A 70838-nucleotide genomic window follows, 5' to 3' on the forward strand; every position below is an offset into this window, starting at 1 on the left:
TGTCTCCCATAGGGCTGCATACAGTGCAGCTTTTTCTGGCTTTCAGTTGGCTGGTCTACAGGGAGAAGGTTTTCTTCTCAGCACCAGCTTGATTTCTCAGTGACTTTGCTGCTCAGGCATGTGAAGTCTTCAGCAATAGGGTCTAACCATCTGTTTCTCAAGGGAAACCAAGGGCCTTGGCAATAGCCTGTAATGTTTTGGAGGCAACAGGGACCTCCCTGGCCAACAACTCACTGGAAGTTATCCCATCCCTAGCACTAAAAACTTTCTAGTAACAATCTATGGCTTCTGGATGTGCTATTATTCAAAAAGTAGGTTTTTCATATGTCTTATTCAGAATATCTTGAATTTTGATTGACCCCCCTTCTTTTACACAATCTCTTCCCCTGGCCTCGCTTAGGCCTTTCCCCTCCCTGCAAACTGCTCTTCTACTTCCATATATACAATACCATCCCCTTAAGTTCTTCCATCTCCTCCCTCCCTTATACTCTTTTTCTAGCTTACTGGTTTCTGCTACCAATTTTTGGTTCTAGCTCAAACACACCTATACATTTGTAGCTAGGATCCACATATTAGAGAGAACATGTGATGTTTGGCTTTCTGGGCCTGGATTGCCTCACTTAATATAATTCTTTCAAGATCCATCCATTTCCCTGCAAATTTTGTAATTTCATTTTTCTTTACTGTTGAATAGAACTCCATTGTGTAAATGTACGACATGTTTATTATCCATTCATCTGTGGATGGACATCTAGGCTGGTTCCATTTCCTAGCTATTGTGAATAGAGCAGCAATAAACATGGTTGTGCAAGTATCTTTAAGGTAGTGAAAAGAGTCATTAGGATATATGCCTAGGAGTGCTATAGCTGGATCATATGGTAAATCTATTTTTAGCTGCCTCAAGAACCACCATACTGATTTCCGCAATGGTTGTACCAGATTATGTTCCCACCAACAGTATAGAAGGGTTCCCCCTTTTCTGCATCCTTGCCAGCATTTATTGTCATTTGATTTCTTGGTGGTAGCCATTATGATAGGAGAGAGATGTAATCTCAAGGTAGTTTTAATCTGCATTTCCCTGATGGCTAAGGATGTAGAACACTTTTTTAGATGTTTATGTGCCATCTGTATTTCTTCCAATGAGAACTCTCTATATTGTTCCATACCTCATTTTTTAAATTGGGTTGTTTGATTTCTTATGTTCTGTTTTTGGAGTTCTTTGTATATTTTGGATATCAATCCTCTGTCAGATGTGAAGCTGACGAAGGTTTTCTCCCATTCTGTAAGTTGCCTCTTTGCTCTATTCACAGCGTCTTTTTCTGTAGAAAAACTTTGTATTTTCATGAGATCTCAGTGGTTTATTAGTAGTTTTATTTTCTGAGCAATTGCCAACATGTTGAAGGGTTTCCCCTACCTTTTCCTCTCACAATTTCATAGTTTTAGGTCTGATATTAAGTTCCCTGATTTGATTCTTGTGCATGGAGAAAGCTTAGGATCTATTTTTACCCTTCTACATAGAGATATCCAGTTTTCCAAGCACCACTTCTTGAAGAGGATATCTTTCCCCCAGTGAATATTTTTGCCAAAAAATCAAATGGCTGTAGCTGCTTAGATTAACATCTGGGTCCTCTATTATGTTCCATTGATCAACATGTCTGTCTTTGTGCCAATATCATACTGTTTTTGTTACTATGGCTTTGTAATATAGCTTAAAATCAGACATGGTGATACCACCAGCCTTATTTTTGTTGCTCAAAAATTGTTTTGGATATTCAAGGTATTTTGTGATTCCAAATGAATTTTAGGATTATTTTTTCTATTTCTGTGAAGAATGCCATTGGAATTTTGATGGTGATTGCATTAAATGTGTAGATTGCTTTTGGTAAGATTGACATTTTCACAATATTGATTCTTCCAATCCAAGAACATGGGCTGCCTTTCCATTTCCTTGTATCTTCTGCAATTTCTCACTTGAGTGTTTTAAAGTTCTCATTGTAGAGCTCTTTTACTTCCTCAGTTAAGTTTATTGCAATGTAGTGTTGTTGTTTTTTTTTTTTGAGGCAATTGTGATGGATTTCATTCTCTGCATGTTTGTTGTTAGTATATGGGAAAGCTACTGATTTTTGTGTGTTCATTTTGTATCTTGCTACATTGCTAAAAGTGTTTATCAGCTCTAATTGCTGGTAGAGTCTTTAGGGTCCTGTATGTATAGAATTATATCATCTTCAAATAATGATAATTTGATCTCTTCCTTTCATATTTGTATCCATTTTATGAGTGTCTCTTGCCTTATTGCTATGGCTAAGACTTCCAGTGCTATATTAAATAGAAGTAGGGACAGTGAACACCTTTGTCTTATTCCTGATTTTAGTGGAAAAGCTTCAAGTTTTTCCCCATTTAGTATTATGTTGGCTGAAGGTTTGTCATAAATAGCTCTTATTATGTTGAGATATGTTCTTTCTATTCCCAGTTTCTGTAATACTTTTATCATGAAGGGATGTTGGATTTTGTCAAATGCCTTTTCTGCATCTATTGAGATGATCATGTGATTTTTTCCTTCAGACCATTTATATGATGTATTACATTTATCAATTTCCAAATGTTGAACCATCCCTACATCCCTGGGATAAAGCCATCTTGGTCAGGATGAGTAATCTTACTGATATATTCTTGTATTCTGTATGCCAATATTTTGTTCAGAATTTTTGTATCTATGTTCATGAGGGAGATTGGTCTGGGATTTTCTTTTTTTGTTCTGTCTTTGTCTGATTTGGGTATGAGGGTTATGCTGGCTTCATAGAAGGAGTTCAGTAGAATTCCTTCCATTTCTACTTTATGGAAAAGTTTGAGAAGCAATGGTGTTAGTTCTTCCCTGAAGGTCTGGTAAAATTCAGCAGCGAATCCATCTGGGCCTGGCCTTTTTTTTTTAATTTTTATTAACATTTTCCATGATTATAAAATATATCCCATGGTAATTCCCACCCTCCCCACCTCCACACTTTCCCATTTGAAATTCCATTCTCCATCATATTACCTCCCCATTACAATCATTGTAATTACATATATACAATATCAACCTATTAAGTATCCTCCTCCCTTCCTTTCTCTACCCTATATGTCTCCTTTTTACCTTACTGGCCTCTGCTACTAAGTATTTTCATTCTCACGCAGAAGCCCAATCATCTGTAGCTAGGATCCACATATGAGAGAGAACATGTGGCGCTTGGCTTTCTGGGCCTGGGTCACCTCACTTAATATAATCCTTTCCAGGTCCATTCGTTTTTCTGCAAATTTCATAACTTCATTTTTCTTTACCACTGAGTAGAACTCCATTGTATAAATGTGCCACATCTTCATTATCCACTCATCTGTTGAGGGACATCTAGGCTGGTTCCATTTCCCAGCTATTATAAATTGAGCAGCAATAAACATGGTTGAGCATATACTTCTAAGGAAATGAGATGAGTCCTTTGGATATATGCCTAGGAGTGCTATAGCTGGGTCATATGGTAGATCAATCTTTAGCTGTTTTAAGAACCTCCACACTGTTTCCACAATGGCTGGACCAGATTGCATTCCCACCAGCAGTGTTCCTTTTTTTCCACATCCCCGCCAACATTTATGATCATTTGTTTTCATGATGGTGGCCAATCTGACAAGAGTGAGATAGAATCTCAATGTAGTTTTAATCTGCATTTCCCTGATGACTAGCGACGTAGAACATTTTTTTTAGATGCTTATATGCCATTCGTATTTCTTCCTTTGAGAACTCTCTATTTAGCTCCATAGCCCATTTTTTGACTGGCTTGTTTGATTCCTTATTATTTAACTTTTTGAGTTCTTTGTATATCCTAGATATTAATCCTCTATCAGATATATAGCTGGCGAAGACTTTTTCCCATTCTGTAGGTTGCCTCTTTGCTTTTTTCACTGTGTCCTTTGCAGTACAAAATCTTTGTAATTTCATGAGGTCCCAGTGATTAATCTGTGGTTTTATTGCCTGAGCAATTGGGGTTGTATTCAGAAAGTCTTTGCCAAGACCAATATGTTGAAGGGTTTCCCCTACTTTTTCTTCTAGCAGTTTCAGAGTTTCAGGTCTGATGTTAAGGTCTTTAATCCATTTGGACTTAATTTTTGTGCATGGCGAGAGAGAAGAATCTATTTTCATCCTTCTGCAGATACATATCCAGTTTTCAAAACACCATTTGCTGAAGAGGCTGTCTCTTCTCCAATGAGTATTTTTGGCATTTTTATTGAATATCAGGTGGCTACAGCTACTTGGGCTTACATCTAGGTCCTCTATTCTGTTCCACCGATCTACATGTCTGTTTTTGTGCCAGTACCATGCTGTTTTTGTTACTATGGCTCTGTAGTATAGGTTAAAATCAGGTATGGTGATACCACCAGCCTCATTTTTGTTGCTCAGTATTATTTTAGATATTCGAGGTTTTTTATGATTCCAAATGAATTTTTGGATTGTTTTTTCTATTTCCATGAAGAAAGCCTTTGGAATTTTGATGGGAATGCATTAAATGTGTAGATTGCTTTAGGTAAGATTGCCATTTTCACAATATTGATTCTTCCAATCCAGGAACAAGGGATGTTTCTCTACTTTCTAGTGTCTCCTGCAATTTCTCGCTTGAGTGTTTTAAAGTTCTCATTGTAGAGATTCTTTACCTCCTTGGTTAGGTTTATTCCAAGGTACTTTATTTTTTTTTGATGCAACTGTGAATGGGAGTGATTCTCTGATTTCATCCTCTGTTTTTGTTGTTAGCATATATGAAGGCTACTGATATCTGTGTATTTATTTTGTATCCTGCTACATTGCTCTGGGTTTTGATCAGCTCTAACAGTTTGCTAGTAGAGTCTTTAGGGTCCTTTATGTATAGAATCATGTCATCTGCAAATAATGATAACTTGATCTCTTCCTTTCCAATTTGTATCCCTTTTATGTGTGTCTCTTGCCTTATTGTTATGTCTAAGACTTCCAAAACTATATTAAATAGAAGTGGGGACAGTGGACACCCTTGTCTTGTTCCTGATTTTAGTGGAAAAGCTTCCAGGTTTTCCCCATTTAGTAATATGTTGGCTGTATGCTTGTCATAAATAGCCTTTATTATATTGAGATATGTTCCTTCTATTCCCAGTCTCTGTAGGACTTTTATCATGAAGGGATGTTGGATTTTGTCAGATGCTTTCTCTGTGTCTAATGAGATGATCATGTGATTTTTGTCCTTCAATCCGTTTATGTAATGTATTACATTTATAGATTTGCGTATGTTGAACCATCCCTGCATCTCTGGGTTAAAGCCTACTTGGTCAGAGTGAATGATCTTTTTGATATACTCTTGTATTCTGTTTGCCAATATTTTGTTGAGAATTTTTGCATCTATGTTCATGAGGGAGATTGGTCTGTAATTTTCATTTTTTGTTCTATCTTTGCCTGGTTTTGGTATCAGGGTGATGCTGGCCTCATAGAAGGAGTTTGGTAGAATTCCTTCTTTTTCTATTTCCTGGAAAAGCTTAAGAAGCAATGGTTTTAGCTCTTCGTTAAAAGTGTAGTAAAATTCAGCAGTGAATCCATCTGGGCCTGGGCTTTTTTTAGTTGGGAGATTATTGATAACTGTTTGGATCTCCATGTTTGTTACAGGTCTATTTAAGTGATTAATCTCATTTTGATTTAATTTAGGTAGGTCGTATAGATCAAGGAAATCATACATTTCTTTCAGATTTTCATATTTTGTGGAGTATATGCTTTTATAGTATGTCCCTATGATTTTTTGAATTTCTCTGAAATCTGTTGTGATGTTACCTTGTTCGTCTCTGATTTTATTAATTTGTGTCTCTTCTCTCTTTCTTTTGGTCAGATTTGCTAAGGGTTTATCAATCTTGTTTATCCTTTCAAAGAACCAACTCTTTGATTCATTAATTCTGTGGATTGTTCTTTTTGATTTTATTTCATTAACTTCTGCCCTAATCTTTATTATTTCTTCCCATCTACTGATTTTTGGTTTGCCTTGTTCTTCTTTTTCCAAGGCTTTAAGGCAAAGCATTAGGTCGTTTACTTGCGACCTTTCTAATTTCTTAATATAGGCACTTAAGGCTATAAATTTACCTATTTTTATTTCATAGAACTGCCTTCATTGTGTCCCAGAGATTTTGGTATGTTGTGTTCTCATTATCATTTGAGTCTATAAAGTTTTTGATTTCCTTTTTGTTTTCTTCATTGACCCATTCATCATTTAGTAGTGTATTGTTTAGTTTCCATGATTTTGTGTATGCTCTATAGCCTTTCTTGCTATTGATTTGTAGTTTAATTCCATTGTGGTCAGATAGTATGCAAGGAATTATTTCAATTTTCCTGAATTTGTTAAGATTTGCTTTGTGTCCTAATATATGGTCTATTTTAGAGAATGTTCCATGTGCTGCTGAAAAGAATGTATATTCTGCAGCCTTTGGATGAAATGTCCTGTATATATCTGTTAAGTCCATTCCTTCTATGAACTCATTTAGTCCAGATGCCTCTCTGTTTATTTTTTCCCGGGATGACCTCTCAATTGATGAGAGTGGGGTGTTAAAGTCACCCACCACCACTGTGTTTGGTGTTATCTGTGATCTTAGTTCTAATAGTGTTTGTTTGACGAATTTGGGAGCCCCCATGTTAGGTGCATATATGTTTAGGATTGTAATGTCCTCCTGTTGGAGTGTGCCCTTAATCAATATAAAGTGACCTTCCTTATCTTTCTTGACTAACGTTGGACTAAAGTCTACCCTGTCCGATATTAGGATAGCAACCCCTGCTTGTTTTCTAGGCCCATGTGCTTGAAGCACCGTCTTCCAACCTTTCACCCTAAGGTAATGTCTATCCTTTGTAGAAAGGTGAGTTTCTTGGAGACAACAAATTGTAGGATCCTGCTTAAAAAGTCTGCGAATCTATGTCTTTTCGTTGGGGCATTGAGGCCGTTGATATTAAGAGATATTATTGAAAGGTGTGTATTTATGTTTGCCTTTTTTTTTTTTTTGTGGTTCTGGTTCTACCTGTGCTCTCTTCTGTTAACTAGTATTTGAGTATTGCTTGTTTTTTTTTTTTTTTCTAGGTTCCTTATATGTGTGCTTTTCCTTTTCTTCAGCATGGAGGATTCTATCATGTATTTTCTGTAGAGCTATTTTTGTCTTCAAATACTCCTTTAACCTGCTTTTGTCATGGAATGTCCTTATTTCTCCATCTATTTGAATGGATAACTTTGCAGGATAAAGTAACCTTGGTTGACAGTTGTTATCTTTCAGAACTTGGAATATATCACCCCAAGCCCTTCTGGCTTTAAAAATTTGTGTTGAATAATCTGCTGTAATCCTGATGGGCTTACTTTTGTAGGTAACTTGATTTTTCTCTCTAACTGCTTTCAATATTTATTCTTTGGTGTGTGTGTTTGGAAGTTTGATTATAATATGGCGAGGAGAGGTTATTTCCAGGTTTTGTCTGGCTGGGGTTCTAAAGGCTTCCTGTATCTGTATTGGCACCTCTTTCCCAATTTGGGGTAAATTTTCTTCTATGATTTTGCTGAAGACACCTACTATGCCTTTTGAGTGAAATTCTTCTCCTTCTACTATGCCCTGAATTCTAATATTTGATCTTTTCATAGTGTCCCGAATATCTTGAAATTCCCACTCATACTTTTCTATAAGTTTGTCTTTCTCTTTGTTGGCCTGTATTAGATCTGCCACCTGGTCTTCTAGCTTAGATATTCTGTCCTCTCCTTCATCCATTCTACTAGTGAGATTTTCTACAGAGTTTTTTATTTCATTAACTGTGTTCTTCATTGCTAGTAATTCTGACTGGTTTTTCTTTATTATTTCTATTTCCCTATTTATGTCTTGTATTGCCTTCTTTATTTCATTAAATTGGTGTCCTGCATCTTCTTTGATTCCTTTGATTTCCTCTTTAAGTTCCTCTTTGACTCCTTTGATTTGTTCTCTGACTTCTTTGAACATATTTACAATCATTCTTTTGAAATCTTTTTCAGGCATTTCCTCTAACTTGTTCTCACTGGAGGTCATTTCTGGTGCATTAATATTTTTTGGTGGATTTATATCGTCTTGCTTTTTAGTGTTTCTTGTGTTATAATGTATATATTTTTGCATCTTGGATTAAGTTAATGCTTGGATTTTCTAGCTAGCTGGGTATTCTTATCTGTATCAATTGATTTGATGTTATATATTTTCAGGGTAGGAGCTTAAGGTGCTAGATGTGGCTCTTAAGACTCTGAGAGTATCTACAAAGGTGCTCCTAGGGGTTGAGTTTCCCTGCTATGGGAGTATTCAAGTAGGCTGAGTGGAATAAAACACCGGTAGATTCTAAAAGTTAACTAAACACTGTGCCCATTCAGTCCATAACAGCCACAAGTATGTATGCCAGAGTAGTTATTATAACAACCAGATCCTCTATCAACACAGAGGTTAAGATTTCTGGTCTGTTGAGGGATCCCAGTCAGCTTGTGACCAAGTGAGACCCTTCCCTGGTGCAAACCCAGTTACCTTGGATGATTTTGGTCTCAGTCAAGTTGCTGCCTGGGTCGTTGGGCTGCTGTTCTGATTTCTGGAGCTGGGCACTGGCTTTTCCTGCGGGGCAAACCAAGCCTGGCAACTGTGGCCCTGCAGATCAGCACCCCTGCTGCTGGAACTGCTGCTGCTTCTGGGTCTGCTGTTGTTGCCACTCCTGGGTCTGCTGCTGCTGGGGCCACTGGTACCGGTCCCGGAGCTGCTGATGTTGCTGCCGAACTCTGCTCCTGCTTGGGTCCCGCTGTCAGCTCAAGTTGGTGTGGCTGGGTCTCGGGACACTGCTTTGTTCACTGGAGCTGGGCTCAGGCAGTTGGGGAGGGGAGGGAGCCGCAGCTGCTCTGGTCCTCTCACTGTTCCACGTGTTCTTCTACCTCGCGGTCTGCTCCTCCGCTGCTCACTGCCGCTCTCCCTTCAAGTTTCCTGAGTTGTGGAGAGCGCGGTGTGAGGGGAAGCTCCCTGCACCTGGCTTTTCCTGCGGCTGGAGCCGAGTCTGGCGGCTTTCTGGTGCGCCCCGCCACCGCGGCGGTTGGCGGAGCTGCCGGGGCCGCTTTTGCTGGCCTGTGCGGGCTCTGGATGCTCTGGATCTCTCCTACTTCTCCGCTGATGCTTCAGTTTCCTATACACCTCACTTTTTAGTAAAAGTGTGTATTTTGCTGAGGTTTTTTGGTCTTTTTTCCCCCCAGGCTGCTTTGGCATGGTACCTACGCCACCATCTTAACTGGAAGTCCTCCTGGACTTTTTTTAGTTGGGAGATTTTTTTTTTTTTATGGCTGCTTGGATCCCCATACTTGTTATAGGTCTATTTAAATGGTTTATCTCATCTTAATTTAATTTTTGTAGGTCATATGGATGAAGGAAATCATCAATTTCTTTCAGCTATTCAAACTTAGAGGCATATATATTCTTAAAGTATGTCCTATTGTTTTTCTCTATTTCTTTGGTATGCATTGTAATGTTGTCTGTTTTATCTCTAATTTTATTAATTAGTGTCTCCTCTCTCTTTCTTCTGGTCAGATATGCTAAGGGTTTATCAATCTTGTTTATCCTTGCAAAGAACCAACTCTTCGTTTCATTGATTCTTTGGAATTTTTTGGGAGGGGGTTCTAGTATATTAATTTATGCCCCAATCTTTATTATTTCTTCCATCTACTGCTTTTTGGTTTGTCTTGCTCTTCTTTTTCCAAGGCATATGTATTCTTAAAGTGTGTCCTTATGATTTTCTGAATTTCTTTGATATCTGTTGTAATGGTGGCTTTTTCATCTCTAATTTTATTAATTTTTGTCTGTTCTCTCTTTCTTCTGGTCAGATTTGCTAAGGGCTTATCAATCTTGTTTATTCTTTCAAACCAACTCTTTGTTTCATTGTTTCTTTTTTTTGGACTTCTAGTTTATTAATTTCTGCCCTAATATTTGTTATTTCTTCCCATATACTGATTTTGTTTTGTTTTGTTTTTTAAGGTAGGGTCTCACTAGCTCAGGCTGACTTGGAATTCACTATATAGTTTCAGGGTGGCCTCCAACTCACAGTGATCCTCCTACCTCTGGCTCCTGAGTCCTGGGATTAAAGGCGTGCACCACCATACCTGGCTCCCATCTACTGATTTTTTGGTTTGCCTTGTTCTTCTTTTTCCAAGGCCTTAAGGTGAAGCATTAAATTGTTTACTTGTGAACGCTCCAATTTCTTTCTTTTTGTTTTTTTTTTTTCAAGGTAGGGTCTCATTCTAGCTCAGGCTGACCTGGAATTCACTAGGAAGTCTTAGGGTGACCTTGAACTCATGGTGATCCTCCTACCTCTGCCTCCCAAGTGCTGGGATTAAAGGCGTGTGCCACCATGCCTAGCATCTAATTTCTATTTATTTATTTGAGAGCAACAGACAGAGAGAGAAAGAGGTGGATAGATAGATAGAGAATGGGCACATCAGGGTCTCTAGCCACTGCAAAGGAACTCCAGACGCATGTGCCCCTTGTGCATCTGGCTAACGTGGGTCCTGGGGAACCGAGCCTTGAACTGGGGTCCTTGGGCCTTATAGGCAAGCGTTTAGCTGCTAAGCCATCTCTCCAGCCCCTCTAATTTCTTAATATAGGCACTTAGAGCTAAAAAGTTCTCTCTTAGGACTGTCTTCATTGTGTCCCAAAGGTTTTGGTATGTTGTGTTCTCATCATCATTTGATTCTTTTTTTTTTTTTTTTTTTTCCAAGTTAGGGTCTCATTCTAGCTCTGGCTGACCTAGAATTAGCTCTGTATTCTCAGGGTGGCCTCAAACTCACAGCAATCCTCTTACTTCTTCCTCACAAGACTCATCATTCAATAGTGTACTGCTTAGTCTCCATAAATTTCTGTATGTGCTATAGTTTTTCTTGTTGCTTATTTGAGTTTAATCCATTGTGGTCAGATAGAGTACAAGGGATTATTTCAATTTTTCTGTATTTGTTGAGGTTTATTTTCTGTCCTAATATATGGTTTATTTTAGAGAATGTTCCATATGCTGCTGAGAAAAATGTATATTCTGCAGCATTTGGATGGAATGTTCTATAGATATCTGTTAGGACCATTTGTTCCATGACATCATTTAATCCAGATGTCTCTCTATTTATTTTTTGCTGGATGACGTGTCAACTGATGAGAGTAGGGTATTGAAGTCACCCACTACAATTATGTTTGGTGTTATCTGTGACCTTAAATCTAATAGTATTTGTTTGATGAAACTGGGAGCCCCCATGTTAGGTCCATATATGTTTAGGATTGTAATATCCTCCTGTTGAAGTGTTCCTTTAATAAATATAAAATGACCTTCTTTATCTTTCCACACCAATGTTGGTTTGAAATCTATCCTGTCATATATTAGGATAGCAACCCCTGCTTGTTTTCTAGGCCCATTTGTTTGAAATACTGTTTTCCATCCTTTTACCCTAAGATAGTGTCTATATTTATTGAGAGATCAGTTTCCTAGAGGCAATAAATGGCAGGACTCTGCATTTTAATCCATTCTGCAAGCCTGTGTCTTTTGATTGGGGCCTTGAGGCCATTGATATTAAGAGTTATTATTGAAATGTATGTATTTATTCTTACTGTTCTTCTTATTTTGTAGTACTTCCTATTTTCCCTTTGCTCACTTGTTTTAACTATTATTTGAGTGTGGTTTATTTTTTCCTGTTTCCTCCTGTGAGTGCTTTGCTTTCTCTTCAGCATTAAGAATTCCTTCAAGTACTTTCTGTAGAGCTGTTTTAGTTGTCATAAATTCCTTTAGCTTGTTTTTGTTGTGAGATGTCCTTATTTCTCCATATATTTGGATAGATAACTGAAGGATAAAGTAATCTTGGTTGACAGTTGTTATCTTTCAGAACTTGGAATACATCACTCCAAGCCCTTCTGACTTTAAAGTTTGTGTTGAGTAATTGGTTGTTATTCTGATGGGCTTGCCTTTGTAGGTGACTTGCTTTTTTTCTCTAACTGCTTTCAATATATTTTCTTTGGTTTGCAAGTTTAGTAGTTTGCTTATAACATGGCAAGAAAAGGTTCTTTCCAGGTTTTTTCTGTTTAGTGTTCTAAAAGCTTCTTATATCTGCATTGGCATTTCTTTCCCAATTTGGGGAAATTTTCTTCTATTATTTTTTTGAAAATGCCTACTAAACCTCTGGATTGAAATTCTTCTTCTACTACTATACATTGAATTCTTATGTTTGATCTTCTCATAGTATCCCAAATATCTTGAACTTCCCATTCATACCTTCCTGTTAGCTTGTCTTTCTCTTTGTTGGGCTGTATTAGGTCCACCACCTGGTCTTCTAGTTTAGATATTCTCTCCTTTATCCACTCTACTGGTGAAACTTTACACAGAGTTTTTCATTTGAGTGACTGTATTCTTCAGAGTTAGAATTTCAACCTGGTTTTTCTTATTTTTATTTATTCTTATTTTTATTTCCTTACTCATGTCTTATAATGGCCTCCTTATTTCATTAAGCTGGTTTCCTATGTTCTTTTTCAGGAGTTTGTTTTCTTCTTCAAGTCTTTTCATTTCTTCTTTGATTTCTTTGAGTATAGATACAATCATTTTTTTGGAAATCTTTGTCAGGCATTTCATCTAAATTGTCTCATTGGGGGTTATTTATGAAGGATTCATAATTTTTGGTGGGATTGTTTTGTCTTGATTCTTTGTGTTTCTTGTATTATAATGTAGCAACCTTTGCATCCTGAGTGGAATTAATGTTTGGGTTTTCTACTTATCTGCAGTGCTCCTAGATGTGGCAATCCACCTTTATATACTTTCAGGATATGAGTTTCAGGTGTCAGGTGTAGCTCTTGTACCCCAATCCAACCACAGAAGTAATCCTAGGTGTTCAGGATGCCTGCCAAGTAAGTATTCTAGTGGACTGAGTGGAACAATTTACTGGAAAATTCTAAACTTCAACTGAGCAAATACACATTCAATAAAAACCAGCACAGAGTATGCAATTGTGGGGGTTAAAACAAACAGATAGTCTTATAAAGCCAAAATCTTTAAGGGTGTGTGTTGCTCTAAGCCCTTAATCTTGTCAGCTGTGAGGTAGAGATTTCTGTTCTGAATTGGGTTCCAGATTAGCCTGGATCTCAATCAGACCCTGCCCCCAATAATGACAGAAGCAAAAGACTATATAAAGACTATATAAAGCCCTATAAATCTAAAAGCATCAAAGGCAACAATATTCAACCCCCAAATACAGCTTATTTGAAAATGGTAAAGCCAACCAGGAATATGTATCCTATAACCTGCCCTGACATGGAAAGAGAGATTAGCTCTTCCCATGCAGGCCTATGTACCTGCATTTTTTTGTGTCAGTTGACCTCATTGCCTTTTGGGGTGGCTTCCAATTTCGCCAATATTGAGTGCCCACCTCTGTCCCTCCCCTCTGTGTTGTACTGTGGAGCTGGAGTTCTGATCAGTTGTGCTGGATGCATTGCCACTGGGGGCTGAATGCCAGAGGTTCATGGTTCTAGTGGTGGGGGCATGGAAGAGTGAAGAAAGCCTGGATTAGCTCACAAAGTCCCACCTGCATCCCTTTTAGTAGCTCCTTACTTGATCTCAGCTGTCTTTCCTTCAGATTTCTTGACTTTGCGAGGAGGCTGATGAGGTTAGAAAGTCACCTTGTTTGGTCTCTGCTGCTGCCCCTGCTTGGCATGCCTGGCAGGGCAATGCACATGCCTCAGTGGGATTCTCGCCATTTTCCTCCTTTCTGGAGGATTTCAGTGTCTCCTACTTCTCTGCTGTGTCTAAGAATAACCTATACTCCTTCACCTTTCAGAAGAAGATTGTATTTTACTGGGGTTTTGCTTAAATCCCTCCCTAGTCTGGTTTGGCATGGCTCCTATGCCACCATCTAACCTGGAAGTCCCTTAGAAGGCCATCTTAATATGACAGTCCCAATATTCCTAGGACTCATCAGGCCTTGGTGGGGGCACTATACAAAACACTGCATCTGCATCCACTCTGTCTTCAGTTATAGGCTGGGTAAATCATCCCTTTTCTTTTTTTTCTTAAAATTTTTTTGTTTATTTTTTTATTTGAGAGCAACAGACAGAGAGAAAAAGAGGCAGATAGAGAAAGAGGGAGAGAATGGGAGTGCCAGGGCCTCCAGCCCCTGCGAACGAACTCCAGACGCGTGCGCCCCCTTGTGCATCTGGCTAACGTGGGTCCTGGGGAATCGAGCCTCGAACCGGGGTCCTTAGGCTTCACAGGCAAGCGCTTAACCGCTAAGCCATCTCTCCAGCCCAAATCATCCCTTTTCATGGATGAGAAAGTTGAGGCTTGGAAATGGTAAGGGATATGCCTTACTAATTAATGTAGGAGGTTTGCAATTTAAATCCAAGTACATTATGGTTTGGATCTTAAGTGTTTCCAAAAGCTTTAGTTGCTAGCCCATGATGCTACTGGGAGATGATGTACTCTTTAGGAGGCAGGTCCTACAGGAGGAAGTTAGGTCACTGGGAAAAATGGACTCCAGGCTCCCTACTTTCTGACCACCATAAGGCAAGTAGCCTCTTCCCACATTCTTTCCACAGGGCCGTTCCTCCTCCTGTGCATCTCAAAGGCTAGTTCAAATATCACCTCCTCCAGGAAGCACTCCCTGTCTACCAGGCTGGATGTTTCCTCTATGAGAGCAGAGATCAAATTGAGATACTTTCTGTATCACATTGACAGCCACTATAGGCCAGGGACTGAGTGGCCCTCTCTATCATCCTTCAGAACCTATCGAGACAACTCCCTCCGGACAGACTTGGCATCCCTCTAGGAAGGACCAGGGAGTGAGCACAGAGAAAGACAGTGAGGCCCAGGGAGGGCTGGAGCCACACAGGGTAGAGGCCAGTCTTGGTCTCCATGGTCAGAATAACCTGGGTAGCCATCCCCGCAGCACTGTGTTGTAGGCATGTTGATGTCAGAGGCCCAGTGTGAAAGCTTGGGAGGCCTGGTCTTTGCACATACATGATTCACTCTGTGCTTCTATCCCTGGTCACTGAGAGCATCAGATATTTCCCACCAGAGCACACATCTGTGATTGCTCATACTGACATCACTCTCATAATGCTAGACTTGACTCCACACAGACCCTCCCAGGCTTTGTTTGCACAAAGAGCTGGGCCAGTGCATCCAGGGGTGGCTTCTTTCTGTTTTTAAAATTATGATAAAACACACATAATGTAAATTTTAGTGTAATCACCATTTAAAAAAATAGTTTTAAAATTTATTTGGCAGACCGAGAGTGAATGTGAATATACCAGGGCCTCCTGCCACTACAAATGAATTCCAGATGCATGTGTCCCTTTGTACATCTGGCTTTATGTACGTACTGGGGAATTGAACTGGGGTTGACAGGCTTCCCAAGACAGTACCTTTAACTGCTGAGTTATCTCTCCTTCCCTGTTTTCATCTTTTTGTTGTTGTAGTTGTTTCAAGGTAGGGTCTCACTGTAGCCCAGTCTGACCTGGAATTCACTGTGTAGTTTCAGGGTGGGCTTGAACTTGTGGCGATCCTCCTACCTCTGCCTCCCAAGTGCTGGGATTGAAGGTGTGCACCACCATGCCCAGTGTTTTCATCATTTTTAAAGACACACATACATCACTGCACAGCCATCAGCCTGCCCACACCCAGAGCTTTTCATCTTTCCAAATTGAAACTCTGTCCCAATCAGCCTTAGCTCACTCTCCCCTCTCCACCTGCAGTGGCCACCATTGTACTTTCTGTCTTGATGAATGACTCCTGGGGGTCCTCATATGAAGGAACCATGCAGTGTGTGCTTTGCAATACTTATTTTCCCCAGCATACTGCTTCCAAGGGTCACCTGTGCTGACAGGAGTCAGAATTTCTGTCTTCTTACAGCTCCTTGGAGCTTATTTTGCATTTCTGAGATGAAATACCAGATAGAAGCAGCTTAAGGAAAGACAGGCTTATTTTGCTCCTGGTTGCAGAGGGTTTAGTCAATGGTGGCTTGGCTCCATGAGCTTGGGCAGAACTTCCTGGCAGCTGGAGTATGTAGTGGAGCAGCTCACCTCAAGGGACAGCAAGGAGAGAGAAAGAGAGAGAGAGAGAGAGAGAGAGAGAGAGAGAGAGAGAGAGAGAGAGAGGGAGAGAGAGAGGAAGAGGAAGGGAGGCGGGAGCAGGGACAAGAGATACTATTGAACCCTTGCCCCAGTGACCTGCTTCCTTCAGCCAAAACCCTCCTTCTACAGTTTCTACAGCTTCCCAAATAGCACCACCAGATGGGGACCAATCATTCCAAGCACAAACATGCAGGGACATTTTCACACCCAAGCATAACAGTCTGATCACCATGTTTCTGTTAATAGGCCATATTGTTTTTATATCTGCTCTGTTTGTAAGATGTGCCTTTGTGACTCTGTCAGAGGATCTATCAGCTATTATGCGTGGGAAGACTCAAGAAAAGGTCATGGCCAGTGACCAGTAGCACCTGCACAGGGTACCTCTGTCGTGTGCTTAGCATGCAAACATGTCATATCTGGAGACCTAGTGTCTGTGTGCATTACTGTACACACTTACACTCATGTACCTGTATGTGTGCACTGGGCACAGGTCAGGATGAGTGAGCATGAGGGGTTGGCCAGATGGTGGTTGGATGGCTTCTGGGACACTGAATTAGAGGGACATGAACCGTCACAGTACTGGAAGCCACATGGAGACAGCTATGGTGGGAAGGAATATAGAGCCATGAGTATAGAGCCTGTTAACACCCCTGAGCTCCTATGAAAGGATCACTTTGATCCTGTGAGATTTGAAGGCCATCCTCATCTGCAACTTCTTTTCTCTCTCCTATTTCGTCCCAGCCTTCCTTCTCCTCTTCTATTTTTTACAATCTTTTAAAACAATAAAAGCCCTCACTGACAACTAAGACAGATAAAACCAGGCCGTGAGTGGATTTAGCCTGTGGGCTGTGGTTCACAGACCAGACTTGGGGAAGTGGATCAGGGACTTTCTAAGGCAAAGGCTCCTCTATACATTAGACTCTGATGACCAGGAAAATGGCTGAGCACTCTTCACAACCTGGGCAGAGAAATGAGAGTCAAAGGGAAGACTGAATTCAGGGAGGGAGAACTGAGTATCAGACCTTGACAGGATGCCACAGGAGCAAGGACCCAGCGCATTCTGGATACCATTAGAGAACAGGCCTCTGGCCTACACCGGTTGATGATCAACAGGATGCAGAGCAGGACAGTGGCCACCTGTGGTGAGCCCAAATACTGAAAAGAAGAGTGTCCAAAACAGGTCAGAATGGGATCATTGCAGGGGGGCGGAGCCAGAGTCACTGTTAAGTTATATTTCATGTTTGCTATAATCTTGGAATCTATCATAACCTTAGCATTTTCATATTTAAAATATAAATGAGGGGAAAAGGTGTTATGATGTAGGTTTCCTTGAGTGCTGAACTATGAGGCCACTACCATATCACAGCTCTCAGGGCCTCTGATGAAACTGGTGCCACAGAGGCCTTGGAGCCCTTCACTCCCTCCTCTTCCCACCCAGGGACTCAGGAAGCCCCTGCTGCAAGTGCCAGTAGCTGCACACAGTGCACCTCCAGCTCTTGCCCATCCTCTGCCCTCCTCCTTCAGCAGGATAGGGGTGTGGTCTTCAAGGAAAAGGGTGGAGTCTATGAGGAGCCAGCCTTGGAATGGCAGGAAGCCCAGGTGTGCGTTGGAGAAACTTAGCAGGTGCCTCCCAGGGTGGGTGACCTGGGCACTGACCGTGGAGAGGACTCAAGAATTAGCTTGCCCACACAGTGGAGCCCAGGAATACATGGGTCCAAATTTCTCACAGCCTCAGGGGCCCTGGAAGGCCAAGGCGGGGTGAAGGCTATGACCCGGGGTGAAGGGTGGGCAAGTACAAGAGACATGTCTCTTGGTCTCTACTGCTAGAAGCACAGCAGGTGTCCAAGGGAGAGACTGGCACTCCAGAGGAGGACCCCCTCTCTTTGCCATGGGTAAGGAAAGGCAGGCTCAGCCAGGGTCCCCTCTTACCCACTGTAAGTGAAACTTGTCAGGAGACCCTCTGCTGACACCAGGGTAGGACCAGCTTCGTTAAGGACAGGCTGAGGTGGTGTGAGAAAAGCCACCCAGTTCCATGTCTCCCAGTTCAAGCTGAAGGGAGGGGGAGTAGTAGGGCTGAACCGCGAGGTGAGGAGGTGAGGACAGCCATTTTCCTAGCGGTCCTCCTGGCCCCTGTGTCCACACAGCCTAGTGGAGACCCAGGCACGGAGTGTTGATGGCTGGGGGTGCAGGACTGCACATCTGCTCTCAAGGGAGCATGTAAGGCAGAGGCTGAACTTCCATTGCCAGAGAAGACACCAGGGCTCACAGAGAGAACTTTGGGGTCACAGAGCATCTTACCCCAAGAACAGATTCTGTGGTACTTGCTCTGACTCGGTACCTGAGGCTGCTCTGAGGACCCAGCCAAGGCCGTGCAAAGTCATGGAGGAAGCAGGCAAGGTGCTCAGATGCTTGATGAAGGGAGAGGAAGTGTGTGGAAAGCTCCGTGAGTATGGATGCTTCCTGTGGCCACCATAATAGATCCCACACTTAATCTTCATTCTGGCCATCTTGGAGGCCAGAGCTCTGTACCGTCTGCCTGGGTTGGTCCCTTCTGGAAGCCTGGGGGCTTTTCCCTGACTCCGAGCTCCCAGCCTCTATCCTTCATCGGTTGCCTCAGTCACTCCTCCCTCACGTTCCCCTTTGAGGACTACTTGTGATGGCTTTCAGGACCACTGGATCAGCCCCCTATTTTAGGATCACTAACTGAATTCCATTTGCAAATTCCCTGTTGCCACATGGTCACCTTTGGGGAGCACTTGTCAACCCATTCTGGAAAGGAAGATTAGAGGGAGAAAGTAGCTCAGAGGCCTAGGAGTGGCCCCAGGTGGGGACATCACTGAGCAAAGGCTGAGGCTGGACAGAGCAACAGCCAGTCCCAAGGGACTGGGGACCAAGGGGACACAGGCTGTTGGGAGGGAAAGCTGACAGCAGGCAGGGCAGAGAGCTAGTGCAGGGCTGGTGGGTGCCTCAGGCCCGTTCTCACACTGTCTGCTCAAGGTTGGAAAACAGCCCCAGGCCCTAGCTTCTCCTGTGGGCTCCATTCCAGAATTTCCACCTTTGGTCACCATGTGCAGGGAGGAGGCACAGGCCGTACAGGCCAGCTGCGGGCACAGGGCCACCCTCCTGCAGGTACTGACTTCCCTGTGCTCTCCTCTAGGGAGCGATGCTTGTCCTGCAGCAGCTGCCACCACAGCTGCCCAAGGGGCAGGCAGGGCCCAGCCCAGTCACCTGGAGTCCTGCCGCTAGCTAATGTGTGACCTGGAATGAGTACACTTCTTCTTGGGCCTCAGTTTCCCTTGCTTTTAGTGGGGCACACTGGTAGGGTTCTGCTTGTGTACGGAGGCTCCAGGCTCAACAGGGTGGCCTTGTGAACAAACACCCTTGTTTATAGCCTTATGGGACACGCCGTGTGTGTGTGTGGGGGGGGGTAGGAACCCGGCCACTGGAGCCGCGTGGGAGCCCAGAGCAGCACAACGTTCTGGCGGCAGCTGGAAGGCTCTGGAAAAGTTGTTTTTCACCGAGTGCAGCTGTAGGAGCAGCTGGGGGTCAGCGCTCTCAGCTGGGAGTCAGCCTACTATACTGGGAATGGTCAGGGCTAGAGGCAGGAAGGGCAGGGGCCTCCCACATCCACTTGTGCAGGAACCAGGGGTCTTGGATGGGCATGGGGGCAATGGCTGTCTGAGTTGCCAGCATGCGTGGGAGGGACAACCACAGCCTCCCTGGATGCAGCAGTTCACAGTTAAAGGCCCAGTAGGTCAGATGGGGAGTGTCAGAACCCAGATCCCAGCAGGCCCTCTGAGCTCAATCTCCATCTCCCATCTTTCCATTTCACCCTGGAAAACCTGAGTCCAGAGAGGACAAGAGATAGTTGAAGGCCACTGTGGGGCCCAGAGAGCAAGTCAGGAACCCTCTGTGTTCCATTTTAGTCAAGTGAATGGTGTTAGCTTCACTGTACAGGCGGGGACACAGGTTTGGAGAGTGGGGTGACCGCGGTAATAGCTCCGCACTAGGTCAGGCTGGAGAGACCCGAGAGGGCTAGCAGACCCTGGATGTCACAGGTGGCTCAGTGGGTAGCAGAGAGGCGAGGGGTCAGCAAGTTGCTGGCCTTCAGCTGCTATGGGGTGTACACAGGGCTGGGAAGGAGGGCTGAGCTGGGATGTTAAGACCTGCCCCTATCTGAGGGGAGGGCAGACATTGAAAGTGTCTGGTCTGCTCACCATGTGGAAGGTGCCAATGCAAGGGCAGCATGAACAGGCAGAACCCAGACCTGGGTCTGAAGTATTCATAGTGGCCTCTGAGTCCCCAGAGTCACGGTCACCACAGCAGGTGCCATGCTTCCCGGTGCCCCTCACCCTACTTTTGACACTCTGCCTACTCTCTGAGCCAGGTGAGGCAGCTAACAGCCAAGCTCAGCTCCCCCAGCCCTTGTTCTCAGCTGGAGCTAGAGATGTAGGAACACAGGACCCCTTTGAAGGCCACTGCATGTGTGTGTGGGGGGGGTGGGAAGCAGAGGACCCAGAGCCTAGTGGAGACCCAGATGAGGAGTGTTGATGGCTGGGGGTGCAGGACCGCATGTCTGCTCTCTAGGGAGCCTGTGTAAGGTGGAGGCTGAGCACTGGGATAGGTCTAGTGTGGGGTCAGCATGAAGCAGGGCTTGCTGGGTTTGAGACTAGCCTGGGAGTGGAGAGCAGAGGGACAGATTTGGGATGTAGCAGGCTCTGGGGCCAGCTTTAACCTCCTAGAAGATGCTAGTGGAAGGTGGATTAGAATAGGTAGTGGCACTGCTGAGGGCCAGTAGGAGACAGTGACCTGGGTGACAGAGGGGAAAGTTTTGCCAGTAGACTCTGTGGCCAGCCCCGGGGTCGCCTGGGTGTGGCCGTGCTACGGTAGCCTGCACCTGCAGTTCAGAGCTGGGGTGCTGTGCCATCAGTAGGTGCCTCCTTACCACGTTGCTTCTGCTTCTTTCCAGCCCTTTCTGCATGGCCACTGTCGTTCTCTCCAAGTCTATCCTTTTAGGAGGCCAGTGCACACAGCTAGCCACCACCTGAGGCCACCAACACCAAAGCCCTGAGATGTCTATCTCCAGGGGGCACTCATGGGTCCCACAAAGGCCGAGACCTGAAAAGCTGTGGCCCTGAGTGTTTGAGGTCAGTAAACAGGAACCCTAGGGGAAGACCATTTAAAATGCCTGTATGAGCTCAGAGTTTTGCAACCTCACGCTGGATTGAGAATCAGCCAGGGGTCACACATCTGGACAGATCCACAGTCCTATGTGCCTGTTGGACCAGAAGAGCCCAGATCCTTCTAGGCTTAGTGGTCCAGAGTAGTTGTGGGTCACCTATCCTGGCTGAGGTCCTTTCTTTTCAGCCCTGATGCCCCACACTGGGCCATCCACCTGCTGGGTAAAACTCTGTTGCTTTCAGCAACTGTGAGCCGTGCCTCTGCCCAGCTTGATTTTTAAGGCTTTCTGCTTCAGTTTTCCCTTTCAGTTTTGCTGTGTGAGGTGCAGTGAATGATGGAGAGCAAGCTCTCTGCTATGAGTCCAGGTGTGCACAGAGCAGCTTGGGTGCTCCCTGGGAGCCCAGTATCCTTCCAACTGCTCAGCAACCTAGAGGTGAACAGTGTCAGTACTGTCCCTGATCTGACGGAAGGAGCATGTCCGGTGTGACAAGGACACTTCATGCCTAAGACCTGGGAGCTGGAAGTGAAATCCAGAACCTGCCCCAACAGCCTGACTTGAGGCTGCCCCATGGTACCAGATAGCCCTAAGGTCCGGTGTCACCCATGCTGTTGATGCCCAGCTGTTGTGTAAACCCATAAAGGCCATTTACCCAGCTCTTACCTCAGGCGATGCTGGATGTAATCCCTGGACCGGCGGGGAGGAAACCCTGCCCAGTGCAGGGTAAACACCTCCCTGGCTGAGCATCACGTGCTTGTAAACTTTAATTTTGTACAGTAGAGAAACACAGTACAAGCAACACAGGGCAATTTTACAGCATAAGCTCACAAACACATCTTGAAAACTGTGAGGGAGCTGCCTATGGGATCCTGCTGGCTTCTTGGTCCAGCCCCAGGGCTGTGTGGGAGGTGAAGTGGCTCAGTCCTTGCACCTCCATCAGGAATCAGCTAGCTCCCTCTTCTGCCACCCTTTGGGAGCACGTGGTGGGGCACAGGCTCTGCACCTGGGACCTGGCTCCTGCCCTGCTTCCTGTCTATTTGGGCCAGCGCACTTCAGGGTCAGTGCCGGCTCAGCTCAGCACTGGGGACATCACAGCACCGACTGCAGGCCAGGCCCCTTACACCCTAGTTCTTCCAGGTCTCAGCTGCAAGGCCTGCTCGCCAAGAATGCCAGGGGCAGGGCAGACAGCCCCTGTCTTTACATGCTGCAGCAGACAGAAACTGGGGCACGAAGCGGGCATTTGTGGGGGAGGAGACTTGAAGGAGGAAAGCTGTGTGGGTGGGGAGGGAGCAGGTGGGCCTTTCAGAAGGAGGTATGGCCAGATATAGGAGCAAGAAGCTGGGGGGAGGTGGACTTTCAGGGAAGTTCTCAGGTCCAGAGAATGTGGAGGGTGGCATTAGGAGCACCTGGTCCAGGGGACCCGAGCTGTCCCCGCCTCTAGACCTGGATAAGGGTCAAGGCTGAGACCTGAGACCCAGATCACCAGGCCCAGTCACTGGCTCTCCCCTTGAACTCTAGGAGGAGTTTGCTGGTCCTACTGAGGAACACGTGGTCCTTCGTCCTGATCTTGAGGAGGCTGCAACCCCCTTTCTGCAGGTTCTGGCTCTTGGCGCAGGAGGGAGGCAGCTGCTTCACATGACCACCTCGGGTGCGATGCTGAAGAGGAGGTCGTCATTCCCCCTCCGAACCTCCAGCAGGAGAGGAGACTCATTTAGGACCGCTTCTTGCAGCTCGCTTGAGTCCGCCAGGGGCCGCCCGTTGACCTTAACGATGATGTCGCCATCTTGGATGCCGCCTCTGCCAATGGGGAAAGGGCCCTCACTACACACAAGCTCGCAAGCTTCAGGTCAGGCAAACGTGGGCTCAACAGCAGCAGCTCAACCAGAAAGAACGGTGCCCCGCCCACCAAGCTCTTTGAGCACCACCACCACCAGCAGCAACAAAAAAGCACTGGCATGTGGTGGCAGGTGATGTTTTAAACTGCTCTTTGCAGAAGATCATGCAGGTCTGTTTTCACCCCTGCAGAACCCAGGCCCCCAGGAGGACTCTACTAGCACTTATCACAGTGCAGAACTGCTAGCGACGTGCAGCCCACCGTGGCACGCGGGACATGGAGACCACCGAGGGGCAGCGCTGGTTCCAAGTCCTTCCTGGGGCACTGACCACCTGTGCCCAGTGTAGTCACTTAGAACACAACTCGTCTCAGCTCCCAGAACCAGTCCTTAACCCATCTTTTTCACTGACAGGTTCTCTTGTAACCCAGGCTGGCCTTGTACTCGCTAAGCGGCTCCCGAGTGCTGGCATGATAGGAGATGCCGCCACACCCAGCCTGTACTTAATGCTTCTCTAGCACTTGAGGGTTTCAAAGAACACAAGGATTTATATATCATTTGTCCTTTGTTAAAATCTCTGGTGTGGAAAGAGTAGGCAGAACCATTTTCTTAGTATAGAAGAGAAAACTCAGGTCAAGAAAAGCTCAGGTCAGCTTCTGGCTAGGGACAGGGGGTTTGGAGATGGTTCTTAACCCAGGCTGGGACTCTTCAGTCTCTGCTTTTTCTTTTCTTCCTTCCTTCCTTCCTTTCTTTTTTTTTTAAATATTTTTTTAATTTATTTGTTTGAGAGCGACGGACACAGAGAGAAAGACAGATAGAGGGAGAGAGAGAGAATGGGCACGCCAGGGCTTCCAGCCATTGCAAACGAACTCCAGACGCGTGCGCCCCTTGTGCATCTGGCTAACGTGGGACCTGGGGAACCGAGCCTTGAACCGGGGTCCTTAGGCTTCACAGGCAAGCGCTTAACCGCTAAGCCATCTCTCCAGCCCCCTTTCTTTTTTTGAGGTAGGGTCTCGCTCTAGCCCAGGCTGACCTGGAATTCCACTATGTTGGGACTAAAGGCATGCAACACCATGCCCAGCTAGTCTCCCCTTTTTAGAGGAATGATCCCTCTAGGCCAAGGGCATGAATGACCAGTGCTCTAAGGGACATATCATCCATGGCATAGAAGAGGTGCCAGACTCCATCACCTGTTCCTTCCAAAACTCTCTGGTAGGAAGCTCAAGGTCAGCTAAGGTCAGTGGGGAGGCCCAGCCCAACACTACCCATATGATGTCCAGTGGCCTCCCATCATCCTTCTTGCCTCCATTGGCAGAACCTACCTCTGAGAAGGTGAGTTTGGAACAACCTCTTGCACATAAATTCCACTGCTGACGGCTGGAAAGTCTGGGTTGGCGGCTTTCAGCTCATCCACCAAACTGGAAAGACAGTTATGTGTGAGCCTGTCTCAGCCTCCAGACAGCTGTTTGGCATGCAACTGCTCCTTCCACCATCACCCACGCCAGACAAGTAGCCTCTCACAATGCCCTGTCCACCTCTGAGCACTCTAGGCCCCTGCTAGTCAGGCACAGGCTGCTCAAAAGCAGCCCAGTGGTCATGACTGACCACAAGTATGGGGAGGAAAGAAGAAAGGGATGGCTAATGGAGGACTGCTGGTGGGATGGATGGAGGAATGGGCAGAAAAAAGACAATGGATGGACAGATGAGTAGATAGTAAGTGCGTCACTTATGGAATGGACAGATATTGGGGTAGGTGGAGGGAAAAGAAAAAGAACACAATTTAAAGATAAATTGGAGGGTTGGAGAGATGGATAAGTGGTTAAAAGTGCCTGTTTGCAAAGCCTGACAACCTAAGAGTGATTCCCCAGTACCCACATAAAGCCAAATGCACTATGTAGGGCATACATCTAGAATTTGTTTGCAGGGGCAAGAGGCCCTGGTGTGCACCCATTCTCATTCTCCCTCCTCTCTCTCTCTCTCTCTCTCTCTCTGTCAAATAAATAAATACACAAATAATGAGAGAGAAAGAGAGGAGAGAATGGGCATGCCAGGGCCTCCAGCCACTGCAAATGAACTCCACATGCATGCATCACCTTGTGTATCTGGCTTATGTGGGTCCTGGGGAATCGAACTCGGGTCATTTGGCTTTGCAGGCAAGTGCCTTAACTGCTAGTCCATCCCTCCATCCCTAAATCAGTATTTTGAAAAGTGATTTACCTCTCTCTCTCTTTCTCCCTCGTCTCTCTATCTCTTTTACTTTTTTAAAAAAAGTGATTTAAAGCTGGACATTGTGGCAAATATCTTTAAAAGCACTTGGAAGGCAGAAGTAGGAGGATCACTGTTAAGTCCGAGGCCAGCCTAGTACTGCCAGAGTGAGTTCCAGGTCAGCCTAGGCTGCACAAGACTGCTTTGAAAAAAAAAAAAAGACTCAACGATAAATTGGGATACTGGCCTTTATTGAAAATTGTCTTCAGACTTAGTCCCTAGATTGACAGCTGTCCAAGTAAGAAGAGTGCTGAGTGCTGATTCGGGAACTGGCGTGATGTATGGCCAGCTGAGCATTCCTGAACATTCCTTCCCAGAGCTTTGCAAAGCTGGGACTGCCTTCTTCAAACACTTAGACTGGGCTCTCCTCCTTCCTGTCTCCCTCCTGCCTTTCTTCCCTCTCTTTGCCTACCCTTTTTTGCACAGGTATGTGTGTGAAGTATGTATGTGTATGTATATGTGTGTGATGTATGCACATGTATGTAGATGTGGTGTCCAGGAATGCCCAGAGGCCAGAGAAGAATGGTGGGTGTCCCCCTCCATCACTCTTCTTCCTGTTTTGCCCTCAGCCAGAGTCTCTCAGTGATGCTTCTTTTTCACAAGCCCCAGCAGGACTGGAGTTAGCATGTGTGGCCCACACCCAGCTGTTTACATGGGTTCTGAGAACCGAACTCCGCAGTCTAAGGGCCCCATGTTTGCGCAAGAAGTGCTCTTAACCACTGAGCCATCTCTCCAGCCCAGCCCACCTCCTTCCTTATCATGCTTATTCCATATTTTCCAGCAGCCGCCCTGTTGCAGACCTCCATGGGGGCAGAGCCAAGGGATGAGTAGGACACAACCCTCTCCCTGGAATACATAGTCAAGTCAGCAGGGCGGAGGCCACTGACCGGCTATGCAAGTGGGGCATTTCAGCACGAAGGGAAACAGGGCTGTACAGAGAGGAGGCCCCTCCTTCTACCAGAATGGCCCCCTCCCATCCAAACTCACAACCACCCAGGACCTCAGGACATGAGCTTGTTTTTGGAAATAAGATCTTTGCCATGTATCTGCTTGGGGAGCTGGAAATGAAGTCATCAGGATCGGGGTGGGTCTGCATCAGTGACTGGTGGTTTTGTGAGAGAAGCAGGAGGGGGGTTGGACACAGACCCAGGGCAGAGGAGGCCCTGTGGATAGTAATGGGCAGGAATGAGTGAACGCTGGCTGAGGAGTGCCTGCAGCCAGGGGAGTCTGGGCAGACAGGAAGGGTGTGTACTGGAGCCTCAGAGAGAATGCATGGATACCTGATTTCTGCCTCTGCCCTCCAGACTGTTAGGTCAGTTTAAGCCACCCAGTTCTGATAACTTACTTGGGGCAGCCATGGGAAACAAATCCAGAAAGCTTCCTAGAGGAGGGAGTGTCTGAGTGGAATCGTAATGAAGCAGAAGGACTGGACCCTCTGAATGGGGAAGGTGTCCGAGGAGGGCCCAGGCCCACTGTCCCTTGTAGTGCCTGCCAGCAGCCGGGGGGTGGAGGGGGGCCCCAGGAGGCCCAGGCGCAGAGCTGCGCTCCAGTGCTCACCTTGGTGTGATGGTCCGCATCCGAAGGCCTATGAAGCGCTTCTTCCAGTCTGGAATGAAACAGTTAAGGTTGCAGTGCAGTTGCTGCCTTCATGGATGGGCACCTGCAGGGGACAGAAACTGCCCGCGGGACCAAGAAACAGCAAGACCGGCCCTGCTTGTGGCCAGCCTGGAGCTGCCTCTCCGCCTGATCCCTCTTAGGATCTGGGCTCTGCTCTGTCCTCCCCAAGTGGCTGCAGCCTGCCCCATTCTTCACCAACCCTGACCCTCACACCCGTGTTCCCGGCTGAGCCCCTCACCGCTGCTCCACTGCTGAGGGACCAGGGATCCTGGCTGGGACCTGCGCTCGTACTTCCCTGCCTTTCTGTAACTAGCAACATCACCTGCTAACTCGTTCTGGGGGCACAAGTCATAGGCAGGCGGCTTGATGAGGGGTCCACCCCGTCTGCTCCACCCTCTGCACGTAGACATCCCAGGAATGAGTTCCAACCCAGAGCAAGACTTGATGTCTTTACAATGTTTCATTTCATTAAAAGTCTGAGTACAATGGAATTAAGCTAGAAATCAGTAATAAAAAAGATTCTAGAAAATCCCCGAATACTCAGAGACTAAGACTTTAAGCAGAAATCAAAGGGAGGAATTAGAAAGTGTTTTAAACTTCATAAGTGAAAATATAACTATCAAAATCTTCAAAACACAGCAGAGGTTCTTACAGAGAAAGTAACAATACTGACATGCCCATGTTAGGAAGGACAATGTCAGCACCAATACCTCAGCATCCCTCTTAGAATTAGAGAAAGCAGCCTGAATGGAGCCCAAAGCAAGCAAAGGAATGACAAAATCAAGAGTATAAATCAATGAAATAGAAGCAGAAACACAATATAGAAAATAAATGAAAACCAAAGATCAATTCTTTGAGATGAATAAAACTGATAAGTGATTAGCCAGTGTGATCCCAAGGAAAAGCACAGCACTATCAACGTCAAGGAGAGGAGGGGACTGGGGAAATGGCTTAGCAGTTATGGCACTGCCTGTGAAGCCTAAGGACTCAGGTTCGATTCCCCAGGACCCACATAAGCCAGATGAACAAGGGGGCACATGTGTCTGGAGTTTGTATGTAATGGCTAGAGGCCCTGGTGTGCCCATTCTTTCTTTCTCTCTCATAAATAAATCAATAGAATTTTTTAAAAAAATGAGAGAGGAGGTTCCACGGCAGACCCTCAGATCTACAAGGTTGCTGAGGTGTGCTCCCATGACTTCATGTACATATATATGACCATTTGGATAAGATGGGCAGATCCTGGAAATTTCCGAACACTAGTGGCCACTCAAGAAGAAATAAATGGCCCCAAAAGTCCTCTATTTGTGGTTAAAATTCTTATCACAAAGAAAATCTTAGGAAAGAAAAAAACCTCAGGCCCAGGTGATGTCTCTACAAGATTCTTACACTTGTTTAATAAGGAAGAAACAGCCCCAGCTCTATAGATGATCCAGAGTGCTGCAAATGACCCAGTGCCTCTCAGTTTGGTATCTCCTGACCCAACCAGCAACTAGATCAGTCAGAGTTTCCATTACTGCTGAAACTTCTTCATACATTCCCAGCAAATCCAGTCCAAGCATACAAGAAGGATAATATATCATGGCTAAATGAAATTTATTCCAGGGATGCATGATTGATTTAACATTCAAAGCTTTAACACTGGGGCTGGGGAAATAGCTCAGCAGTTAAAGGTGCTTATTTGCAAAGCCTGTCAGCCTGAGTTCAATTCTCCAGAACCATGTAAAGCTGGACGCACAGTGGACCAGATGTCTGTGATCCCAACAGTGGGAGGTGGAGCCGGAGAGTCTGAAGCATGCAGGGCCAGCTAGACTGCCATTTGTTTGCTGCAGCAAGAGAGCCTGTCTCAAAGAAGGTGGAAGAAAAACACAGACTCCTTGAGGTTGTACCCTGACCTCCACATGTGTCTATATAAACAGATATACACACTTACATACATAAATATTTAAACAAGCTAGCTGGGTATTGTGGTGCACACATTTTATTTATGTATGTATTTATGAGGAGAGAGAGAGAGGATGGGCACGCCAAGGCCTCTTGCCACTGCAAATGAAACCCAGGCTCATGGACCACTTTATGTGAGTACTGGGGAATTGAACCCACCCAAGCACCTTTAGCTGCTGGGCCATCTCCCCAGCCCATAAAAATGTTCTAAAAATTGCCTGTAATCCTAGCTACTTGGGAGGCTGATACTGGAGGACTGCAAATTCAAGGTGTGCTTGGATGGCAGAGTGAGTCCAAGGCCAGCCTGTGCAACTTAGTGAGACATTGTTTCAAAACAAGTAAAAGCTTAGTGGTAGAACACTTGCCTAGCGTGCATGAAACCCTGACCGGATACAATCTCAGCACTTCAAAAACCAAAACAAAAAATAAGAAATGACTTCCTGAGAAGAAAAGCCACACAATCAGCTCAGAAGAAGCACGGCAAACACAGGACCAAATCTCCCACCTTATGCCTACAGGAAACCAAAAACCAAAGGCAACTGCATCAATTTGATACAAGACATGAATGAAAAAATTAAAAAAAACCTGTCAGCTGGGCTGGGCCACGGATCAGCAGTTAAAGGCACTTGTGTGCAAGCCTGCCTGGTCCAGATTTGATTCCCTAGAACCATGTATAGTCAGATGCATGAAGTGGTGCATGATGGGAGTCCAGCAAGAGGCTCTATATTACCCATGCTTTATTTTCTCTCTTGCAAACAAAAATATTTTTTTTGCTGTGATTTTACTTTTAGTATTAAATTTACTATTTACTTGACATGCACTATGCAACTCACAAAACATACATCAGGAGTAGTTGAAAATTTTAAATATCTGTTTGAATATTTTTACCTTCTAACAGTCATGGGCATATTAAATGTGTATATATCTAACATAACTCTTACTTTCAGGATTGTGCATGATTACAGATAACAAATAAAAATTTATTTTTAAAATATTTTAGGGCTGAAGAGATGGTTTAGTGGTTAAGGCGCTTGCCTGTGAAGCCTATGGACTTATGTTCTACTCTCCAGATCACATGTTAGCCAGATGCATAAAGGTGAGGCAAACACAAGGTGGTACATGCCCACTGGGTGGGGCAAGCATCTGGAGTTCAATTGCAGTGGCTGAGGCCCTGATGCACCAATTCTCTATTTCTCCTCTCTCTACCTCACTCTCTTTAAAAATAAATACATAAATAAATAAATTTAATTAACATTATACTTAATGGTGAAAGACTGAATGCTTGCCCCTACAGAGGCTGGACAAGGATGTCCACTCCCAGCATTGTTGTTCAACTCTTACTAGAAGCTTTACTTAGGCAAGAAGAAAGAGGGAATAGGAAGAGAAGAGAGAAGACACTCAGATGGTAAACAAAGAAGCATGACCATTTGTATTCACAGACAGCATAGCCATCAGTATAGAAATTCTAGGCCTGGAGAAGTGGCTCAGCAGGTAAGGCGCTTGCCTGCAAAGCCCAGTGACACAAATTTGATGCCCCCAGACCCATGTAATGCCAGTGTACAAAGTGGCATATGCATCTAGAGTGCATTTATAGCAGCTGGAGGCCTTGGCACACTCATTCTCTCCCTCTCTGCCTCTCTTTCTCTCTGCTTGCAAATAAATATTTAAAAAGAATAAAAATATATAGAAACTCTAGTGAAACTACCAAGAAACTGCTAGAAACAGTGAATCATCAAGTTGCAATGTATCTTATGATTAACATCTACAAATCAAGTTTATTTGTAGATTCTGGTAAGCCATCAGAAATCAACCTGAATACTAAAAAGTCTATCACTGCTATTGAGTTAAAGCAAAGGACAACCTAGAGAGAGGCTGTAATCAGTGATCAGAGGATTTGCTATATTATCAAAATGCTAATTCTCCCAAACTTTCTACAGGTGTAGTGCAACCCCACGTTTCATCCCCCCTACAAAAACTGAAAAGCTGATTCTTGACTTTATTTGAAAACACAAAGAATGTGAAGAGCCAAGATGACAACACAGAAGAGAAAGAACAAAACAAGAGGGCTTGTGCCACCTGACATCAAGACTCACTGTGAGGTCACGAAGGCAGGGCACTGTCACCCTGGGAGCCTACGAGATGGCTCAGTGGTTAAGAGGGCTTTCCACTCAAGCATGAGGGCCTGAGCCGACCTGAAGTTGGTTGCCCAGCACCCGTGTAAACACCTGAGCATGGCCATACATGCATGTAACTCCAATCCTATGGGAAACGGAGACTGGAGAATCCCAAGCACAGCAAAATCTGGAATCAGTGAGAGACTGTCTCTCAGGAAACACACAGTGATGGAGGGGCTGCCCAGTGTTCTTCTCTGGCCTCTGCATGCATGTGCACAGGGTCCATCTGCACACACATGGGCATATACCACACATATAGCACCACACATACATGTACAACACACATGCACATGCCCCCCCCCTCAAAGAAAGACAATATCACACTGGGATAAAGATGAAGAACATGAAGAGCTGAGAGTCAGTCTATGTTTTGACAAACTAGGAAACCATTTCAATGGAGAAAGGAGAGGCCTCTTCACAAATGGTGCTAGGACAAACCCACATGATGATCTATGCTTCCCACTACTTTAAAAATTTATAAATGGTCAGGTGTAGGTTTTAATACCAGCATTTGGGAGGCTGAGGTAGGAAGATCACTGTGAGCTAGAGGCCACTCTGACACTACATAGTGAATTCCAGGTCAGCCTGGGCTAGAGTGGGACCCTACCTCAAAAAAAAAAATTTTTTTTTTCAAAATACACTGTAAAAAATAAAAATTCTATGAGCAAACATCTTTCTGACCTTGAGTTTACAAGCTTCCTTAGAAACAGCATCAAAGGTCTGATCTGTGACCAAAATGAGTAGACTTCACTAACATTTACAAAATGTCTTTCTAAGAGAATAGTAAGATAGAACACAGCTCAGCAGAAAATACTGTGATCCACTTATCTTCTCAGATCTAGAATGTATAAAGGACCTGCAAAAATCAAAATCTAAGAGGATGTAAATAACTCATATGGAAACCTACTTTTTTGAATAATGGAACATATAGGAGCCACAGGTTGTTACTAGAAAATTTTCAGTGACAGCGATGAGATTCCTTCCAGTGAGTTGTTGGCCATGGAGGTCCCTGAAGCCCCCCAGACATTACAGGCCATTGATGAGGCCCTTGGTTTCCCACCAGGAGTAGATGGTAAGACCCTATTGCTGAAGACTTCACATACTTGGGCTGCAAGGCCACTGAGAAACCCTGCTAGAGGTGAGCTGATAACCTCCTCCATGTAGACCAGCTGACAGAAAGCTGGGAAAAGCCACACTGCATGCAGTTCAATGGGAGAGAGAGAAATCAAGCCTTATATTTTGTCAGCCAGGCCTAATGAGCCAGTGGGTGCAATAGTGGCATGTCTGTTATGGGGGAAATCAACCACCCTCTAATTTGACTGGAGGCCTGCTCCATGGGAGGGAATACATCCCTGGTACTGAAAACGTACGACAGGGCTAGTCATGAGCCCTAGGGGTGTAACATCTGCTGCTATCTGGCTAAAAGTATATACTATGCTCACCAAACTTCCCAGTAAGCACTACTCTTAATGCTCATACCCATGTATTAATGCTCTTCTCACTTTTGGTTAGAGAAGTTTCTCTTTTCAGGTGGCACTGAACTTGGGATAACTCAGAAGGCACCATGGTGCTGAGAAGAAGTGACAGAGGAGTGCTCAGCACTGAAATATCTCAATCACACCTTCCATGGCTCAGGGTCCATTGCGGAAGAGGTGGCAGAAAGAATGTAAGAGCCAAAGGAAGGGTAGAACTCCTTACAATGTGCTCCCCCAGACACAAAATGGCCTGGATATCCATGACCTCACAGTGCCTGACACTACCTACACAAGACCCTCATAATAGGAAGAATAGCTCATGACATCAAAATAAGAGGGGGAGGAGATATGATGGAGAATGGAGTTTCAAAGGGGAAAGTGGGGGGAGGGAGGGAATTACCATGGGATATTGTTTACAATTATGGAAGGTGTCAATAAAAAGAACCTGCAGTAATGTAAATATATAAATATGATAAGCAAACCCTTACTAATAAGGACACAAACAAAATTTTAATAGTCAAAATATTTAAACACAATTGAGTGGCAACTATGCTATAGGGGAAGGAGGATTGCCTGAACATGGAGGGCTCTCAAGACAAGCTAAGCTTTAATTCTGAGGCCACGCTGGCTTTGTCACCAAGCATCAAGCATGTGTCACCAAGCTGGAAGTGCACTTTGTGCACTTGGCTTTATGTAGACTGGGGAATTGAACCCAGGCTGGAAGGCTTTGCAAAGGAGCACCTTTCACCATTGAGCCATTTCTTCAGACCAATGTGGCACACACCTTTAATCCCAGCACTCAGGAGGGTCTGAAACAGCGGAGAGACATAACCCCAGGTGAGTCAGTGCACTGGTGGCCAGTACTGATGGACACTGATGTGATAGTGGATCCGGTGTGGATATGTATAGAAGGAAGGGCATAAGGACTTGCAAATAGGTGCCACAAGGTGTGGGAACTCAGGGAAGACAGGGCCATCTTTAATTGAGGACATAGCAGGTGAGGTGCAAGAGCAGGTGTCCTGTCAGAAGGCCTGGGGGTGGAGTGGCCTCCTCACACCCATGTGATGTCACACAAGCACGTGTACCATATATCTAGTCTGGGTTGGGAGATGAAGCCCTTTCTGGGATCTGGCTGAGGGTCAGTCTGGTTCATATCCCATGGCCATGTATAAAAAGCTCAAGGCTTTTTATTTATTTATTTATTTATTTATTTATTTATTTATTTATTTATTTGCAGGGAAAGTAAAAGAGAGCTGAGATAGGTATCTCAAAGTCTCTTGCTGCTACAAATGAACTCTGAATGCATGCACCACTTTGTTCACTTGGCTTTATGTAGACTGGGGAATTGAACCCAGGCTGGAAGGCTTTGCAAAGGAGCACCTTTAACCATTGAGCCATCTCTTCAGACCAATGTGGCACACACCTTTAATCCCAGCACTCAGGAGGCTGTGAGTTCAAGGCTAGCTTGTCTTCAAAGTGAGGTCCAGATCAGCTTGGGCTAAAGTGAGACCCTGGTTCAAAAAAAAGTACAGTGTTCTGTTTCCCACATTTGTGGGGATTGGAGCCTCATCCCACCCCATTCCTTTCACATGAAGGGCATCTTCCTGGTAGAGGTACAGCCTGGGGTTACCTCTGAGGACAGGGGTGCCCCCGAGTAGGAGACCCCTACTATCTACCACGTATCAGAATGCCACCCCCATCCTGCAGAGGCCAATCCTCTAGGGACACTCCTGGAACAGGTACAGAGAGGAGTGGCTTGGTTGAATTCCTAAGGCCAGTGGAATCAACCCTCTGATCCCTACCTGTAGGGGAAAACCATCTCTGAAGGTGTGTCACCAAGCAGGAAGGAGGCTGAGAGAAGGGGGAGGGGCTCTTGACATTGTTCCTTTCTAAACTTGCACCCATTTTGCCCCTAAGGGTCCTCATGTTAATGTACAGCAGAACAGTGACAAGCAGGGGATAGGCATTACTTTAAGTTCCCAGCTGACCTAAGGATCCAAGAACCTTTCAGAACCAGAGAATATTTTATAACTAGAGAATTGTTGGTGGCTACAATAAGTGCCATTGAACCATGCTTGCTACGTGGTTAGCTGTGTTGTGTGAATTTTACCTACTTACATCCTTCAAAACAAAGTCAAGGGCTCCATGCCAGGGTTTCCCATGCGTGAAGGCTCATCCTGAGACAGATCATAGAGAGGGACTCTTTCTAAGGGTATCTGGCAGGTGTTAGTAAGCACCAGGAAACACTGTTGGGAATATCAATTCTGTGTTTTAATGTTTTTCTCCTCCTCTTCCTCCTCTTTTTTTTTTTTTTTTTTTGCAAGGGTCTCGACCTGGAATTCACTGTGTACTTCAGGCTGGCCTCAAACTCACAATGATCTGCCTCCCTCTACCTCCTGACTGCTGGCATTAAAGGTTGCACCACCATGCCTGGCTCTCATTTTTCTTCCTTTTTAAAATATTTTATTTACTTATTTGAGAGAGAGAAAGAGGCAGAGAGAGAGAGAGAGAGAAAGAAAATGGGTGTGCCAATGCCTCTAGCCACTGCAAACGAACTCAGACACATGTGCCACCTTGTGCATCTGGCTTACGTGGGTCCTGGGGAATTGAACCTGTGTCCTTTGGCTTTTCAGGCAAGTGCCTTAACCATTAAGCAATCTCTCCAGCCCCCATTTTTCTTCTTTAAATAGGCCAAACTTGCCAAGCCTGGTGGTGCATGCCTTTAATCCCAGCACTCGGGAGGCAAAGGTCGGAGGATCACTGTGAGTTTGAGGCCAGCCTGAGACCACATAGTGATTTCCAGGTCACTTGGGCTAGAGTGAGACCCTACCTTGAAGAAACCAAAGTCCCCAAAACAAAGCAAAACAAAACAAAAACAGGTTAAGCTTTTAGGAATGGGCCATTCAGTTTCTCACACGATGACTGACAGACCCCTTCCTCTGTTTCCCTTCTTGTCTGCCTTAGCCAGCCTGGCCACTTTGCCACTCCATTCTTCTGGGGAAACTCCACTCTCGCTGCAGGGGCCACTGTGGCCACAGCCGCTGCTGAAGGCGGGAGGAGGCCTTGCTCCAGATACTGCTGTCCCGCCTGAGAACGCCTCTGACCTCCAGACAACCCTGCCCACAGCTACTTCAAGGACCTGGTAGCAGCAGTCTTCAACAAGGTCCAAGTAAGTCAGCTAGTAGCTCGTGATGAACAGAAAAGAGGCCATGCTCATGATTGGTCCTTAAATGAAGCCTGTGATTATTTGAACACAAATATGGCATGCTTCCTTTTTAGTCATGCAAGGAGGCTGATTTTCTGTCTTTCCAGGCTTTCCTGGAACGTTATCCTTCGTGGTGTTTGGCTTACTTGTGGTTTTCATCCTAGCTACAGTGGGCCTAAGTGGTCACACTAAGACAAAACCCAGTGTTCCCAGTGCAGGCAGCCACAGTGAGGAGGCAGCTGAAGAATTCTAGTCACTGGGAGAGAAAAGTTAAGTACCCAACACTCAGAGTTAGCTGTAACATCAAGAGGTGGCTACAAGTTCCAAAAAGGCCCCAAGAGCTAAAGACTACCCAAAGCAAAGACTGTCAGAGATAAACCTAGGGTAGACTCTGCAAGAAACTAAGAAGGATGGCTGATGAAGCTGATACCACAAGATCAGACTTTGCAGAGTTGAAGGTGGGCATTCAGATTGCCGGTCTCTAGGAGGGAGGGAGGGAGGGAGAGTAGAGGAGAGAGGAGAGAGAGGAGAGAAAGAGAGAGAAGCACTGAGGCTGAGGAACAGAGGGTCCCAGCACCCAAAGCTGGAAGCTGTAACTCTAGCTGCTGGGGGGTTGGTGGTCTGAGCCCAGAGCAATAAATAAGCCTCTGGCTTTGTAAAGGTGGAGCCCTAAGCCTGCGGGAAGCCCAGGCTAGGAGGGGCTGGAGCTACAACCTGGCAGTGCTGTCCCCTACCTATCTGCAATCCCTGCCCAGCATCACCACCAGGAGGGACTGCTCTTGATCGGCTTCTGAGACCCCAGCTCAGGAAATGGCTTCTCAGCTTCTGGCTGTACTTCAGGCCTTTCCTGGCTACCATGCCACCTCTTGCCTTTCTGCAAATCCCACTATCCCAACCTTCACACAGATTCGTTTTTTTTTTTTTTTTTTTCTCTTTTCCAAGGTAGGGTCTCACTCTAGCCCAGGCTGATCTGGAATTAACTATGTAGTCTCAGGGTGGCCTCGAACTCATGGTGATCCTCCTACTTCTGCCTCCTGAGTGCTGGGATTAAAGGTGTGCACCACCACACCCGGCTTCAGATTCTGACAGAAGCATAAAAAAACAGCTGTGTTCCAGGGACTGCATACCTCCCTTTGGCTGATGGCCCTCGAAGGCAGCCAGTGAAATTCTATTACCATTATTCCTACTCTCAAACCTTCTTGTGGCCCCACAATACCCACCCTGAGGCCATGGAAGCCCTCTGCTTTGAATATCTCAATGGCCACCCTACACATACATTGGTGGACGTGGGCACTTTGCAATCTCCTGAGCCAGCCTCTCCTTTCCTGGGTGTCTGGCACATGTTACTCTTCAGAGTGGTCACCCATCCCTCTGCCTCCTGCCCAGGCTTTGCTGTTAGGCATCACATCGCCTCAGGGTGGTCTACCTCACTACGTACAAGCTAGGACAGGGCAGGGCAATGTGCATCAGTCAGGGCATTCAGACAGTTGCTGTGTGGAGAAGGTGCTGAGGCTGGATCAGGCCTCCAGGTCTAGAGAGGACAGAGTGGCTTCAGGTGTCAGGGTCCCAATACTGCTTTCCCTTGAAGAAGGACCCAGACAGAAACAAGAGGACCAGTGCTCTGCCACTGGCTTCAGGACTCAGCCTGGGCTCTCCAGCTCCAGCCTGTTTCTGTGGATGAGTAGCTGTGCCCCCCTTTCATCCACCTCCTCATCTAGGACCCCATCTGGTATGGATTCCCCAGAAGGAACCTGTGACTCAAGAGGCTGCAATAGGCAATATATGTGTGAGAGGCTCTACTGGAGCAGCACTGTGCGAGGCACGTGGGACCCTGAAAGTCCCCAGAGGCCTCTGCACCCAACCCTTGGATGAGAACAAGAAATATATTTAATGTCTCCTTGATTTAATAAAATGATCATGTTAAAGAATTTAACTGAGTTTGTATAATTTGTTTTTATTACAAATAGGAAAAGCAAAGTCGGGCATGGTGGCGCACGCCTTTAATCCCAGCACTTGGGAGGCAGAGGTAGGTGGATTGCCATGAGTTCGAGGCCATCCTGAGACTACTTGGTGAGTTCCAGGTCAGCTTGGACTAGAGTGAGGCCCTACCTAAAAAAAAAAAAAAAAAATCCAGATGCAGGAAAAGCACTAACTTTTGGACTTTAAAAGTGATAGACTCACCGGCCCTTCAGTGGTGGGTACCATCCTTGAGAAATGACTTGGCTCTAGGGACAGGGATGAGTGTGTCCCAGGGCCTAAGCGAGGCCAACATCAACAGGGACGGTCCTTGTACAACACAGGACCAGACCCAGGCCCACCCTGGTGAGGTCTTGTCCGAGAGAGGGGAGGGAGAGTGGACAGGAAGCCACCATCTGCTTTCTACTACAGCGGTCACTCCATAGCCTACTCTGCATAGGTACAGCTCTGCTGATTTGGGGGGTGAGGAGGGCAAAGTCAAAGGCACCCATGAGCAGAGGCTAGTTAAACTGTGTGGTGGTTTGAATAGAACAGGTGGCCCCCATATATTCAGTTGTTGGTTTGTAGTTTTCATCTTAGCCACCTGCTGGAGGCAATGTCACTGGGTGCTCTTAAGGTGTGGTGGGTTTTCAGATTTCAATCTAAAGATATGCAAAGTGTGCCTAGCTGGAGTTCCTGAAATGTGCTGTGTTTTTTGGCTTGTACTTCTCTCTCTCTGCTTGGTCCTGTGAAGGCAGGCCAGTTTCTTCTGCTATAATGGAACTTCCCCTGGATCTGTAAGCTTCAATAAATATCCTGTCCTCCATAGCTGTGCCTGGTCTAGTTCATCTCAGTGAACCTGAAGCTGTCTGCTACAAATTGGAAAGGCTTGGTCATTTCAAAAAGGGCAAAGGCTACCAAGGCTGAAGAGGAGGAGCTCTGGCTCTTGGTTTGAGCTTCTTAGCAGCCAAGAGGGAAAGGGCCAGAGAGGGGGATGGTCCGAACACATCAAGAGAAGGCAGCCCAGCTTCTTGGGAAAGCTCTGCCTGCTCTCAATCGTTGTCACACAGGGAACAGAACCAGGGTCCTCAATGGCACGTCTTCCTGGGGCCAGGCCTCATGGCACCAGTCTCGGCTGTACTGGGGTCCGTGTGCGTGGCTGGCAGAGTCGGAGAGGCGGGGGCAAGCAGGAGGCCCTGCTCTCAGTGAAGTGCTGGTGAGGGGCCTGAGAGGAGACAAGGGCCAGTGTGAAGGTGTGGGTGGCAAGGGCGAAGTCACCATGAAGGAGACTTACGAGACTGATGGCAGTGGGGAACTCACTGGGCTGGAGATGGGAAGATGGGAGTCACAAGGAAAGGGCCTGAGCTCAGAAGTGGGAGCCTCATCTGGACTGATTCTCACCTAAAGAGGCTGGCATTCCCTCACCTGGTGAGCCACCTTGTGCTCTGCCAAAACCTCCCCGAAAGGCATGCTGGTGGCCACCTAGGAGGGGCATGGTGGACCAAGAATACCTAGTTGGATGGGGGTGAGGAGCTGGAGGCTGCCAAGAAAGTGACTTCCAAGGATCAGAGAGTCTCGGGGTCTGCTCCCTTGGAACAGAGAACACTCTACTAGGCTGTCTGCATGACCAGTGGCTTAAGGATGGGAAGATGGATGGAAGGAAAAATGGAATAGGTGAGAGGAAGGAAAGGAGGGCAGACTAGGAAAGGAATAGACTGATGATTTGATGGATGAATCCATGGATGGATGCATGGATAAATGGTTTAGAAGGAAGATAGATACATGGATGAGTGGGAGAATGGGAGGATGCATGAACAACTGGGTGGGTGTGCTGGTGGCTGAGGGGACAGACGGGAGGGCAGGTGGATAAACACAAATGGGTGGGAGGAGGGGTGAGTGGATGGTGGATGAGTGAGTGGATGCAAGGGTGAATGAGTGGGTGGATAGGTGGATGGATTGGTCTGTAGACAGATTAACAGACAAGTGGGTGAATAGATGGATGGGATGGACAGGTGGATGAACAGGTGGGTGGGTGGATGAATGGGTGGGTAAATGTATGTAAAGATGAGTAGTTAGATTGCTGGGTGGCTGGATGAGTGAGTAAACAGATGGGCAGGTGGAAGGAGGGGCTAGGTGGGTGGGCGGGAGGGTGGGTTGATAGACAAATGGTCGAATGAGGGTTTGGAGGTATGGGTGGCAGGAAGGAAATGACTAAGAGGAGCCTGGGGAATTGTTTGGGGATTGGATTAGGGAATTCTTTAGGAAATCATCTGGAGGAGCAGGGGCAAATATGGCCATGAGCTGAGGCGCGGAGTAGGACGCTGCGAGAGGCCGAGGCTGGCCTGACCTAGGGCCTCCTGGTTTGGGGAGAGCGAAGGGGCCCGCCCAGCAGTGGGGTGAGCATGGCACTGGCAGCGGCGCCTGCACTGGGTCCTGGCTGGAGCTGGGCAGGCAGGCCCTCACGTGTGGTGGCGCTGCCGTTCCTGGCCCCTCCAGGGGAGCTCTTTACCTTTGCTGTGCTTATCTTGGAACTCGGAGAGGAAACGCATGATGCGGTCCGAGGGGATGGCAAAGGAGATGCCTGCAGTGACCTTGAGCGTGTTGATGCCAATGACCTCCCCGTCCTGGGCAGGGCAATCAGAGAGGAGGGTCATGTGGGAGGGCCAGAAACCAACTGCAAACCACCAAGCGGGATGTGCACAGTGTCCTCTACGGAGGTAGAGCCTGGCTATTAGTGCCCCACCTACACACTGGGGATTTCTTTGATCCGCTCGTGGAGAGGGCTTCAGGGGCTGATGGATTGAGCTGCCCACCCACCCTCTCAGCCCCCCCCCCATCTGAGGAAGCAGAGCCCACTGTATACAGGAGATGGCCAGGCTCCATTCTGACTGTGAGGGAGGGAGGCTGTGAGACCTGTCAGGGACCCAGATTCCTTCTCTGCCTTCCTTCTAGCAGTGGGAGCCCACAAGTAGGAGAAGGGCAGCAAACCTCAGTCTCTCTTTCGAGTTGGCCTCCTACTCTGCCCAGAACCATGGGGTTCGGTGCCACTCAGGCGTAGTTATCCTGGCCACTGGGACCCATCCCTGCAGCCTAGCTTGAACCCTGGCCACTCAGGGCAGCACAGACACAGCATGGCCAGCTTGCTAGAAGACTCCTTTGGAGCCTGGGACAGTTTTAGATGAGCTGGCATTGTTCTCCCAACCCCTGAAGCTCAGGATGTGAGAGGACCAGCGGGCTGGGATGCTACGTTGCCCTCCATTGTCTGCCCATCCCCACCACCTGTGGCCTCCCGACCTGGCCCAGAGTTGGCCCACATGAGCGTCTCCCACGGCAGTGATGCCTCGAAGCCTCTTTGCAGGGGAGGAAGGAGCTGCGGCATGTACCTGTCTCTCTGCTGTCCCATTGCTGACCTCTCCCACCCGGGCTTCTGCAGCCACAGTGCCCACTCCAGCCTCCATGTCCCCCATGCTGTGCCTCCTCCCTCAGACTTCCTTTCCCACCCACTCCTCTATCTCCATGTCTGCACTAGATGCTCCTGACCTCTGGGAAGAGCTCCCTGCGTTGCCTACAATGGTGAAGTCCCTCTGGAGCCAACTCAGGCTGCTCACATGGCCCATGGTCTCATTCAGGTCTGAGCACCCCAAGGATGAGCTCCCTGAGGTGATCTGCAATGAATTGGGGTCCACAGTTCTGAACTGAAACCCTATTCTGTTCTGGAAGAATCCCAGTCAGGATGAGGCTGAGCCTGACTCTGGGTCCTGTCTGTAAACAGAAGAACACTGGGTCGCCCTCTGGTCTTACATGTATTCCTGAAGATAGCAAGGTCCAGGATGGCGACAGTTACCCACTGTCATGAGGAGCACATGGCCCTGGCCTGGCTGCTGTTGTCGGGAGAGTCCTCCCTCTTGATATCTGTCATTATTTTGAGGGATCGAACAATACATGCCTTGGGCTCAGATCCTTGAAGGCCTTCAAGGCAGCTACACTCGTGACTAAACGTGTAGCTTCCAGGACCACACTGCAGGGCCTGTCCCCATCTCCAGTCTGTGCCTCTACATAGAAAGAACCCCAGAAAATCAGACTCTCCACCCTAGGGAGCACTTACCAGGTTCACCAGGGGTCCCCCAGAGTTCCCATACTGCAAGAGAGGAAACAGCTTATTAACTATGCCCTGAGCCCCTGAGGGTCCCAACACTTTCTCCAGTTGCCAGAATTGACCTCCACAGCCTCCGCGCTCAGCCCCTACTTCAGAGAAGCTGAGGTGCAGACTCACGTTGATGATGGCATCGGTCTGGATGTAGTCCATGTCTGAATCGCGAAGGCCCAGCTCCTTGCCATCCCGCTGGGCAGTGCTGACGATGCCTGTTGTCACGGTGTTCTGCAGGGCGAAGGGACTGCCAATGGCCACCACAAACTCGCCAGGCCGCAGGTCTGCTGAGTGACCCAGCAGCAACACGGGGAGCTTTTTCTTGGGGAGAAGAGGAGAGGGTATAGGGAGAGAGGGTCCAAGAGAGGATCCCTGGAAGGCTGGCCTCCAGAGAGGCAGAAGCAGCTTCACAGAGCTGTGAGGTAAGGCCAGCACAAGTCCCAGCATGGACACAGACCAGGTCAGCAGCTGGCTAAGACCCAGAGCTGGAGCCCACAAAACCAAGGCTCAGCTGGGCAGAGAATGAGTGTCATTATGGGGAGTGTCCAGCTAGGCCTGGCCTCCTCTCAAGTCCTGGAGCCCCACAGATTCAGTGCTCACAGGTCCTTCTGTAAATCTACTACAAGCTTCAGACACCACCAGGCTTCCATGCTAGACCCAAATGGATACATTTGATGAAGGGATGTGCAGCTGCTCAGAGCCTTGCCAAGGGCCTTGGGAGCCCCTGTTTTGGAATTCTTGATACCCAATCTCCTAATATAGATACGCAAGGAAACTGAGGCCAGTAGGGGTGATGCCACACTCTGCCACCCCTAGCACACTGGACATTGGGCATTGCAACTGCTCTGTTTCCCATGAAGTCAGCAGAGCCTATCTGTCCAACTATGCCACCCTACAGCTGACCCGGGAACTCAGAGGGCAGCCTTGTCGGTGGCTCTGCACTTGGAAGCTACAACGTGCAAGCTTCGAGTTTCAGAGGCTCCCAGGGTCAGGTATGACAGGGCTGGGCGTGAGGGCACATTCTGCCAGTCACTGCAGGGCAGGTCCTGTGGGGCTTTCTAGCAATAATGTGAGCTGTTGTCACAGGGAAAGCTGAAGAGGGTCTGAGGCACTTGTTGCCACCCTGCAGCTCCAACACTTGTGCATGGCAGATCACACGGCCTGGCCCAGCAACAGAGACGGCATAGCAGAGCTGCATAATGTAACAGAAACCTCCGCTCTTCGGCCTCCGAACAGCTCCTGTCAGGCACTTCACAGACAGTTGGTGCACTTCCGTCCTGAATCTGCCCATCCAGCCTCGGTTTCCTTGTTACTAATAAGGAAGTGGTATGCTAAGCCTCAGTCTACCAAAGGGCTGGAATCCAGGAGGGCCCCTACCAGGGTAGCCCATCATGTTCCTCCCACCTTGGCAGGGGACTCTGCAAAGACCTGTCTTCAAGGGCACTGTGTATCTACATCCAGCAGGGGCCGTCCTCAACCCAACCACCCAAGTTGGCTTGTGACACCTAGAGGAAGCTGCATGCCCGTCTCTGGCTCAAGGCAAATGATCTTTCCTTCCCTCCCTCCCTCCTTTCCTTTCTTTGCAAATGACCTTTTGATGTGAGGAAGGTGGCCCCAAGACACTTCCAAAGACACCCAACCTCCTAACCTCCCCGAGCCTCAGTTTCCCTTGTGGGAGTCTAGGTAATTTGGGTCTTTCTCCAAGGACTGTGCTAGCAGGCTTCCAGAAGCAGCTGCTCAAGGTCATGGCGGTCCCCATGGCTCCGTGGAAGGAGGTACAGGTGAGGAGTGAGGGCTCTGTCTTAAGTGGTCCCCGCCTGGGCTGTCACCCCACAGGGACAGCTTCATCCTCAGAAGGGGGTCCAAGAGTGACAATAATGTGGTCAGGGAGCTGTCTTCACTGTGGCCACAAGGTCTGGCCAATGTGGCACTCCTGCTCAGCCCTACTGCTGGGCTCAGGCAAGGGCGGGGCTCCAGGTTTGAGGTGGCTCATGGCACTGAGCCTATATTCCCTCACTGTCCCCAGGAGGTCTGGGAAGCGGATGTTTTGCCGGGCCAAGGCCCTCACATCGCTGCCTGCAGTGTCCACTTACCTTGGGGTGGATCTTGATAGTAGCAATGTCGGACTTCTTGTCAATGTCCTTGATGGTGGCCTCATAGGCATCCCCGTTCTGCAGCTGCACCTTGAGCTGCTGCCTGCCTGTGGTGGAGCTAGAGCTGGAGACCACGTGGGCGTTGGTGACGATCAGGCCGGCCTCCGACATGATGAAGCCCGAGCCACTGGACAGCGGCACGTTGCGGCCAAACAGAGGGTGTCTGCAGCAGTGAACACGGAGGCATTCAGGGTGGGGCCTCAGGCTGGGGAGTGCAGTGAGATGCGGGGACCAGAGCCCTGAACACAGACTGAAGCCCTCATCCCCAGACACTGGGTATGAATCTAGACTGCCACTCACAAGGTGTGGCTGCGGCCATCACTGAAGCTAAGTTCATGGTCATAAGGACGAGACAGTCCTCTTTCTGACCTGCTATTTTGCAGTGAGGCAAGTCACCTGTCAGCTTGTGCCAGCCTGCAGCAGGCATCAGCTGCCCAACAGCAAGTACTTGGAGCCAGACAGACTAGAATTCTGACCTCTGGTCCAGCTCCGCCCATGACCCGTCTGCCCTTGGGAAGGCTTTTTGAGCCTCAGTCTTCTCATCTGGGTAATGGGTTGTCTGCACAGAACCCACGACCCTCACCTCAGAATAGAAGGGTAGAAGGCCGGCTGCAGTGTGGGACCTTCTCCAGGGTGAGGCATCTCTGTGTGGCAGAAAGGAAGCACATAGGCCCCAAGGCTACTAAGCAGAGATAGGGGCAGGGAACAGGCCTTTAGGGAACTGTCACCATGCAGGAGAGGAAACTTATGAAGGAATGGAAGAGTCTAGAAGTAGTGAAGTTAAGAGGGAAGCCTGGGGCTTAGGAGTGCTGCCCTGCCAATACCTACATTGGACTTCAGCCTTCAAAGCAGGGAGGTGACACACGCTAGTTAAGTTGTTTAGTGTCAGGGGCTCTATGACTATATCCCTAAGAAACTACTTGAGTATGTAACTTTCAAGTCTCCACTCTGGAGGAGGGGAACTGATATGGCCCAGATACTCAGAAGGGGACAAGGCTGAGGTTTACACCAGGCAGCCCGGATGCTCAGCTCCCTACCTGTTGACCATGGAGTCTGTCTACTCATGTCTGTGGCTGGCTTCCCTCCATATCTTCCCGAGAAGCCTACAGTGCCTGCTGCCCCTTACACTGGTGGGGCTACAGAAAGGGCCCGAGGGAGCACCCCTGTGGCCTCCTTGTCCGTGCCTAGACTCTAGGTGAGGAGTCATAGCAGGGAGGTTCTGTGCTGACTCATGTTGGCCTTGCCCACCCACTCAGGTCCTGGCCTCAAAGGCCAAGGTGTCACCACTACCCCAGCCACCTATCCCATGATTAGCCAGCTCTGGGCTGATGCCCTATGCCCTCCAGAGACAGACACTGTGGCCTTCCAGTCACCAGAACACCTGATGGCCACTTAGCTTGCCCAGCTATAATTTCCTCAATGATACACCTCAGTGTCTGGGGCCACATGGAGGAGCAGCAAGGGGTCAGCATGTGGCAGAGGGATGGCTTTGCTCTGGGGCTAAAGAACCCTCAGCAGCCACTGGCCTTGGGGGCATCTTCAACCCTCTGCTTCTAGTCTAGATAGTGGGGACTGCAGAGTCACCTCCTGGGGCTTATCATGGGAAAGTACAATAAGAAAAGGAACAGGAGGGACCTTGAGGTGCCAATCATGCTGGGGGGGGGGGCTGGCAGACCAAAGGGCTCCATGGGGACACCCCCACCCAGCATCTGGCTGTCTCCTCCAGGAAGATGGTGCTCCAGGGCCACTTTGGAGAAACACACTGGGCACAGAACTCACACTGGGCACTGGAAGAGAACTGGGGCACTGGAAGAGAACTGTTCATTCCTGTACCTTCAAAGCTCTGTCACCCAGGAAGGTTACAGAGGGAGAGGTGGTGACAAGGCAGCCCACACTGGAGGCAGCTAACATGTCCTTGTCACCAGCTTCCCGATCCCTATCAAGACAGGCCGGGTGGGCTCCTGTCTGACTCCACCACCTCTGCAGCTCCCTCTACTCAGGGTTGTGGGCAAGGTGGGTGGGGGCTAGGATTCTGAGCTCCTAGTATTCCTGTCGTGACAAAAAAGCAAACTTTGAGGGTGCTGTCAGGTTGGGGGCACTTCGGGACCAGATGTGAGTGACAGGACAATTGGCTAGTATGTCTAGGGGCCAAGGCCTCCTAGTCTGGGTCAGACATCTCTGGACATGATACCAGGATGTAGGAGGAAGGAAGGAGACTCCGCCCATGTCTGCAAGGAGGGATCCTGCCAGGAGGCTGGCCCACACAGCACGCGCCTCACAGTCTCCTCTCCCAGAAATGGACATGCTTTCCCTTCTGCCTGCTCCTCCTTCCTTCCTCCCCTTCTCATCTACCCATGGACCCTCATTTCATGTTATCCCCTCCTCATCCTGCTCCTGTCACTCTGGTCCTGGTGCTTTGGCACCTTGGTTGAAGTGGGATGGTCCCGTGGATCTGACTCCTAGTTGTCCTCTCCAAGATTAACTTTTGCCCGCCCCTCCCCCAGATCCCTCAGTTTTCTATGGCCTCCCTGACCCCCAGAACTTGTTGATACACCTCTGGCTGCTGGAATCAAGTCTAGTTTGCGGTCCAGCAGCCAGAAGTTGTGTCTGCTGGGAATACCAGGAAGCCACAGGTAAGGGGGGAACTCACACACCTCAGGAACAGCTCTATGTGGACCACGGCTGGAGCGATCTTCTCCACCACGTCAGCAATGAAGTTGAACTTGTACCGTGGGCTGCTCAGCTGGTGGAGACCTGCGCTGGCAGCAAGAACCAGGTGTGTCAGTGAGACCTGCCTGAGACTCCCCACTTGAGTTCAGAGCCAGCCTGGTCATGCATTGAATTCCAACATTTGGAGAGGGTCTGCTGTCATGGAGAAGAGCTAACTGGGGCTTCTGTGATCTGAGCCTCTGTACATTATCTCACTGGAGCCTTTGGGGCTGGCCAAGAAGCTCAAAGATGTTTGGACCTCTTCTCCAGGCCATGTAGCATTGATGCTGGGGCCAGGGGCCCCGGGTTCTTGTCTGACACCATTAACAATGGCATTTGCAGAGGGGGCTATCCTGGTCCTCCTGGGCTTCGGCAGCCCCTCCAAGTCCCTGGACCACTGTGATGACAGGCATCTCCTCTGACCTACTCCAACCTGTTTGCAGGGGGCTACTACTGGCTGGCTGGGCTGCCGATTCCTGAGTGGGCATGGTACCCTACCTTTGCCGACGCTATCACAGCCCAGACCCATTTTCTAGGCAGTTTACGAACTTCACAGGCACCTTCCCTGGCTCTCATTTCTGCCACCATCAGCAGTGGGGCTGAGAGCTGCCAGGATCACATGCCTGTGGTACAGCCCTGCTGAGCCCTCCAGGCCCGCACCCTGACACCCACCCACTCACACTGCCTGTAAGCGGTCCCTGGGCTCTAGAACAAGCACACAGGGGCTCAGCTGGGCATGGTTGCCCTCTGTCTTTGTAGCTTTGAGGCAGGAAGACAGGGCCAGGCATGAGTGACTGTGAGCCACAGCCGTTAACCCTGGGACCCGGCAACCAAGAGAAGCTGCCACCCAGACGGCCCTGGACAGTCCCAAGGTCATACAAACCCCTTCCAGCCAACAAAGAAAGTCAATTGCCTGCAACCTCCAAAAGATAGGTATACCCCTTTCCAGAACTCCTCCCTGCCCTTTGTAATAAAAGCTCCAAGACCAAAAGAGCAGGGCTCTGGAAGTGCATGCTTGTTTAAGACTCTTCTAGTCTGCAGTGCATTCTCAGTGTGTGTGCGCACATGTTCACATGTATGCCTGTGGGTGCACTGCCAAAGCTCAGCTGTGGGAGTCAGAGGATAACGTCAAGCATTGGTCCTCACTGGCAGGGCCTCTCATGGTTCACTGCCACAGTCACCAGGTTAGCTGGCCTGTGAACTTGAGTGACTCTCCTATCTCTACCTCCCATCTCACTGTGGCATGCTGTGACTAGATGCTCAAACAACAATGGCTAGCTTTGGGTGGGTTTTGGGGAGGGACCTGAACTTTGAACTTGGGCATTCACACTTGCACAACAGGGGCTTTAACCAAGGAACCATCTTCTCAGCGCACATTCCATGCTTTTACTCTCACTTTTTTTTTTTTTTTTTGAGGTAGTTTCTCACTCTAGCCCATGCTGACCTGGAATTCACTGTATAATATCAGGCTGGCCTCAAACTCACAGTGATCCTCCTGTCTCGGCCTCCAATGTGCTGGGATTAAAGGCATGCGCCACCATGCCTAGATTCACTGTTTCAAGCCAGTTTATCTTTTTCAACCATGCTGGTCTGGAACTCACTCTGTGGTTCCATGCTGCCTCAAACTCACAGTGATCCTCCTACTTCTGCCTTCTGAATGCTGGGGTTAAAGGTATGAACCACCTCACCCTGCTATTCTCACTTTCAATCAATCTCCACTTTCACGATTACTAATCTGTGTCTTGCTCAATTCTTTAAACACAAAGAACCTGGACAAAGGGCTCTCTGGGAAGGGGCCAAGTCTTGGCATCCTGAAACCTGTTATTTTCAGTGTCCAATGGGAGAGAAAAAATGTCCTGGGCTGCCACAAGAGGGCACAGGCTGCAGTCTGCACCCAGCACCATCCAAACAAGTTCCCCTACTCCCCAGGAGTAGGAACATAAATTTGTAAAACTCTGTTTCCACTTTCAAGGTGGAGAAACTGAGGCTTATAACACAAATCCTGAGGGCACATAACTAGAGGTGAAAAGAGCTCAGGGCAGATGGGATCCCTCTCCTAGGCACCCCTCCTCCGTCTGTGGCATCCCAGGTCCTAACTTCTTGTTCAGCCTGAACTGGAGGTACCAGCTGCACAGGGGCTGGGGGAGGTGCACATGCCTCCCTGAGTAAGCCACAGCTGCCTTTCAACTGGCTGGTGGGCACACGCCTCAGTTCTGCTGCAGATCTGGCTCTGATCTCCCAGTATACCGCCCTCCATGCTATTACTTCTCCTGAGTCAGGGTCACTGTCCATCTAGCCTGAGCAAGGAGTGGCATCCCACTGCTCCCTCGAATGTTCTAGGGTCTAAGGCTCATTCATTAAAGACTGAGCCCAGAGAAGCCCCCAGACCAGCCTAGACTCTAAAGTAGGGTCACCTCTCTCTTACCTGTGGCCATCACTCCTCTACTCCGTCACCTGCATTTCTGCCCCTCTCTACAAAATGCTGGGGACCTGCCTTTGCCTTCCTAAAGCTTTTCCCAGTCACTTGAGTCCTCAGCAGCACCCAGCCTGTGCATGAGCCAACCCAGCCACCTGTGGGCACCAGTGGGCACACTGCCTTTGTGTACTCAGCCCTGCTGGGTATTACAGACACATTGGCAGTGAGGGATAGTGACTGACCACCTAAGAACAGCACAGCATGACCCGGCCTGGGACAGAGGAAAGCCCAGGATCAGGTGGGGGCACTCAGAGTGCCTGTAGGCAGGAACCACACCTGCCAAACCCAAGTGTGGCAGGAAGGCGGCCATGGCATTTGCGTTTCAGCAGGTTGGAACCCAGGTGCAGTGTGATTGAGGCCCAGGAGGGGAGAGACTGGGCCATCCTCACCGCAACCATGAGAACAGGCTGTTCACGCTGTGGCTGGCCTCCCCGCTGGGCTTGGAGCTTCAGCGCAACAGAAACCTCCTCGGCCCCTGCTCACCTGGACAGCGGCAGAGCTGGGGCAGGAGCTAAGCTGCACAGGGTCCCAAGTCTCCAGGCTGCCTGGACTCCTCTCTGACCACAGCCTTGGAGTCGGGCTGTCCAGTGGCTATACTATGGTGCCCCTTAGAACTCTTAGGGCAGGCTGCACTCCACTATGTGAGGGGCTCATAAGTTCAAGACCAGAGGGGTCCTCCACACTCAGGGCCACAGCATCCCCAAAGAGAAGCTGCTCCACCAGCACCAGCTCCCAGAGACTGAGACGGGAGGCTTCCTCCACAGCCCAGTGATGACCGGCGCAGAACATGGCCCTGAGGACATCCTGACAGAGAAGGAAGCGAGACAGGATGAGGGTGCCCCACTGTGCCCAAAGGGTGGCACCAGCACCCCAGAAAGCTAGCCTAGCAACCAAGCTAAAGCCATTGCCCCAGAGCAGCAGCCATGACTGAGGCTGGGGCACCAGTCTTTCCTGGGATGGCAGGCTTGGTCCCATGCTGTTCCGAGGATTTGGGGAGTGGAGACCCTGCTGCCTGACAGGCCTGGCCCTTTAAGCCAGCCCTGTGCTCAGATGAGTCACCGTGAATCATGGAGGGGCCCCAGGCTCCCACCCTGCTTCCCACATGAACAGCCTCTGGGCTGGGAAGCAGACTGTTTATTTGGGGTTTCTTGACAGCCCCACCCCCACGCCAGGCTGGAGCCAAATGCGCTAAAGGCCAAACTCAGCTATTGGCTTTTTTTTTAATTTTCAAAAATCAACGAAACTAGAATCCAAAGGCCCTGGAAGTTTTGTCAGGACCCTGACATAACAAACCCATTTTAAGACCAGGTGTCTTCTGGGGCCTCCCAGGAGAGGAAGAGAAGACCAGTGCGTGGCTGGTGATGGATGAGGAAGGGGGTGCCACCCAGAGAGAAGCTGGTTTCAGGACTCCATCTCCAACATCCCTGCCCGCAGGGCTTCTAGGAGCACTGGGGGTAATGATGGCCCCTGAATGAGGACTGTGCCCCTGCTCTGGTCCATCATAAGTGCCATGAGACAGATGGGGAAACCAAGGCCCAGAACAGGAACGTGAATGACCAAGTGCACCATACAACGACCTCACTCCATTACAGAGATTGTGCACTGAACAGTTCTAGGATATCAGAAAGCAGCGTGGGCCATATGTCCTGGAGTTAGAACTTGCACACCTGCGCATCTGTCCTGCCAGAGGTACATCCAACTCTGCCACTTCCTACAGAAAGACTGCACAAGTCTCCTAAGCTCTTTGTGCCTCAGTTTCCTCATCTGTGAAATTTGGACAGCAGCAGCCATCCTCCCTGGGTTACTGGATAGTTGAGATGATGAATTAGCTTGGTGAATGGTGGATGCACTGCCAACCAACCTAGAAGCTGATGGGTGGGGTGTTTGCTACATATTTGGGAAGGTGAAAACAACCTTTGCTTAGAGCACCTCAAACTAATCACTTTTCACTGCATGCCCATCCAGTTGTAGCCTGGAGAGCGTCTCATAGGAGGTGCCTGTGGTCCCTGGGAGGCTACCGTGGCCTCCTGACACACACGGCATCGGCCAGAAGAACCTCCTCCACAGTTGGCTCTTCAGCTAGGCCTGGAACTTCACAACCAGAGGCACCCCAGCTGGCCTCGAACCAAGGGTGGACAGCCGTCCCATTGGTCAAAAGAGCAGCATGGACCTGGAGATGTGCCCGGGAGGGGTCATGGGGACTGGTTTTGTATCTTGGGTGAATCCTCTGACTTCTCTGAGCCTGATTTTCCCACCTGTAAAACAGTTATACTTCCTGCCTTAGAGAACTACGGCAGGAATTCAGCGAAGGCAGACACTTGCCCAGTCTGGCACCGCAGTGGACATGAAGGGGAGGGGCTGTGTCTGCTCCAGATTGGGTGGACACCTTCCCCACCTTGCTTTTCCAGGCAGGTCCTGAGCCCAAGGGTAAGAGAGAACACATCCACCCTCCTTGGAGCCACAGCTGGATCTGAAACTGGTGTTCTTGGCCGGGTGGGGGAAGGCTAGGGGTCACTCGAGGACAAACTGTCAAGTAGAGGAAAAACACAGGGAGCCATCCATCCTGGGAATTGCGCAGCCAACAAAGAGGTGGCTATGGGGCTGAGACTGGACAGCTGAGGCTGCAGACACGAGCCTCCAGGTGCCCAGGCCTCAGGAAGAGTACAGAAAGATACTCTTTGGGAAGAGACAAGATGATGTTGTGCCCAGTGAGTGGTCACAGGCCTGGGTAGTTAGGTGGATGCCCTGCTGGTCTGGGCCTTTAGAGCTGAAGGTAAAGATACTCCAGGCAGAGGGAAACTGTGTGCAGGTGACATTGAGAAAAGCCAGGACAGAGGGAAGAGTGTCGGTTTCAGGCAGGGCCTAGACACTGATTCCTGAGCACTGTTTGGGAAAGCATCTGACCCACAGGCTGTGCTGCTGCCATGGATGGCTGGAATGCCAGGCCAGATGCTCAGTGAGGGTAGCTTGCTTGACCACGGTTTTGCTGCTCTAGGACAAGGGTTCATTATGTCATCGTATTTCTCATCGCTTAGGTACATCCTCATCAAAGCCACACAGGATGGCCACTTCCTTCTGGGGCTCAGAGAAACAATGAAAAGAAGTCTGGGGGACCAGGACTCAGGGTGAACTGTCTCATGCCTTGAGTGCCCTGGGTACACTGCAGCATCAGAACCTGTGGCACTGAGTCCTAAGAATCTCTGGTGACCAGCCCTCTCCTCACCTGCTGTGAGGCCTGCAGGGAAGGCTGGCTGCCCAGAGCTCTGCCGCTGGGCAGGCAGTGTGAAGAATGCAGCTGGAACAGGACACAAGGCACCAGCAAGGCAAACCCCAATGCTCTGGCCTCATTCATCTCCACCCTTTCAAGGTGCATGAAGGAAGGGAACTGGATGTGGACTGGTCTAGGTAAGATGTCTGGCCTCACAGGTCATGAAGCACACCTCCCACGTCTTCCCATAACACATAGACAGTGTCCACGAACACATAGCCAAGGCTACTGGAACCTGTCACACCCCTACCTGCCAACATACACACACACACATACCCTACATGTGTCCCCTGCAGTGTCTGGACTGAATCTACCCCTTGCCTCTCAAAACCTCAGTGCCCTGCCTCCATGATAGGCCCCACCATCTATCCCATCTCCCCACCATTCTGTCAGTCCTGGGGCCAGATCCCGTGGAGCTCCTTCCTCAGCCATCACCCTCCCCGGGGTACATCAGTAGCCCTGACTCGTGCTGGCCTTGCTGTAGCCGAGCTGGTAGGCACCCACATCACTGGACATTACCATTCTTATACCTAAGAGGGTCCTCAGCCTCCTCAGGACCAGCCACGCCACAGCTCCCTCCCCACCCCACTATTGAAGGCCTGGATTTGACTCTCTGATCTCCAAAGCTCAGAGGTAGGATGTCCTAGGCTGAGCCCTGGTGGGTGGCCAGTGTGCAGTGGGCTGGGGCTCAAGCTCCCCTAGCTGGATTCTCGGCTGTGGCAGCCTTGGTACAGGCTAGAGCAGAGAGGACCTGGGCACACTAGATGCTACAGGCCAGCTAGTCTATCCCAGGAGGTGGAGGAGGACATAGGGAATACGTCATCTTGCCTGATTAGTCTCAAATTCCAAGACATGCTCAGCCTGGGAAGCTGCTAAGAGGATGGAAGACAAAAGACACCCAAAGCTCTTAAATAAACAAGGCTGGGAGAGGCCAGCAGAGCCTGCCCCAGGCCTGCAAAATAAGTGCTGATTGTGAAATCTACATGTAAAGCACCTCAGGGCTCCACATGCCATGCAAGGCCAGGTGTCTGCTGCTGCTGCGGGGCTGGCTGTACCAGCTCTGCTGTCTGAGATGGCCACTGCCTCAGTCAGAGCCCAAGTGTAGCTCATACCAGAAACAGGCACCTCCACTCTGAAAACGCTCTCCTTACTTGAAGATGGGGTCCACATGGGGCTCTCTGAGCAGGGCTGAGCCTTCCATCATTTCCACCGGAACCACCCAAGAGGGGCTGGAAAGGCCATGGGTCCCCAAGGCCAATGAATCACCTAGTTATTCACCTACTGTGTGCAGAGGGTACTGGAAGGACTATGAGGTCCAGAGTGAGCAAGACCCGGGGAAAGCAGATGGGTCAGGGAACAGCTAACTCAAGCCATATCATGAGGCTAGCAGAGGTGACCTGGGGCAATGGGAGGGAAAGTGGCTCAGGTGATGGGACATGTGAGCCCAGGCAGAAAGATGAACAGGCTGGGAGGCAGCAGGCACAGCATGTGCAATGGCCCTGGGGTGGGAGGGAGACTGGTGATTTGGGTGGAGGAGGAAAAGGTGGTGTGAGATGGCATGAGTGTGGCTGGGTACAGATGATAGACACAAGGCCTTGAGAGTCCAGATAGGTGTGGACAAGCCCTTGGAAGAGAACTTGCTGGTGACAGGCGGGAGAGATCAATCAAAGGCCTCTTGGCTGCTGGACGAAGACATGATGGAAGAAGGATGAGGAAGATGGACATTACCAGAAGCCAGTGTTGGCTGGGCCTCCCATTGCCCCTCCGTCAGTGCTGTCACCCCCATGCTTCAGGACAATGCTGTCTCAGTGTCACCAGCACATGGAGCTCATCAGCTGTCCCAGCCCCCAACACATGCATGAGCTCTGGGGCATCTGGATGCTGTGGTTTTGTGGTGAGGCTGAGTGGTGACCAGAGTAACAGCAGATTGGAGGTGATGAGAGGTTCAGAGGTGACAAAGGCTGGGACTTCAGCATGCCGAGCCTGTGTTATCTGCTGAGCTGGGAGGACTGGTTAGAGACAGGCTAGTCCAGAAGGCTCCAGGCCTATATACCCAGCTCTGAGGAGTGGTTAATGGCAGGGAACTGAGCCAACCTTGTTGGTAAGATGCAGGGCTGGTCCGCATGGGTGTGTAATGCCTTGGGCACCAGATGACAGTAGCACAGGGCACTGTAGGAATAAGTGCCTTTGGAATAGGTGGCAACTGAACTGACACTTCCTATATCGCACAGTCTCCAGATAGCCAGCAGCACCATGCTACCGTCCCTCACCTATCTGTGCTGCCTGGAGATGAAGCCAGATGGGTTTTCCCTCAGGAATGGGACTAAGGCTCTTAAAAGTAGGTGTTGTACCCTTGGGTCTCTCTCCTATGCTGCCAGCTTGCCCTGTGCCCACTCCATTTGGACACACTGCTTCTTCCCATTAAGGGGATTTGGCTCTCACCACACCACAGAGCCTACATTGGCCTTGACCTTGGACCTCCATCCCCCAGCCAGTGAGATGTGAATGTTTGTCCCTTATAACCCACCTGGTCTCAGGTACTTTACCACGACATCCCTGAACAGACTAGGACATCTGCCTCCTAAACACTGCAATGGCTCACCTGTGGTGCTTCCCAGCCTGGGTGTTCAGGGTCACCTAGCACTTGGGAGGAGGCAAGAGCTGTGCCAGGAAAAGAACAGTTCCTGCAACAATCCCCAGGGCCCAGGCCTGTGTGGGCACACCTGAGGAACATGCTCAGGTTTCCCCGCTGTGAGCGGGTTTCCAGAAGGCACACAGTTGGGGCAACTTTGCCTGACAGGACAACGCCTAAGCCCTGCTGACACCATGCTCATGGCCTCCCATTGTCCTATTTCTGTGGAACTGCCCAGTTGGGCTGTCACCTCCACCCTGACACCAGATCCACCTCCCCTAGCTGTTCTGAGCTACCTGCACTTTCCAACATGGTCCAGAACATAGAACTGCTCCCACTTTCCAGACTGGCTTCCCACTGCACGGAGAAATAGCTTCCATCCTTCAAGATGCCACCTAGATGGCCCCCAGCAGCTGGCCCTGGTGCTCACCACTCAGGGCTGAAGGTTGACAGTACACAGGGGCCCTTCTCATCCGCATGAGCCCAGAGGCCGGCTGGGCTTCAGCGAGGACCAGTCAGCATGTACTGGAGCAGAACCTGCTGCCCTCAGCAACACTCCAAACAAAGACCAGGTCATAAGGGTTTCTACCATTTTTCTCCATGCACAGGGTCCCTCTGGGAGGCAACAAGTGATCTAGAGCCAGTTTGCAGGCCAAGGAAGGCTGTACCGGGACTGAAGAGTCTCTCCTGTAGCTTGTCTCCACAGAGACCTAGACAATCACAGCCTCAAACTGCCTCCTGGAGACCAGGCCACAGACCTGCGAGGAGAGCAGCAGACTGCCCCAGCGGCACCCTCCGGGGCCACCTGAGGACCCTGAGAATCGAATCTGGCTGTGTCACAGCTATGGAAGCAGCCAAGCCTACCTGATGCTACTGGGCCATGGCGCTAGGTTTCAGTTCTGACTTGTTCTGTGGTCTCGGGAACAGCATTTACCTTCCTGGGCCTCAGTTTCTCCACTTGAAAGACCAAAGGACTGGTTGGACTGTTTCTAAAGTCGTGCTCGGGGAATGTAGGCATCGAGCTCTGGGCCTCAATTTCCCTAGAAGGAAGGCTTCCCATCCCTTGAGGAGCTTACCCGAGGGGCAGGCGCCCTTCTGCAGCTGGCGCACGGGTGTGCCCGAGAGCTGCAGCGCGCGGCGGCTGGCTGCCTGCAGAGCGCACACGTCGGCATAGGTGTGCCCGTCGGTGCCGCACACGGCGTGCGTCCAGCGGCAGCGGCACACGCCGCGCACACACTCCAGGCTGTCCCCGCACGGTGCGTCCAGGGGGCGGCCGCAGGGCTCCCCCTCGCTGGCAGCGCACACCAGGCAGCAGTTGCAGAGGTCCGGCACGTAGCCACCGGGACAGCGCGGGCTCGGGCAGCGCGACACGTCGCAGCGCGCGGGGCACGGCTCCCGGGCCAGGGCCAGGGCGGCCAGCGTGGCGAGGAGCAGAGCGCACGCCTGCATGGCTGCGAGGCAGGCTGAGGGCGGCGCGCGGGGACCTCCTCCAGGCCGCGAGGCGAGAGCAGCGGAGGCCCAGAGCTCAGGCGAGCTCAGGACGGGCGCAGGGCACGGCGCTGGGACCAGGGCCGCTCCCAGCCGACACTTTGAGGGAATGGGGCCCACACGCTTTTAAGGCGACAGCAGGCCCTCCCTCGCTGGAAAGGGCGGCCTGTCCTTTCCGGCGGCTCCGCCCCGCCTGGCCTGGACCCACCCACAGCCTTGGGCTGTGGCTGCCTGGTGGGGACGGGGTGAGGGGGGCACTCCATGGACAGGCAACTAGGCCCATGGGTGAGGGCCATGGGCAGGGGGAACTGCCACAAAGCACCCAAGTCCTAGCTAGCTTTGTCCCAGGGACCTGGACACACTCCCATAGATATGAACAAGTCTAAGCAGGCTGTACCCCCAACTCTGGCTCCTAGTCAGTCTTCCCTCTCCACCCTCTGCAAGAGGGGTGGGGTGGCTCAGTAGGGCTCCGTCCTCACTGGGGCAGACCTTGGGAGTTAGGTAGTGCCCCAGACTACTCCTGACTTCAGGCTGGGGGATTTCCTCCCTAGTTTGGAAGAGGGCCTCTCTGCCCTCTGCAGGGGGTCTCTTCTTGGCTCTGTCTCCCAGATCTGAAACTGTTTGCTGCCTGGAGTGCCTCTCCAGGTTTCCTGGCCTCTGAGGCAAGCATCTCTGACCTCAGGGCACTTGGGAGTGCTTGGGATACCTGAGGTCAGAGGGCAGGAGCAGGAAGTGGGTAGTGGGTTCCTTTCTGATCGCTCCATCCTTAGCCATTTTCTGAATCACAAGTCAGAGGCAGAACCTGGCACCTGGGCTCAGTCGAGTGACAGAACATATTGCTTGGGATGAGGTGGCAAGGGTCAGAGCAGCCAGCAGGCCTCCCTGAGAAGGTCATTCTAGAAAGTGACCGCAGAGGGCTTGGGTATGCATGTCACTTGCCCAGACAGGGCTGGCCCACCTGGTCTATTTTAGAGTGAGAGCAGAAATCCGTGCAGCAGAGTGGGCTGTGTGTCACACCCTGCGAGACAGGATCTTTACTTTCTGGCTGCTTGGAGATGCTAGGAGAGAATTCTCAAAGAACAAAGCAAATCATACACATTTGCCAAGGGGAGTGGTCCCGTCATAACATGGGAGCAGTACATCATGATAAAGTGTGGTATTATGTGGCTTTTTGGTGTACAGGTGAATGCACCAGGCCTGGACCAGCTTTTACTGTGTTGGAGAAGGGATACCAGTGGGCCCAGTGTGACACGGAGACTGTTCTGCTTTCTCAGGTGACAGTCATAGGAACCACAGTGGTCAGGGCAGGTGTCCCACTGAAAAGCAGGCTGGTCTATGGCAAGAACTAGCCAAATGAAATTTCCATCCAATCTCATGGGCATCCAGGTGAGTGATAGAGTTTTCGGAGGGAGGGATTGGGAAGAAGTGTCTGGGAGACACTTTTGGGCACTGCCCAGGGGCTAGGCAGAGGAGTAACCACACCAGACAGAAGTGTCTGAGGAAGTAGGTGGTGGGGACTTTGGGTGTGAGCGCACGCAGGCCTCAGAGAGGCCGGTGACCTGAGCATGGCCCTTCAAGTCAGGGGCTCAGGTATGAGGACACTGGGCTCCCTCTTTCCAAAGAGTGACAAGGGGCTCCCACGAAAACGTCAAAATGCGAGTCTGCTTTGAAGTTGTGGACCACTTCACACCATTTCTTTGAAGTTGTGGACCACTTTACACCATTTCTTGGAATGACTCAGAACGCCATGGGTTGGAGACTTCAGGGTGGCCAGGCTCTTGGCTCATGTCTCAGTGGGATGAGCTCGGGCCTGTAGCCAGAGGGAAGCTAGGATCCAGGAACAGAGAGCCTAAAGGCCCAAGAGCTTCTCCTCCACTTTTCATCTGCAGCTGGAGAAAGTGGGTCTTAGGCTCCAGGGCTGGATGCTATTGCAGACCAGGCTTTAACAACTCTCTACAGTTTACAGGTGGCTACAGTTGCTGCTTCAGGCTGTCCAGAAACGCCTCCGTGTATTATTTGGCTCCCTGTGCTCACCTGCCCTGGGAGGTGGGCACCAGAGCCTTAGCAAGAGGCTGCAAGAAGGCAGCATTCTTTGTGGGTCTAAGCCTCCCCTATTCTATCTGCAGGTCAGTGTAAGCTTTCCCCTCCAGACCACTCTGCCTTTGGTGAGCACCTGACAGGAGACTTTCAAGTACTGTGCATAGACCCTTTAGTGCCCTGTGTGGAGGAGAAACTGAGGCTCAGAGTTAAAGAACAAGGGTAGCAGTAGCTTCCCTTACAGCAGGAGCTTTGGGGCGGGGCTGGGGGAGGGGGCTGCCTTTGTTCTTCCCAAGCTTCCAGAGAGCCCTCTGCAGACAGCAACAGTGGCTCCCCCTGCTGCTTCTGCCTTTAACTGCTTCGCGTTCAGTTAGCAAATGCCAGTGGCCCTTCCCTGGAATCCAAGTGTCCCCTGCCCCAAGCCTCCTGTCCAAAAGCTTCCGAGCATTCCCTGGACAGTGCTTGAGGGAAGGTCCAGGGCTCACCCACTCTCAGGACAGACAGGGGACATGAGACCTATGACAGTCTCTGTCATTGGCCTGTATATGCAGGGTCCACCCTCCCTGGATGGCCCTTCCCCAATTGTGATGGCAGCTGACTTGGCTATTGCAGAGCCATCTTTCACCCTGTCCTCTCCTGTCCCCACACACTGCTGTTTGTCATCTTCAGAACCCAAGGAGCGACCAGGCGGGGCCGGGTGTAGTTTCTCCTGAGAGCCCCAGCCTGTCGCTCATGCTGGGTCAGAGCAGGACATCAGTGCTGGGATTGGGACTTCCAGACCTTTCTGTCGAACCCTGGCTGCAGCCATTGCTTCACATAGAATGAGGTCACAGCTCACATGGCTTTGGGGGGTCCTTGGAGATTGTCTCTGGTCACATTTGCCTTTCCAGCTATATTAGTGGGTGATGGCCCCTGCCCCGGGTGATGACATGGGACACCATCTGCTGCCCCTTCTTTGGGGACATCCTCACAGTGAGGGACAGAGAAGTTCAGGACTTTTGAAGCTAGCTGCTCTGGGGAGCCCTCTAAGGGTGTTCTTGAGGCAGCAGAGTATAGCGAGGTGCCATCATGTGTCCCAGGTCACACAGTTGCTTCTGCACAAGAGAAGCAGGACGGGGGTCTATCCTAGCTTCACCTTCTCTACCTGATTCTTGTGCAATGGATGTCCAGTGAAAGGAATCCAGGGCTGAGCAGACTTCTGAGTGGAAGCATTTGGGAGGGGCTGGTAGCCTGGCCTGACCTCATCAGGTGGGGCCTGGAAAGGGACTGAGGCTTTCTGAGAGACACGGTAGAACAGTGGTTGCAAAGGTATGTGTGGGGGTTACTTGGTGCCCTCCAGTATCTGAGTGCTCCCCACTGGCAGCCAGCAAGAGGCTGGGGAACTCCTTCCTGGAAACACAATCTTCAAGACCTGAACACCCTCGTCCTCACTGGGCCTGCAGTGGAAGGCTTGTAGGCTCTGAAAAGAGGCTGCTGGGTCCTGCCTGTAAGAACTGGGTGATAAACCAGGGCAACTCCAAGCCACAGGGTCTTTGGCTTGTTACATGGTTCAGGGGGCCCGTGGGGCAGCTGAAGTGTGACTGCTGGGTGACAAGAGGGTTGCAGATGGAAAGGAGGGGCGTGATGGGGATGGGCGAGTGGAGACAGTCCCCCAGGTGCTGCTCCTCTTCCCACATTTTGAGCCCATGTAGTAGACAAGCACTGTTCCTCTCCGCCATGCTGAGCACTGCACCTGTTTTCACGGGACCTGCCAGAGGCCCTAAACAGCCAGGCTCCCACTCTCTCTCCAGCTCCTCACTGCTGCCTACACCCTTCCCCTCCTTCCTCCTTCCCTCCCTCCCTCCCTCCCGCCCTCCCTCCCTCCCTCCCTCCCTCCCTTCCTTCCTTCCTTCCTTCCTTCCTTCCTTCCTTCCTTCCTTCCTTCCTTCCTTTATTTTTGTCTTTCTGTCTTTCTTTTTCTTTTTAGAGACAGAGTCTTATTCTGTAACCTGGTCTCAAACTCATGGTAATCCTCCTGCCTCAACCTCCCATGTTTTAGGATTACATGAGTAAGCCACCATGCTCTGCTTCCATGTTCATTAAAAAAAAAGTATTTTATTTGTTTGTTTGCAAGGAGGGAGGGAAGAGAGAGAAAGAGACAGAGAGACACAGAGAGAAACAGAGAGGGAATATCCAGGTCCTCCAGATACTACGAAGGAACTCCAGATACATGAACCACTTTGTGCATCTGGCCTTATGTGAGTACTGAAGAATGAAACTTGCTTTTCAGGCAGGTGCCTTCACCGCTGAGCCATCTCTCCATTACCTGTGCTCACTTTTTATTTATTTTTTTTTTTTTTGAGGTAGAGTCTCTCTCTCAGGCTGACCTGGAATTCCCTATGTAGTCTCAGGCTGGCCGCCAATTCCCAGTGATCCTCCAGCCTCTACCTCATGAGTGCCGGGATTAAAGGCATGCGCCACCATGCCAGGTTTCCTCATGCTCATTTTTATAGCAGGAGGAGAGCCAGAGGAAACTCTGGGACTTTGTGGAGGTCTTCTGGGGACCTTGAGGGGAGTGGCTACACCATGTCTGTGTCCTGGATCATGCTGTCCCTGTGGCTGCTGCTCCTCAGCTATCAGCTGATCAAGCTGATACAACCTGTTAAGTTGGAGTCAATTTAAGCGGGGTCTTCTCAGGTTACTGCCACTCTGGTGGTCAGACAGGGCACTGGCCCAACCAGACCCCAACAATGAATGGGATTCAGCAAAGAGGACTCAGTTGGGAGCAGGCAGGGTGAACGTGCCTCATGGAGAGGATCTGCTGTGTGTGGCACTGTCTCTGGCTGTCACACTGTGTCATAGGTTGGAGACTTGCAAAGAAATGTATTTCTTATAGCTCTGGAGTCAGGGAGTCCAAGATGGAGGGACTCTATCCGGTAAGAGCCTTCCTGCCGTGTCATAAGTTAGGGAAGACGTGTGCTAGCTCAGGGCCATCTTCTGCTTAAAAAGCCACTGATCCCTTCGTGTACCACCTCACGACCTCTGTCCAGATGGCCTTCAGGCGGCTTGCAGAGAACAGCAACATAGGGGTTTGGGACGCCTTCAGACCAGTGTAACACTGTGCAGCAGGATTTCCATGTCACAGGTGAAGTATGACACTGAGAGAAGTATAGTCACTCTGGAAGCCATGTGGCCTTTTGATGGCAGCTCAAGGATCGCCTGGTCTCAGAGCCTGCGCAGCTCTATCTCCCAGGTGGCTTTGTTCAGTCTGGCCTGTGCCTACCACATTGGATGCCAGAGCTGGCCACTTCTGTGCAGCCACTGGCATCTCTGGACAGTGTGCCAGAAGTGTGCCTTGGCATGGCAGCTGAACAGGTAGCAGTTTCACCCAAAGATTTCATTTTTTTCTGTGCCATATCCCACTGATTGAACCAGTCCATTTCTATACAATACAACCCTGTACAAATTCTCAGCACACAGGCATAACAGCAAGCCTCTCACACAAACTGTTTCTAGCCCAATACAGGCAATGCTCTTTTTCATCACAGCCCATAGTTCTTACTGTATTCAGCTCTTTCAACTATGACCAGAATAGTCCACCAAGCTGTACTCGCAGCATTGCAAAGCATCTCTTAAGCCAAGATTTCAAATCCTTCCACATTCCTTTTGAAAATCAGCTCCAAAAGACAAAAGCCCCTCTGGTACCAACATTACTTTTGCAGTCAGGTTCACATTTCTGGCAGAAATTACATGATCAAGAGCAGCTTTTGGAAAAAAAGGGTTTAATTTGGCTTACAGACTCTAGGGGAAGCTCCATGATGACGAGGAAAAATGATGGCATGAGCAGCATAAGGTGGACAATAGCAACAGGAGAGTGTGCCAAACCCTAGCAAGGGGAAACTGGCTATAACACTCATAAGCCTGCCCCCAACAGCACACTGCCTCCAAGAGGCATTAATTCCCAAATCTCTATCATTGGGAACCTAGCATTCTGAATACCTAAGTTTATTGGGTACACCTGAATCAAACCACCACTTAGGGTTTCCTCCTTTAGGGCTGAATAGTATTCTTTTGTGTGCATACAACACCTTTAATTCATTTACCTATTGATGGACACTGGTTGTCCATGTCCTGGAAATTGTGAGCAGTACTGAATGAACAGGAGTCTGCAGATGTCCTCAGTGTCGAAACTGAAGCCTGATTGAACCACTTGGCCAGCCTCACCTACCTCTGCCCTTCTCTGCCTTCCAAACACATGCCCACTTGCATCCTCCAGTCCCTTCCTTGTACATTCTCATAGGAGACTAATGGCCCCTGATTTTCTACCTCAAACTCAACCCACTCTGCACAGCTTCAGATGCTCTGATGGGACAGAGACAGGGCTAACCACACCATGTAGCTGCCCACTCCCAAGACCATCCCACCTCTACTGCTGTTTCTCTCACCTGACATTGGCTGGTGTCCAGGGGCTATGTGCAGGCCTCCCCCTAAGGCCTCCAGTAGTGTCACTGTGCTGTGTTAGTTTTTCATTCTGAAATCATTATAGTTGTGAAAAGTTGTACTGATACCTCAAAGAATGCTGTCCCTCTCACAGTCTAGTGGGATAACATATTATCTTCCTTTACTCTGTCCTTCTGCAGTGTACCCTGTCGTAGTCCACTTCACATTGCTGGACAAATGCCCAACCAAAAGTAGCTTATAGAAGTAAAGGGTTTGTTTCAGGTTTACAAATTCTAGAGGAGCACCATCAATGGTGGAAGAACCTGGCTCACTTCCCCAAATCCAAGCAGAGCGACCCCACCAAACAGCCAGCAGACACCAACACCAGCAAGCGTGAGCTGCCTGAGCTCCAACTGCTCTGAACACACCTAGCTGGGCTGGACCTAAGAGTCACCCTTGCAGAAGACTGCCTCAGGTTGCCAAGATGAACTTCCAAACCAGTTATGGAGGAAGGGATTTATTGAAGATAGAGGGGGAAGTTCCATAATGGCAGGAAACATTGGCCCTCTTCCACAGGACCAAGGAGAGAAAGAGAGAGAGAGAGAGAGAGAGAGAGAGAGAGAGAGAGAGAGAGAAAAGCCCCAAGCCACCACCAGCCAGCAAGCACATTGCAGGAGCTCCAGGCAGAACCCAGGCACTTTGCATATCTTTAGACTGGAATTCCAAATCTACCCCACACCTTAGGGCTGGACCCTAAGATCTACCAAGTGACCCCTCCTCCAGCCAGGCAGCTGTAGATCTAACTTACAAACTTTAATAAAATTCTGAATATATTGGGGGCCATCCATTCAAAATACCACAAACCCCAAACACATCTTAGGACTGGACTCCAAGATCCACTCCCTCCCCCGTGATATGCCCCCTATAGCAGGAGCTCAAGTAGAAAGTTTAATTAAAAATGCCTGACTGTGGGGCTGGAGAGCTGGCTCAGTGGTTACAGACCCTTGCTTGCAAAACCTGATGGACCCGGTTTGATTCCCCAGTACCCACATAAAATGAAATACACAAAGTGACACATGTGTCTGAAGTTCTTTTGTTGTGGCAGGAGGCCCTAGCGTGCCCCCCCCCACTCTCTGTCTCTCTCTCTCTCTCTCTCTCTCTCTCTCTCTCTCTCTCTCGTGTGCCAGGACCTCTAGCCACTGCAAATGAACTCCAGATGCATGTGCCACCTTGTGCATCTGGCTTTACTTGGGTGTTGGGAAATCGAAAAAGGGTCCTCAGGCTTTGCAGGCAAATGCCTTAACTATTGACCCATCTCTCTAGCCAAAAAAATATTTTAAAACTTCCTGAGTCTATGTGGCCATATATTCAAACTACCACAACCCCCAAATTCCATGTGCTAGGAACTTCACCCCCAGACTCACATGCTGGTGGCATTAGGATATGGGGTCTTTTGGAGGTTATAGAGTTGGGGCTACTTGGAGGCCCTCATGGACTGTAAGAAGAGGAGTCAGCAGCTTGCTCAGCTCCAACATATCAGAAGAAGCGCGAGGCCTCAGCCGGTGCCAGGCGCCTGCTCTTGAGCTTCCAGCCTCCAGAGCTGTGACTCAAACAAACCGTTATTCTGTATAACCCACCAGCACAAGTGCTCTGTCATAGTAACAGAAAATGGACTAAATTACCTATTCTCACACATACACGTGTGCACACTGTTCTGGCCTGTCTCAGGTGAGTTGCTACCCCTGGCATTCCCTCACACCTCCAAGGCAGATTCTGGCCTGCCTCTGTCAGATACAGAGAAGAGGTGAGACTTCCGGTTAAGATGGCAGCATAGGAGAGTGGAATTTCAAAGGGGAAAATGGGGTGAGGAAAGGAATTACCATGGGTTATTGTCTACAATTATGGAAGTTGTCACTAAAAAATAAATTTAAATAAAATTTTTTAAGAAGAGGTGAGAGGTCAGATAGGTTTATTCAGCCAGGAACCTGGCCAGGAAGGGCAGAGCTAAGGTTTTAAACCAGGAAAAACAATAGCTCTCTTGGCTGTGGCTACACTGAGGCCTCTGCACATAGGCCACCCTGTGGGTCAGGGCTGTAAACCAACTGAGGTGCGACAGAGGTCTGTGAGGGCTCCTCGTTGGCACGAGTGGGACTCCATCTGTCCTTCTCCCTGGTGGTTCATCCAACAGGCCAGACTCCTGAGCTTGTCCTGCAGAGAGTTGAGGGCTGGGGTGGGGTGAAGTCCTCCCAGGCAGGATGGGCCAGTGGAAGACTCGACTGGCTCCTGGGAACCTGACTCCTGCCTGAGTGCCTAGGGTGCTGGCATGGCTACATGCAGGTCTGAGGTAGGATCTCTTCCCAGGCCACACATGTGGGTGCTCACCTGCCCTTAGCACTGAGCAGGGGCTGAAGGCCTCCGCCTGGCAAGAGGGAACCGGGGCATGTCAGGAGGAAGAGAGGGAGGGGGAGGAGCAGAGACCAGCACCGGCATTTGAAGGTGGCTCTGGGGCTGAGTGTAAGCGCAGGTGAGAGGCAGGGCTGGCCAGGCAGGCTGGAGAGTGAGGGCCAAGTTCACCATGCCTGAGCACAGGATGAGGGCAGACACATGGAGCAGCCAGAGCTAGTGGCCTCCAGGGACCCTTTGATGGAACTTTAAGCTACAGACATGATGCCCTATTGACCTGAAGTGCCCCAGTGTGGATGTGGTCAGTGACACACTCTTCAGGCTGTGACACACAGAGGAGTGAGGGCTTGTGGCTTGTGCTTGCAGACTAAGCTAAGGGTGGGCTGTGTGGACTCCCCCCGCTGTGGTGAAGGCCTCTGTAATTTTCCTGCTCTGCAGGCAGGAAGCTCCAGCTATGGAGATCCTGTGGCTGCCCCACCAGAGAGGGGCTCTGCCTGCGAGGCTTAGGCTGGGGACAACACAGCTCCCGTGGTGGGTTTGTGCCGATGCAGCAGAGGCAGGGTGACTTCACTCTCAAAGCATCCCCTTCTCACAGACCTAGGCTGAGGTCCCCTTGTCTGGTCCTCTCGGTGCTCTGAATAGGCTTTTGGACTTCTTGAGGGTCTGGGCTGGGACCCTTCCCTCCCTTTTCCCTCTAGGGCTCCACAAGGCTAGTTCTTCATCTCCTGGCTGTGCAAGGCTCCTCCTTTATTCTTGTTAGGAAGCAGCCCATGGGCACCACTCATACTACAGGATGACAGACCTCATGGCACTTGGGGAGGCCACATCCCCCAATGCCACAGGGCAGCATGAGGTTTGGCTTAGGGGTACCACTAGACAGTGTCCTCGTGCCTATAGTGAGTTACACACTAAAGGGGCCACACAGTGCCATTCTTATAAGAACAAGAAGGAAAGTGCACCTGTGTCCATCCGATAATATCCAGAGGAGTAATCCCAGTGTGTACGCAGTGGGATTCTAGCAGATTGTCCCCCATGGGCATGAAGTAGAGGTATAGGTACCCATTGTTACTACAGGGCAGTGTGTGTGCACGTGTGTGTGTGTGCATTGTGGGCTTACATGTTTTCTAGTCTACATTCAGCTGTCAGCTTTGCAAACTGCCCAGGACTTGCCCATGTGCCTCGTCCAAGCCACAGTTCCATCATTCCATCACTCCTGCAAGCGGTGAGCAAACGATGCTAAAGCCGCCAACATTGGAGCTGACACCTCAACTGTGCAGTGGGGTGGGGGGGCTGGCCTTGGCCAGGGGGGTAAGGAGGGCCAAGAGCTCTGCACAGTGCTCCCAGTCAACTGCAGCTGTGGCTCCTGCATCACCCCATCCCTGTCCCTGTCATTTAGGGCTCTGCCCCAGAGATTCAGGAAATGCCCATATGATGATATCACCCTAACTCAGGGACAGAGGTGCTCCCTAGAGGAGTGTCAGCCCCTTGTGATAGGATGGAGAAGCATCCTGTACCCAGGAGGGGTCTGAGAAGAGAGTGTCCTATACCAGCAGAGGTCAGGGGAGGTGTGTCCTGTGCCCAGGAGGGGTCTGGCCCAGTGGATTGTTCATATTCTGTCACTTGTCATCTGTCTGTTTCTCATGCTGGGAAAAATGACTTGCTTTTTGTTACTTATGTCTTACTACTGGCATAATTACTAATGATTCAGCCAATAACGGAATTCTATTTTCATTATGAATCTTTGGAAAGAGGAAGAGTCTAAAGGCTCTCTGAGCAGTCGCCTCCTGTGGCAGGCTGCATGGTGGCTCTGTGAAAGACAACGCCTCAGTCCCGACTCCTGCTGGTATCTGGGGAGGGCTTGTGTCAATAGGAAGCTAAAATGACTCTGACCTTCCAGGTGGGCCCTAATCCAGTGATGGGTGACACGGGAAGGAGGAGGCCAGGCCATAACAGGCAAGGACTAGAGTGAAGCAGCAGCCACAAGCCTTGGAATGCCTGTCAGAGGCCGGAAGTGGGCTCCCCAGAGCCTGCAGAGGGAATGCAGTCTGCCCATGCCTGGAAAAAGAGACATTTCTGTTGTTTTAACCCATTCAGTCTGGGGTCATTTGTTACAGCAGCCACAGAGAAGGACTAGTGACATGCTGACGCTACAGTCTCCAGTCAGCCGGGTATATGACAGCCTGATTATATGCACTCTGCTGTGGATTCTTTGTGAATTTGTGGGTGCATGTGTGCGTGCGTGCATGTGTGTGTGTGTGCGGTGAGCATGCATGTGAGTGTGTTTAGATCAAGTGGAAGACCAGCACTGTCTTCATCTTTAAGACACAATTCCTACCTGGGCATGGTGGCACATACCTTTAATCCCAACACTTGGGAGGCAGAGATAGGAGGATTACTGTGAGTTGGAAGCCACCCTGAGATTACATAGTGAATTCCAGGTCAGCTTGGGCTAAGTGAGACCTTATCTCAAAGAAAAATAAATAAATAAATAAATAAAATAAAAAACACAATTCCACAAGACTCCTCTTTTTTTTTTTTTTTAATAAAGGTAGGGTCTCACTCTAGCCCAGGCTGACCTGGAACTCACTTTGTAATCCCTAGGATGGTCTTAAACTCACAGTGATCCTCCTACCTCTGCCTCCAAAGTTCTGGTATTAAGGGGGTGGGCTACCTGGCTTGAATCCAGTTGATTTTGTTGTTGTTGTTGTTATTTTTTAAGGTAGGATCTCAATCTAGCTAAGGCTGACCTGGAATTCACTATGTAGTCTCAGGCTGGCCTCAAAGTCATGGCAATCCTCCTACCTCTGCCTCCTGAGTGCTAGGATTAAAGGCATGTACCAACACACCTGGCTCTTGATTCCTATTTTATCAGATACTTTTTAGAGTATTTTTTTGTTTGCAAAATGCATGTTTCTTCCATAAATGTTGGAAGACTCAAAGAGAGATATATAAGGAACAAAATTTATATTTAATGATGTCACCTAAAAGCAATGGTCATTTTGTTTTTCTTTTAGGATTGGCATTTGTCAAAATTCCCTCAGGAAATGTAAGATGGTGTAGCCTCTGTGGAGAATGGTTTGGTGGTTTCTTAAAACTAACCACACTCATGAGACCCAGACGCTGACTCCTGGGCATTTGTCCCAGAGAAATGAAAATGTCCATACAACAGCCTGGGCATGGTGGCCCACAACAGACTCATGTATAATCACTGATATGTGGCAATAGCCAATGTGCCCAGCCAGCAGGAAACCAGCCATACATAGTCTGTCCCCATCACACTGCAGACCACAACTACCACTCAGCAGGGACAGGGGTGGTCCTGGCCCCACACTCCTGGCACAGACACAAAATGCACAGTGGGTGAAGAGGTGGACCCCTTATGTCACATGCATGTGATTCCACTGGTGTCATTTGACAAGCACTGGAGATGGGAGACAGCCTTGAGGCTGCCAGGGATAGGTAGTGGTGGCCGTGACGGAGGGCCACATAGGGCAGCCTTGCTGGTAGCTGGCAGATGGACATGTTGGCTGTGATGGTCACACAAATTTACTGCACTGCAGTGATGTGGGATCACAGACGCTCAGAATGGCCAGCACCCTAGTGTCATTATTGTACTAAGGTCTGTCACAAGTAGTCATGGGAGAAAGCTAGACGAAGTGCACATGGACCTCTCTGGGCTATCTTTGTAAATCTATAATTTCAAAATAAGAAGTAAAAGCAGGGGCTAGAGAGATGTCTTAGCAGTTAAGGTGCTTGCCTGCAAAGCCAAAGGACCCAGGTTTGACTCCCCAGGACCCACATAAGCCAGATGCACAAAGGAGCGCATGTGTCTGGAGCTTGTTTGCAGTGGCTGGAGGCCCTGGTGCACCCATTCTCTCTCTCTCTCTCTCAATCCCTGCCTATTTTTGTATCTCTCTCTTTCAAATAAATAAATAAATAATGTTTTTTTAAAAAAGTAAAAACAAAATGGAAGTCACCTCAGGTATTGCAAAGACAGGGAACGAAGTCAGGGGATTGGTCACCTGGGCCATGAAGGACACAAAGATACCTGAGCAGAGTCATGTGCCCCAGAGATAGTAGCTGAAGGCCTCTAGAGGATCACGAGAACCTGACGCTGCTGTCACTGACTGGAACACGGATCTCAGGAAAGGGACAGTGGATTGGCCCAGGCTCGCCCAAGATGAGCCCGGTGGAAAGAAAGCCGGAACCTGATCCAGAGTGAGAAGGAGGCAGTATTGGCCAGTGAGCGGGAGCTCTCTGGAGTCCCTTAGCAAGGATGGCAATTGGCTGTCTAGAAAATTCTCCCAGCATATTCTCCTCTTGCAGAGGCCACCTTGATGAATCTTCACTGTGCAAAATACTATGTGTAAAGTGAATTTGTCAAGCTGGGAGTAGGCTCGTGCCTATGATCTCAGCACTTGGGACACTGAGATAGGAAGACTGCTGCGAGTGTGAGTAAGTTTCAGGTTAAAAAAAAAAAATCCAGGGAGAACAAAGTGTGGTGGCGCACACCTTTAGTCCCAGCACTTGGGAGGCTGAGGTAGGAGTACCACTATATTTGAGGTCAGCTTGGGCTGCAGTGAGACCCTACCTCGAAAAACGTGAAGTGGAGGTTTAGGTCAAGAACAGGTTGGAGAATTCTTATTTTACCTACCTGTACCAGTCTGCAGTGCTGGACAAGTGTCCACGGCACTGAGGCGATGGGCAGGGGTTAAGGACAGAAAACCAGGGAGAGCTGGACTGGTCTGTATCAGTGTGGCTCCTGTCTTCCCTTGGCGACCCCTGGCCAGCAGCTGCTCAGGCTCCAAACCCGCCCTGCCGGCAGCTGCGTGACGGGGCCTCTCCACAGCCAGTTCTGCGGTCATACGCTGCAACGCTTTGTCAGGGGGCGCCTGCCCGTGACTGAATCCCCGTCGCCTTTCTTCCTCTGTCTCCTCATTCACTGTCTTCCCAGCTCCTCCAGTCACATTCTGAGTCCTGGGATGTGTGAATGGGACCCAGGGTGGTGACAGGGACAGGAAGTAGTCAAGTGGCCCTCCCCCCATTCATCAGCATTCTCAGGCATGTGGGGTGAGCCAACCACCCACGCTGCCCACTTGAATCTGCTTCAATGCCTGGAAAGCTGAGGGTCTACAGCTGCTGTGAGCTATTCCTTGTCTCTCTTCCATGATCTGCCTCCTATTTTTGTCCCTTTATTTACAGTAATTGTGTGTGTGCCCCCACCCACCGTGCTGTGTAGGCTCCCACAGTCCCACAGCAGCAGGGCTGGGCCACCCTGGATGAATCTCCAGAACTGTGGGCAGAGCATGTCTTCCTCTGTGTGCTCATTAG

At 49.3% G+C, this 70838-nt stretch overlaps 1 protein-coding gene across 4 annotated transcripts; it reads right to left on the reverse strand.

Moving 5' to 3' along the window:
- Positions 1 to 22056: 22056 nt before the first annotated feature.
- Htra3 (HtrA serine peptidase 3) lies at positions 22057 to 56773 on the reverse strand. Of its 4 annotated transcripts, XM_004655997.3 has the most exons (9): positions 56237 to 56770; positions 46730 to 46829; positions 44016 to 44238; positions 42049 to 42243; positions 41881 to 41913; positions 40285 to 40399; positions 26965 to 27013; positions 24465 to 24560; positions 22057 to 23107 (listed from the first exon to the last, which is right to left on the reverse strand). In XM_004655997.3, exons 1-9 carry the CDS (start codon positions 56607 to 56609, stop codon positions 22942 to 22944), a joined length of 1350 nt encoding a protein of 449 aa, XP_004656054.1. In that variant the 5' UTR covers positions 56610 to 56770; the 3' UTR covers positions 22057 to 22941. The 4 variants fall into 4 exon arrangements, with proteins under 4 accessions (XP_004656054.1, XP_044986183.1, XP_044986185.1 ...); XM_045130248.1 differs by lacking the exon at positions 41881 to 41913 and having other exon boundaries at positions 56237 to 56773; XM_045130250.1 differs by lacking the exons at positions 22057 to 23107; positions 24465 to 24560; positions 26965 to 27013 and adding an exon at positions 37890 to 37928 and having other exon boundaries at positions 56237 to 56773.
- Positions 56774 to 70838: the final 14065 nt, after the last annotated feature.

Source organism: Jaculus jaculus, chromosome 11 (genome assembly GCF_020740685.1).
Source record: "Jaculus jaculus isolate mJacJac1 chromosome 11, mJacJac1.mat.Y.cur, whole genome shotgun sequence".
Lineage (NCBI taxonomy): Eukaryota > Metazoa > Chordata > Mammalia > Rodentia > Dipodidae > Jaculus > Jaculus jaculus.

Excerpts from the sequence above, each read along its gene's own strand:
- Htra3 (XM_004655997.3), bottom strand. The coding sequence starts at position 56,609 with ATGCAGGCGTGCGCTCTGCTCCTCGCCACGCTGGCCGCCCTGGCCCTG. Across the intron at positions 27,014-40,284 it reads CCAAGATAAGCACAGCAAAG|ACTGGAAGAAGCGCTTCATA; the intron begins GTAAAGAGCTCC and ends GTTTCATTCCAG. Across the intron at positions 24,561-26,964 it reads ATGCGGACCATCACACCAAG|TTTGGTGGATGAGCTGAAAG; the intron begins GTGAGCACTGGA and ends CTGTCTTTCCAG.